The sequence below is a fragment of the Capsicum annuum genome, chromosome 6, assembly GCF_002878395.1.
Source record: "Capsicum annuum cultivar UCD-10X-F1 chromosome 6, UCD10Xv1.1, whole genome shotgun sequence".
Taxonomy (NCBI): domain Eukaryota; kingdom Viridiplantae; phylum Streptophyta; class Magnoliopsida; order Solanales; family Solanaceae; genus Capsicum; species Capsicum annuum.
The window spans coordinates 216,023,074-216,095,162 of record NC_061116.1 but is presented as its reverse complement, the minus strand read 5'-3'; the positions used below and the strand labels follow the sequence as shown (position 1 = coordinate 216,095,162).

Sequence of the window (72,089 nt, the reverse complement as noted above, 5' to 3'; positions counted from 1 at the left end):
GTAAATATTATAAAATGTTGGCCTGTAGAGAGGAGCATATACTATGCAAATTAATTGATTGCACAAGTTGTCAAACAAAAAATATTTGAACTTTGAAGGAGAGTGAAAATGAATATAAGGAACAGTAGACATACAGTGAAGAGAGGAATACGAAAAATCAGATAAGGTTTCCTGCAAAATATAGAAGAAAAAGGAATGTCAAAAAATTATAAAATTAGTACTAATGCAATCATTTGATTATGGACGTAAATGATTGATGATATCTAAGTATGATAATGTTATTGATACATGTGTTTTAACTATTTTTTTTCTGAACCTCGGGAATTCCACATGCAACCTCTGTCACAGACTCTGCCCTTTAGGTGAACACTTTGTGATAATTTGTTCATTATGCAATAATTCGCAAACTAAGTCTCATGCGACTAGCTCTTGACTGAGTGGTAGACGGAGGCTGGATTCATCCTTAAGTCATCTCCCACTTGGGAAAGAGAATAAATATAACGAGTGATATTTTTTGTGCATCAGATTAAAAGAGAATGTAAGACAAATACTTAATTTAAGAAATAAGAAAATAATTAATAAAATACAAAAAGTGAAAATTTACCAAGGACACCAAATGCAAAGGTCCAATGGTCAGAACAGCCAGCCATGATTTTTTTTTCTCTAATGAAAGAAATGTCTTGCTCTTTTACTGGCTAACAATCAAGAACTTGTTAGTTCTACTTGACAATGAATGAAGATTTCTCAGCTGACATGTTTATATAGTAAGTTTCATTTGTGCAGAACTTCTCTTTATTGTACTTACTATGTTTCTTTTTCATAAACCAAAAACAAACTAAAGCACCTTTTAATCCACTAATAACACTAATAAAAAACAAGGGGCCCCTTGCAACGCTTTTATTATGTCATCGACTCATCTTCTCCAATCTAGAGGTCACTAAGATAGTCAGTGTAATTATACTGTAGATTTTACCAACATGGGTTGTGGTGTAGTGATGGGACTGCTCCACCTTTAATGAGAGGTCTTGGGTTCAAGTCTTGGGTATGGAGAAAATCTTGTTGGGAGCTACCCCAGAATGGGCCTGCAACGCGCGATCCGAATTAGTCTGGGCTCCAATGTCGGCACCAGACACGGGTGGGAAACCAAAATAAAATATATATAGATTTTTTATTTATTTTCTGTGAACAAAATGTGTTCCTCCTCAGCAAAAAAAAAAAAAAGAAAAATCAATCCGAAATGATGGCTGGACGAACCAGGTTTTGCCATTTGGCATTAATTGTAAGTAGTCGGATTATATATAGTCCTGGCCTTGATATTGCTACGTAGATGAACAATTTACAAGAGTGTTGGTGATGAAAATCATCTAGGATATGATTTGCTTTGGGAGCTTTATTATTACTAGGATTATCTTGTCTACAAGGTGGGTTGTGTCATTTATCTGTATGGGTACGTAAATTAAGGACAGTACTATGCACTAGCTAAAGCTTCCGCTATATGTGGGGGTTTGGAGAAGGATCGAACCACAACATATCTGTACAGTGGTGATGAAATTAAATGAATCCAATTTCTTGTTTCAAATACATTTAATTATGATGTTCTAATGAGTCACTCCATCACATGTAGTCTGACAGCGGTTTGATACGACACATTTGTCCGATAATATCGACTGTTTTGGTGCTAATAAAGCAGGAAACCAAGGTGCTAGTGAGCACCTCATTTAGAATTTTGGCAATTCCAAATCATGTCTAAGGATGAAAGAAGAGATATTTCCTTGAGATAATTCAATAATTATTATATATGTAGAAACTAATTTTCTTTTAACAACTTTGCTACCTTTTATGGATATATTGATCAAATTCTTGAACTATATCTAATATCATGTGGGCTTCTCTTCATGTCTTCTTGGATAGGAATCATCTTGTATCCACCTTTACATTAGAAAAGGAAAAATAATGGGAGACAATAAGAGGAAGAAACTTTTAGGATTTTGTGGATGATGTTAGTCCACCCAATTTCAGCAGCCAGCCAGCCACTACATGCCTTTGAATTATGTACTACTTTTTTCGATCCGATTATCTTTGAAGCCATGCAGGACGTGGCTAATTTATCCTTTGTCCCAAATGAAATGAATAAAATTAAGTGTCTGGTCTGGTGCACTAAGCTTCTGTTATATAGGGATCTAAGAAAACATCGAATTACAAGAATCTATTTTATGCCACCTTACAAAAAAATATATGTGGACATATGTTTCAATCATCATCTCCTTTCCTTTGCTTTCTTAAATACCCTCTTTCTTTAACATGTTTGGGTAAAGAAAATGGTTATATATCCTATCTAACTAAGCTCGATTTCAAAAGTTAGACCACGAGATAAAAATTATCCAAAATTATATATAAGAAAAAAACATTACAATATTCACCGGACCAGCTAATGTGGAACAATCTAATACGTCACTGTATGCCCTGATGAGACTTTACATTGGAGCTATATGTTTGTCTATTAACAAATGTAAAGAAAATGGGCATGTTTATGTTTATCTATTATACAAATGTTAGGAAAATGGGCATGTACATGCTCTGACATAACCCCAAAAAAGTTACCTCATATCCAATTTCTTTGCAAAAGATCAAACTCAATCCATATATCACAGTACTTCATTTAGCTAATGTTGGATCTCAATATTGTTATATTGTTAATACTCTGGATGATCTGTTTTGAACATACAAGGGAAGGTGTCAGATTGCCCTAAATGTGTACATTTTTGAAAAATGTTTGTTATCTACTTATATAATTTCTGACAATCCTTATCTCATGAATTTTCTCTATCTGTTGGGATCGAAATGTCATGCGGTATTTAGTAAAGGAAACCTCAAAAGACGATAAATCAATTAACAAAACAAAACTATACTAAAAGAGATATAATAATTTAATATAGTTCGGTTAGTTGACGTACATACATGATAGGAGATGATTGTAAAAGGAGATGATATACAAGAGAAACTAAAGTGGCATTTCACAAAAATTCAAATTGTGACTTTCTTCCCAAATTGATATTTACCTAAGTTAGGAGAAAGTCAGCATATCTGGTTCTATGGTGTAGTGGTTAGCACTCTGGACTTTGAATCCAGCGACCTGGGTTCGACTCCCGGTAGGACCTCTTTTTTGGTTTTATCCCTTTTTTACGTCTTTTTGCCTCCTTTACAGACGAAATTTGACTCTCCTCTGTGGGTTTTCGCGGCTGACTTTCAACCCGTTCATTGCCTACGTGCCCAACCCCAGATAGCCCAGGCCCATGTTAATGGACTAAGACTGGAAATGGTATGTCAATGTTTCTTAAGAGTCCAGTGATTAATTGGGCCAAACTATGGCAATGTGGCATGGGCAGATGATGGGCTTATTCATCATTGAAGTCACAAGTCATTTGAAATAATTTCTTGGGGAAAGCTGTAAGAAAATTCTCTGATAAAAAGTTATAAAACGTTTCACATTAAAAATTTTCTGTAAAAGATACACTAGAAATCAGAAGAGAAAGAATATAAATTGAATTAGTGGAATTGAAAGAATGTTCTTTATTATACTTGAATTATTTTCTGATATTATATCTTATTAAAATGTTAGGGATCCACTTTATTTTTCAAAAAAAAAAAAAAAGAAAAGAAGGGACAGCGAATTAGTAAAAGAAAATTGTGTTGTTGGCATGGCACTTGACGTTGGTTGTTGGCAGTTGGCATCACACGTTAATATCTATTAAAATAATTCCAATTAATTAATACAAGTGTGTTATTGTTTAATACTAGTATTCTAAATTTTCTTGGAACACCTATGCTATTTTGGGTCAAATCAAATACCGAATTAGTTGGTAAACTACCCAAATGTTTAGGGTGTATGGATTGGATATATTGCTTTACTATTTTTTTTAATCTTAAGTTTGTGGTGAGGGAAAGGAAAATGGAGAAGCTGACTACATGGTGAAAAATCGAACCTTCGTCGATAAGGTAAAAATAGTTCATGTAGCCAATCATTCGTGTTACTAAGAATTTAAAGATCGACTATATTAGAAATTTTCAAACAAGGCTAAAATATATATATTTCTATGCAGAACACAAGTAAGAGATCGCATTATTGATGTTTGCATGGTTTTAGTTAGGCTTGAATCATAAAGTTTTGAACCTTAGATTCAATGCTGAATTATGAACCATTTATTTTGGTTTAATTCTTTTGAATTACACTTTTAATTTGTTAGGGCATAGTTGAGGTCATTTTGGAGCAGTCAACCTGTACAACTGACTTTTCAAAATATCCTTTTTTTTTTGTTTTGAGGCAAGATAAACGGTGGCTATTTTTTAAAAGCATTTTTGAATCACAAATGGCTTTAATGATTTTCGTTGAAAGTTTTTACCTACTGGTATTAAATATATGAGGTTTTCAGATCTTTTGATTTCGAAATGTACAATAAAATTCAAAATTTGAATTTTTGATTTTTTTTTTTCATTTTTATATTTTAATATGATGTATTCTGTTATTTATTTTATGTTTGAAGTCAGTGGATATACAACTTAATAAAGAGAACATTAGTTTATCGAAATGATTAGATATACAAATTTTATAACTTTGACTTACCTATTTAAAAATTTGATGGTCTCTAAGTTTAATCTTAGTTTTAGGACTTGGAAATTAGAATTGTGACAAAATAGTGTTATTTATAATATTACAATAATATATTTAGTGTATTTTTATAAAGTAGAGTTCGAAAAAGATAGAAAGTATACAGTTTGTATCACTACATAAAAAATAAGGCAGAGAAATTATTTTCGATCGATCCCAACTCAAAGCGTTAATTATCTATAATTTATGCCTAAGTTGGGATATGATCCATAAGACTGAAATTGGAGACTCCAATATCGAATGCTATTGTGATATTGGTTAAATTCATGATTCCAACTTTTAAAATATGTTCATGATGTAGTTTACAATTTTGACTTTGACACAAAGAATCATGGTTAATTGATCTAACTTTCACTAGTGCCACACCAAAGTAAACTATTGGTTGGTTGGAACTTTGGATAGAGAAAGGGTGGGCGATTCCATAATTTGTGGGCACTTGCACATTCCAAAATACTTGTCTTCAATCATTTCAATTGTCAGTTGTCACTCACTTTTCATGCTCCAATTTTGGCACGAATTAGGCAATATTTGAATAATTATGTTTTAAATTAAGTTAAAGAGGATATTTGAAAATTAATTGATTTAGTTATGTATTTTATTTGAAAAAATTCTAAAGTAAATTAGCATAGAGAAGCTAAAAGTATTTTAAGTACTGACAGAACATGAAAGTGTCTTTTACTACACTTTCTTTTTTTTTTTAATAAAAGAATCTTTTGACGTCCAGAAAACCTCAGCAACATTCTGATTTCTGACAAGTGGAGATATAGATTTCAAGTACTTTAGTTTTGAATTTAGGATCATTTGGCCATGTGACACCTCAAATTTTGTTTGGGCATTCAATTTGATTTTATTTTTTTATAAATATAAAAAATATATAAATTGTAAAGAGTTATCAAATTTTTTTCAAGCCTTTTATAATTTTATCAAATCTGTATCAAAATACTGTTTACTTCGAAATTGAGGAGGCGTTATGCAAAAGTTTAAAGTTTTGTAAATTATAAAGACGATAATTAAGATGATAAAAAAAAAAAAAGACATATTATTGATATGACTCGGCCAGTTGATCTACATATTAAAAAGCATAAAATTATTTGAGAGAAAATTTCCCTCTAATAAATAAGACTCTTAAAACAACTATCTTGTGGACACTATTGTGTTGTTGTGAGAAGGGATATTCTATTTATAAAGTTTTAAAACATTTTCTTTAAGAAAGAGGTTAGCTTAATATGAAAAAGACTTTGTAATAGACACAAGCGTCTTTTCAACTTTTTCCTTATTATTAATTAAATTTAAAATATTCAAAATTAAAGAGTTATATGATTTTCTATTATTAAATATTTTCCTTAATTAAACAAATAATAAAGTGCATCAATTGTTTGCTATAATAATAATTACACGTACACTACCATACTAGATTGGGATTTGGACCCTAAACCTTAAAAAATAATACTCCTATATATGTTCTATTTAACCTTTTGAGGAACAATTAATATTTTAGAGGAAGAATTCATCGAAACCTTACACGCAAGAAGAGAGATTTGTTCTACTTCATTGGCATTGCTACTGTCTCTATTTTCATGGTAAGAAATTTTATATGTATTTTAGTATTTAGTGTTATTTTAGAAAATTTGTTGCTCTAATATACAATATTTTAGTGATTGATATGATATATACACATGCGATTATCTAATAATGTTATAAATATAAATTGAAGACTATGTTTTAATTTTAAAGCATAATATTTAATTATAATATATAAGGTCTAACTCTTATATTAATTTGTAGGCGTTCATCAGCTATTGTCATAGGCATAAAGTATTAGCTTGACGTAATTTACATTTCTTAATTACATGATTTTTTTTGTATGTCATAGTTTAGAAAAATAACTATTATTATTATTACACACACACATATATATATATACTTGAAGGGTATATGCAGTGAGCTACACTTCTTTATTGAAACCTTGGTAAGTTTTTTTCTCTAGATGAAGATTGTTATTGATATCTTTTTAGTTTGTTACAAACTATATATGGTCCTTTTTTTTGTTATAGGTTGGATCGAGTCGAAATTCTACTTTCACCAACTTTGTATAGCTTTGGATGTCTCAAATTATAGCTAATGTATGAATTTGCTTGTTTTCTATACTCTTTTGGTCAAATATTTTCTTACAAATAATCAAAAACTCACGTGAAATGTTCGTCAGCTATATTTATATATAAAAATCCTTAGAATAAATATCGCGTGCAAAGCACGTACTTTAAACTAGTAATATATTAAAAGTGTGAAGGGCCTTAGAAATATTGTTTAAACTTTTTACCCTTCATTAAAAGTCTCCGCAATAGACAAAATTGTCTTTTCACATTTTTCTTCAATAATTATATCATTATTTTTATGATATTAAATATGTACAATAATAAACTTAAGGTTAAATTCTTAAGTTTATGGTAATCTAATGTTAATACTTTCTGTTCTCATAGCCATGACAAAATTTTGTTCATTAATTTAATTTTGTTTCTTAATTATTAGGATGATTCAATTTTGTTTCTCAATATTATTGTGTTGAATACTTCTTTCTTTTATATTGTACATGATTGATTTATATTTTGGTTGCATTGTCATGCCTTTCACAGTTTGCTTCTCCAAAGAGTCCTTTAAAGTTACTTAGCTTTTCCGAAGAAAATTATAAGTCTTTACTTTCTTGTTTTTTTTTTCATCTTTATCATGCTTAACACATTTAAAGTTTGTTGAATCTTATTGATGTTTTTGTGTTTGAAGGACAATTATTGTTTTCCAAAATTATAATGTATATTAGTTTTTTTTCACCAAAAAAATCTAAGTGGGAGTTTTCTCTACAACTGCTACTATGTCTCCAGAGGCTCTTGAGGTTACCAGATGGATTCTTTTGAAGTGTGCTGAGCTCAATCTTGATTTTAAGATATTGTCATTTCTCCAAGGTAAGTTCACCAATCATAGCTTTTGTTATTGAGTCTCCAAATAACCGTGTGATTTCATGCTTTTATATTTCGTTTCTATTAGGCTGGTTTTACTAATCATGATGACAATTCTAGGAGGAATCAAATAGAATTATAGGAATTAGAGAATGGGATAAACCAGATTCATCGACCAACAATAACTACGACGCCTCAATCTCAAACAAATAAGGTCATTTATACGAATTTTTTATTACTTTGTTTAAACTCAAAGCATATGATCATCGTATCAAATCACATAAATTCTTTATCTCCTTAATGTTTTCATTAGACATTATATGGCTAATTGGTTAAATTCATCACTATCTTTGATCAAAATAAGATTGGTAAGCATAATACTGTTAACCATAAGAGAGATTAGTGTTATGAGGTCAAATCTAAAGTAAGGTCTCTGAAATTATCCCTTAGTCTTCAAAATATGGTGCATAATTACTTTGTCCCGTTTACAATTTAAAATTTTGTTAAATAATATCACTGTGTTGTACATAATTTACAATTATGTTTTGAAAGTTGTCTCACTTGTTGAATTCAGAAAGATGATAAATAAGCTATTTATAGAAAAAATTATAGACAAACCTTTCTTTAGTATTAATTTGTAAGGGTAAAATTCAGAAATAGCATACTTATCTCCTTAATTATGAGTTTCATAGCAACAGATTCATAATTACATAATATAACAAGTTGTATTTTGTATTTTTGTAAACTGTTGCTACAAAAATACAAAATAAATATGATTTTTATTGCCCTTATGATCGATATGTATTTTGTATTTTTGCAAAATGTTGCTACAAAAATACAAATACATATGCTACAAAATGTAATTTGATAAAAGTGTTCTTATTTTTTGTAATTTAATACTTAAGTATGTTACTTTATGTATTTTTTCCAGTTTGTAAATCTACAAAGAAGCCTTTGTTCGCTATTACAAGAAAAATATATAACGAAAATTTACTTGAATATTATTTATACATGAAGATGCTATTGACCAAAAAATATGTAGAATAAGAATGATAGTGCATGAGTTAGTCAACTCAAAAATAGACACTAAGTATGAAGCATCAATTTAGGATGACATGACTTCATCTGTCTTTTTTACGACGTCACTATTGATTTAAATGAAAATAATTTGAATAGCAGATGTGATGGAATCTGTCAGTCGCAGAGACAAGAAAAGCCTTTAGTAGATGACTCCCAATGGTTAGTAGCCATCATGAAAAAATTGTGGTTGCATATCGCTTTTTCTAGGTTGAACACTGAAAACTTGTTCAAGTTGATAATAAACTCCAATATGGCATTAGTGTCTTCATTTATTTCTTCTGCATTCAAAAGTGTGAATCTATTGCATAGTCATCATAGAATAAGCGGATATTATAATGTGATTATGCAGAGACACAATGGAAAAAACTACAAACTTGATGCCAGATAATTACTCAAAAAATATTAATGTGCTACTAGCCAGTAGTATATTGTAATAAGCAACTCTTCGTCGTCTAAACCCTGTAACTCTTCATTTTTTAAACCCTACCCTTGTTGATTTGTCTTTCTTTCTACCATACATTTTCTTTTAGAATATAATAAAAGTAATCTGAACCGTCACACTCATGCTTACAATTTTTTTCTTTTATTAATGTGTAAGCATAAAATAATAATTTGCATCACGTACGTAGTTTGATATTGACATGCATATTTTGCATTTGATAATCTAAACTTATTTACCTAAAAATTATAAAAATAAATAAATAAATGTAGTATTGTTGTTTAAGTAGAAATGCAAATAGATGGTATCTGAGATACTAATTTAACCGCACGTGTCTAACATGTGTAACGTTTGATTATTTAAAATTAAATAATTTTATCTATTGCGGAGACCTTTAATGAAGTGTAAAAGTTTAAATCACTTTTTAAAGATTCTTCACACCGTAATAAAACAATGTAAGCATAAACATATATTTTTGTGTAAACATATATGTATATTACTGTCAGAAGCTTCAAACATGGTTGATGGATCATCATTTTGTATTTGTGATGCAGTACCTCTTTTCCTTGCTGACAGAGGCTAGGAGACACATCAATTCGAATCATTTCTGTGGAACGGTGATTTTTTTGTTACCAGAGGTTAAGAGACGCATCAATTCGAAACATACTTGTGGTACGATTATTTTTATTTTTTTTCATATTTCAAATCTTTCCTTATTTTTAAAGTCAAAGCTATACAAAATTATTGATTACGTCTTATTACATACTTAAAAATTTTAAAAATCTGATACTTCTTAAATTTTTCTTATTCTAACGCTTTATATTTTTTTAGATGTTTCGAATATTCTTAAAATCAAATTTAGTTGATTTAGAATTCTTAAACTAATTGAAAAATATATTAATTTTTATTAATTTTGATGACTTCGAATAAAGAGATATTTTATCATAAATATATTTAATTAATTTTCAACTCTTAAATATTAGAAAAAAATAGTGAAAAAGATGATTTTGTCTAAAGCAAAGATGTTTAATGAAGTACAAAAAGTTCAAACAACATTTGTAAGGCACTTCACACCAAAAAATTCAAGTGAGAGTTTTCTCTGCGACTGCCACTATGTCACCAGTCTCTTGAGGTTACCAGACGGATTCTTGTGAAGTGTGTTGAGCTCAATCTTGATTTTAAGATATTGTCATCTCTCCAAGGTAAGTTCACCAATCATAGATTTTGTTATTGAGTCTCCAAATAACCGTGTGATTTCATGCTTTTATATTTATTTTTCTATTAGGATGATTTTATTAATCATGATGACAATTCTAGTAGGAATCAAATAGAATTATAGGAATTAGAGAATGGGATAAACTAGATTCATCGACCAACAATAACTATGAAACCTCAATCTCAAACAAATAAGGTCATTTATACGAATTTTTTATTACTTTGTTTAAACTCAAATCATATGATCATCGTACCAAATCACGTAAATTCTTTATCTCCTTAATATTTTCATTAGACATTATATGGCTAATTTGTTAAATTCATCACTATCTTTGATCAAAATAAGATAGGTAAGCATAATATTGTTAACCATAAGGGAGATTAGTGTTATGAGGTCAAATCTAAAGTGAGGTCTCTGAAATTATCTAGTAGTCTTCAAAATATGGTGCATGATTGCTTTGTCCTGTTTACAATTTAAATTTTTGTTAAACAATTTCATTGTGTTGCACATAATTTACTATTATGTATTGAAAGTTATCTCATTTGTTGAATTCAGAAAGATGATAAATAAGCTATTTATAGAAAAAATATGGACAAATCTTTCTTTAGTATTAATTTGTAATTCTACAAAGAAACCTTTATTCGATATTACAAGAGAAATATATAACTAAAGTTTACTTGAATATTATTTATACAAGAAGAATGAAAGTGACCGAGAAAATATGTAGAATAGGAATGATTGTGCATGAGTTAGTCAACTCAAAATTAGAACACTAAATATGAAGCATCAATTTATGATGACTCGACTTCATCTGTCTTTTTTACGACGTCATTATTGATTTAAGTGAAAATAATTTGAATAGCAGAAGTGATGGAATCTGCCAGTCGCAGAGGACGAGAAAGCCTTCAGTAGATGGCTCTCAATTACTAGGAGCCATCATGAAAAAATTGTGGTTGCATACCGCTTTTTCTAGGTTGAACAGTGGAAACTTGTTCAAAATCATAATAAAACTTCAATATGGCATTAGTGTCTCCATTTATTTTTTCTACATTCAAAAGTGTGATTCTATTGAGCAGTCAACAAAGAATAAACGAATATTATAATGTGCGATTATGCAGAGACACAATGGAGAAAATCGCAAACTTGATGCCAGATAGTAACTCGAAAAATATAAATGTGCTACTAACCAGTAGTATATTGTAATAAGCAACTCTTCATCTTCTAAAACCTGCAACTCTTCGTTTTCTAAATCCTACCCTTGATGATTTGTCTTTCTTTCTACCATGCATTTTTCTTTTAAAACATAATAAAAGTAATCTGAACCGTCATACACATGCTTACAACTTTTTTTCTTTTATTAATGTGTAAGCATAAAAAATTAATTTGCATTACGTACGTAGTTTGATATTGACATGCATATTTTGCATTTGGTAATCTAAACTTATTTACTTAAAAGCTATAAATAAATAAATAAATAAATAAATAAATGTAGGTAGAAGAGAGTTGAGGAGACGTATTGTTGTTTAAGTAGAAATGCAAATAGATGGTATTTGAGATACTAATTTAACCGCACGTGTATCGTACGTGTAACGTTTGATTATTTAAAATTAAATGATTTTATCTATTGCGGAGACCTTTAATGAAGTGTAAAAGTTTAAATCACTTTTTAAAGATTCTTCACACCGTAATGTAATAATGTAAATATAAACACACACACACACACACACACACACACACACACACACACACACACATATATATATATATATATATTACAGCCAGAAGCTTCAAACATGGCTGATGGATCATCATTTTTGTATTTGTGATGCAGTACCTCTTTTCCTTGCTATCAGAGACTAAGAGACACATCAATTTGAATCATATCTGTGGTACGGCTATTTTCTTGCAGCCAGAGGCTAAGAGACACATCAATTCGAATCATATTTGTGGTACGATTACTTTTCTTTTTTTTCATATTTAAAATCTTTTATTGTTTTTAAAGTCAAATCTTTATAAAATCGTTGATTCATCTTATTACATACTTAAAACTTTTAAAATTTTGATACTTCTTAAATTTTTCTTATTCTAACGCTTTATATTTTTTTTAGATGTTAAAAATCTTCTTTAAATCAAATTTAGTCGATTTAGAATTCTTAAACTAATGAAAAAAATATTTATTGTCATTAATTCTGATTACTTCTAATAAATAAATATTTTACCATAAATATATTTAAACAATTTTCAATTCTTAAATATTAGAAAAAAATAGTGAAAAGGATGATTTTGTCTAAAGCAAAGACTTTTAATGAAGTGCAAAAAGTTCAAACAATATTTCTAAGGCACTTCACACCAAAAAATTCACGTGGGAGTTTTCTCTGCGACTGCCACTATGTCACCAGAAGCTCTTGAGGTTACCAGAAGTGTGTGGAACTCAATCTTGATTTTAAGATATTGTCATCTCTCCAAGGTAAGTTCACCAATCATAGATTTTTTTATTGAATCTCCAAATAACCGTGTGATTTCATGCTTTTATATTTCTTTTTTTATTAGGTTGATTTTTTTAATCATGATGACAATTCTAGAAGGAGTCGAATAGAATTAGAGGAATTAGAGAATGGATAAACTAGATCCATCGACCAACAATAATTATGACACCTCGACTCAAACAAATAAGGTCATTTATATGACTTTTTTATTACTTTGTTTAAACTCAAATCATATGATCATTGTACCAAATAACGTAAATTCTTTATTTTCTTAATGTTTTTATTATACATGATATGACTAATTTATTAAATTCATCACTATCTTTGATCAAAATAAGATTGGTAAGGATAATATTGTTAACCATAAGGGAGATTAGTGTTATGAGGTCAAATCTAGAGTGAGGTCTTTGAAATTATCCCTTAGTCTTCAAAATATGGTGCATGATTATTTTGTCCCGCTTACAATTTAAAATTTTGTTTAACAATATCATTGTATTGCACATAATTTACTATTATGTTTTGAAAGTTTGTCTCATTTGTTGAATTCAGAAAGATGATAAATATGCTATTTATAGAAAAAAATTATAGACAAACCTTTCTTTAGTATTAATTTGTAAATCTACAAAGAAACCTTTGTTCGATATTACAAGAAAAATATCTAACTAAAGTTTACTTGAATATTATTTATACATGAAGAATGATAGTGACCGAAAAATACGAAGAATAGAAATGATAGTGTATGAGTTAGTCAACTCAAAAGTAGAACACTAAGTATGAAGCATCAATTTATGATAACTTGACTTCATCTGTCTTTTTTACGACGTTACTATTGATTTAAATGAAAATAATTTGAATAGAAAAAGTGATGAAATCTGCCAGTCACAGAGTATGAGAAAAACCTTTAGTAGATGGCTCACAATGGCTAGGACCATCATGAAAAAACTGTGGTTGTATACCACTTTTTCTAGGTTGAACAATGGGAACTTGTTCAAGTTGATAATAAAACTCCAATATGGCATTAGTGTATCCATTTATTTTTTCTGCATTCAAGTGTGATTCTATTGAGCAGTAATCAAAGAATAAGCGGATATTATAATATATGATTATGCAGAGACACAATGAGAAAAACCACAAACTTGATGTCAGATAGTTACTCAAAAAATATTAATGTGCTACTAGACAGTAGTATATTGTAATAAGCAACTCTTCGTCTTCTAAACCCTGCAACTCTTCGTTTTTCAAACCCTACCCTTGATTTGTCTTTCTTTCTACCATACATTTTTCTTTTAAAATAGAGAAAATACATTAAATCCCCTTCAACTTGTCAGCAAACATACTTTAGACCCTAAACTAATCGAAAAATTATATACCCACTTAACAACTTTCAAGTGAATTAATTTCAATCCTTACAGCTAATGTGGCAAAAAAAACATGTGAATTTATTATTTTTTTTAATAAAGGGCCTACTTTATCCAGTGGGAGAATGATGAAGCTCCATCCATGGCGAGGTACAACCAGTGAAGCACATGATACTCTCTTCTCCAAAATTCTCACTATTCCACCATCCTTATTCTTAACAAACATGTCTCATTTTCTGTTCCATTATTAACAAATAAGATAGTATCTTCGACCCTCCACTTTCTCCCACTTCCAATTCATTAAAAACTCATAAACCCAAGAAAAATAAGCAAAAAGGAAAAAAATATGAAAATGAAAAAGACCAAGCTTTATTGTTAATTCCAAATTGTCCTATGATTTTGAGTATCAAAACGTCAATTGAATCGGTGTCTCTTCCATTCTCCACTTCTTTGACAAAAATGGTGTAGATGAAAAAAATGGTATGTGTTTAACGAAAACAAAATTGATGTAGAAGAAAGAAAATAGAGTGAAATCAGAAGTTTTTTTTTAATTGGGGGTGGGGGTGCATTTTTTTTTAATTGAGGGTGGGATGCGGTTGATGATGAGGGTAGGAAATCTTTTTTTGCGTATTTTAGATTTAAACGTTATGATACAAAACACGTTCTTGGGATTACTGTGTATTAAACGATCATTCCAGTATCGCATCCCTGGGTCACATTCACACACCGTCGCAAATATACCCCAGTTAAATTGGTGAACATGTAACTTGAGCTTTCCCTTGCTTTTGAACGCCCGGTTATATTTTTTTCCAGCATCATTGGTACCAATATTGCAAATGAACGTTTGCTCATTTTTGGATTCTTGTTCCTGCTGCTCCCTTTGGTTCTTCTATTTCTGTTTTTGTTTCGCTGACTTTCTTTTTGATTTCATGTGGCGGTCTGTTTAGGTCTGAGAATATTTTTGTGGTTGCATACCGCTTTTTTTAGGTTGAACGGTAGAAACTTGTTCAAGTTGATAATAAAACTCCAATATGGCATTATTGTCTCCATTCATTTTTCTGCATTCAAAAGTGTTATTCTATTGAGCAATCATCAAAGAATTAGCGGATATTATAACGTGTGATTATGCAGAGACACAATGAGGAAAACCGCAAATTTGATGTCAGATAGTTACTCAAAAAATAGTAATGTGCTACTAGCCAGTAGTATATTATAATAAGCAACTCTTCGTCTTCTAAACCCTGCCCTTGATGATTGTCTTTCTTTCTACCATACATTTTTCTTTTAAAATAGAGAAAATGCATCAAATTCCTCCTCAACTTGTCAGCAAATTTATTTTAGACCTAAACTAATCGGGCAATTATATACCTCCTTAACAACTTTCAAGTGAATTAATTTCAACCTTTACGGCTAACGTGGCAAAAAAAAGTGTGAATTTGTTTTTTCTTAAAAAAAAGGACCTACTTTATCCAGTGGAAGAATGATGAAGCTCCTTCCATGGCGAGGTACAACCAGTGAAGCACATGATACTCTCTTCTCAAAAATCCCCACTATTCCACCATCCTTATTCTTAACAAACATGTCCCATTTTCTGTTCCATTCTTAACAAAGAAGATGGTATCTTCGACCCTCCATTTTCTCCCACTTCCAATACCTTAAAAACCTAGAAACCCAAGAAAAATAAGCAAAAAGAAAAAAAAAACATGAAAATGAAAAGACCAAGCTTTACTGTTAATTCAAATTATCCTTTGATTTTGAGTATCAAAACGTCAATTGAATCGGTGTCTCTTTTATTCTCCACCTCTTTGAAGAAAATGGTGTAGATGAAAAAAATGATATGTGTTTAACAAAAATGAAATTGATGTAGAAGAAAGAAAATGGAGTAAAATCGAAAGTTTTTTTTTTAATTGAGGGTGGGTGTGAGTTTTTTTTTTAATTGAGGGTGGGAGTGTAGTTGATGATGAGGGTAGGAAATCTTTTTTTTGCATAGTTTAGATTTAAGAGTTATGATACAAAACGTGTTCTTGGGATTACTGTGTATTAAATGATCATTCCAGTATCGTATTCTTGGGCCACATTCACACACCATCACAAATTCACCCCGGTGAAATTCGTGAACATGTAACTTGAGCATTGGTACCATTGCAAATGAACTTTTACTCATTTTTGGATTTTTGTTCCGACTGCACCCTTTGGTTCTTCTATTTTTGTTTTTACTTTGAAGACTTTCTTTTCGATTTCACGTGGCGGGTCTGTTTAGGTTCGAGAATATTTTTGTGGTTGTATTATGAAAAAACTGTGGTTGCATACCACTTTTTCTAGGTTGAACAGTGAAAACTTGTTCAAGTTGATAATAAAACTCCAATATGACATTAATGTCTCCATTTATTTGTTTTGCATTCAAAAGTGTGATTCTATTGAGCAATCTTCAAAGAATAAACGGATATTATAATGTGTGATTATGGAGAGACACAATGAGGAAAACCACAAACTTGATGTCAGATAGTTATTCAAAAAATATTAATGTGCTACTAGCAGTAGTATATTGTAATAAGCAACTCTTCGTCTTCTAAACCCTGCAACTCTTCATTTTCTAAACCCTAATCTTGATGATTTGTCTTTCTTTCTACCATACATTTTTCTTTTAAAATATAGAAAATACATCAAATTTCCCTCAACTTGTCAACAAATTTACTTTAGACCCTAAACTAATCGGGCAATTATATACCTCCTTAACAACTTTCAAGTGAATTAATTTCAATCCTTACGGCTAACGTGGCAAAAAAAATGTGTGAATTTTTATTTTTTAAAAAAAAGGGCCTACTTTATCAAGTGGGAGAATGATAAAGCTCCTTCCATGGTGATGTACAACCAGTGAAGCACATGATACTCTCTTCTCCAAAATTCCCACTATTCCACCATCCTTATTCTTAACAAATATATCTCATTTTCTGTTTCATTCTTAACAAAGAAGATGTTATTTTCGACCCTTCATTTTCTCCCACTTCCAATACCTTAAAGACCCAGAAACACAAGAAAAATAAGCAAAAAGAAAAGAACATGTAAATGAAAAAGGCCAAGTTTTACTGTTAATTTCGAATTTTCCTTTGATTTTGAGTATCAAAACGTCAATTGAATCGGTGTCTTATCTATTCTTCATCTCTTTGACAAAATTGGTGTAGATGAAAAAAAAATGATATGTGTTTGACGAAAATGAAATTAATGTTGAAGAAAGAAAATGGAGTGAAATCGAAAGTTTTTTTTTTAATTGGGGGTGGGTGTGCATTTTTTTTAATTGAGGGTGGGGGGTGCGGTTGATGATCAGGGGAAAGGAGTGGAGAGGGGGGAGTTTGAAGAAGAAAATATGTTGGGAGTGGGGGGTTTGAAGAAGAAAACACCTTGAGGGGTGAGTGGATTGCAGATTGGGGGGGGGGGGAGTTTGAAGAATAAAACATTTTTTTTAAAAAAATTATATATAAATTATATATATGTATATTTGTATTAAATTATATATGAAATAATTAGTTTTTTAAAAAACTTTTCTTGCGTGGCACTGACGTGTGGGCATGTGTATTGCACTCTCCATGATGAGAGTGGTATTATGTGTTTAGGGTTGAAATTAATTTATTTGAAAGTTGTTAAGGGGTATATAATTTTTCAATTAGTTTAAGGTAGTAAGTTTTGCTGACAAGTTGAGGGGGAGATTTGATGTATTTTCTCTTTAAAATATAATAAAAGTAATCTGAATCGTCACACTCATGCTTACAACTTTTTCATTTTATTAATGTGTAAGCATAAAAAAATAATTTGCATCACGTACGTAGTTTGATATTGATATGCATATTTTGCATTAGGTAATCTAAACTTATTTACCTAAAAGTTATAAATAAATAAATAAATGTAGGTAGAAGAGAGTTGAGGAGACATATTGTTGTTTAAGTAGAGATGCAAATAGATGGTATTTGAGATACTAATTTAATCGTACGTGTCTCGCACCTGTAACGTCTGATTATTTAAAATTAAATAATTTTATCTATTGCGGAGACCTTTAATAAAGTATAAAAGTTTAAATCACCTTTTAAAGATTTTTCACACCGTAATATAATAATGTAAACATAAACATATATTTTTGTGTAAACATATATATATAACGTGGTTGATGGATCATCATTTTTGTATTTGTGATTTAGTACCTCTTTTCTTTGCTGCCAGAGGCTAAGAGACAAATCAATTCGAATCATATTTGTGGTACGGTGATTTCTTACTGCCAGGGGCTAAGAGACACATCAATTCGAATCATATTTGTGGTACGATTATTTTTCTTTTTTTTATTTTAATTTTTTTTTTGTTTTTAAAGTCAAATCTTTACAAAATCATTGATTACATCTTATACGTATTTAAAACTTTTTAAAATTTGATACTTCTTAAATTTTTCTTATTCTAACGCTTTATATTTTTTCCAAATGTTTCAAATGTTCTTAAAATCAAATTTAGTAGATTTAGAATTCTTAAACTAATGAAAAAAATTAATTGTCATTAATTCTGATGACTTTTAATAAAAAAATATTTTACCATAAATATATTTATTTGATTTTCAACTCTTAAATATTAGGAAAAAATAGTGATAAAGATGATTTTGTTTAAATCAAAGACTTTTAATAAAGTGTAAAATATTCAAATAACATTTTTAAGGTCCTTCACACTTTTAATATATTATAAATTATAGATATAGATTATAGATTATAGATTATAGATCATAGAAATAGATTATAGATTATAGATAATTTTATTTTTAAAATATTAAGTTAATCTGATTCAATTTATCTTTAAAATTATTTAAAATTGTTGCCTAGAGACTTAATTGAAAAGATGATTTTGTCTATTATATGGAGACTTTTAAAGAAGGACAAAAAGTTCAAATTACTTTTTCTAAGTTTTCACACTTTTAATATATTGTAGATGTAGATATGTACACACACTAATTTTTATTTTCGTATACATTTATTACTCATTGAAGTCCTCTTACAAATTATGTTATTATTCAATCAATAAGGAGTAACTTGAATATTTTATTAAATAATTTTAAAATTTTAAATAAATATAATCTTAACTAAGTATCGTAAATAATTTAAATGTAAATCATAAAGCATGTTATCATATTTAACATATACTTGCACAATATATGGATGATGATGAAAATTATAGAAAAGAAAGTTAAAGAAATTTGCAGAAACAAAAATTTTGACATGGTGGATTCTTTCGACATGGTCTTGAGTTGGGGATCTATCGAAAACAACCTCTCTACTGCAACAGAGGTAGTGTTATGGACTGCGTACACTTTACCCTTCTCAGACCCCATTTTGTGGGCATACACTGGGTATGTTGTTGTTGTTGGATTCTTTCGACATGATAATAGTAATCTTTTCTTCGTCTTTCTTTTTAAAAAAATAATTTTTTTTCTTCTGCCCGTAATTCATGGAGAAGTAAGTACTTTAGGTCCAAAGGAAACAAGAATATACATATCATCAATTGAGTGTCACATACAATTCCTACGAATTCTGAATTGAAAGAATTTTTTATTGAATGGAATAACTAAAAACATAATTTTTGATTTTTTTTGGCATATAACAATTGATTATCATCATTTGTTCCACTTCATTCCTTGACAGCATCACATGATTCTTCTTTTTTTTTTCGACCAAAATTTTCAATTGAAAGAAAAAAACACAAAAAATATGAGAATTAATTGTTAATTTTTAGCCTATGCAAATCACATAATTATAGCAATTGACATAAACAAATCATGCTAACATTATAACTAAAAGAAAGACAAAAATAGACCATGTTAAATGCAAATGGGAAGAAAAATAAGTTAGAATTGAAATCAAATAAAAAAGCAAACGAATAAAAAGAAACACCTATAATATTATTGAGAGCAAAACATTGATTCACAAAAAGTCTTTTAAATAGAATTATATAAAGTAATATTTTAATGAGAAAGTTTTAAAAATAGCAAAATTTGGCACAAAATTCATCTTTTATAGCTACACTTTACATATTACCGTTTATAATCGATGTCCTATATATTTAATTTACGTCCGTTGTATTTATTTTTACTCAGTAGTCTGTATTCATATAAAACATAAATACATTAATCACATTTTATGTTTTATATTTTTTTATTTTCAAAAAGATATGACTACATCAAATACAAGCCATGGATAATGACAGAAACATTATAATTGCGCATTGTATTTGTATTTACCATCATTTTTTAATTTATTCTTTTCTCTTTTTTGATTTTTTTAACTTTTCTTTTTCCTATTTTCGTTTTCTTTTTTCTTTTTCGATTCTTTTTTTCATTTTTTGTATTTTTTCGTGTTTTTTCTTTTTACTTGATGAAGGTCTTAGTGTTGATCATTCAAATTTTTAGTGTTGGTCATTCAAATTTGAATTATTATATTTGTTTATTTTTAGAATAGAGATTTTTTGGAGGAGAAAAAGGTTTTGTAGAGTTGAATCTTAAAGGTTAGCTTTAGAAATGAAAAAATTGGAAGGACGAATTTGAGTTAGCTTTATGACATTAATATTTAGGTAGACTGATGTTTTTTTCTTTCAATATTTAATTGTGACTTGATTTTAATTATATTCTTTTTCTAAGAGTTAGGACTTTTTACTAATTATCATATTTTTTTATTCACGTTAGAAAAGTGTATGATGATCATGAAGAATTTATTGGACGAGAAGAAAAAGACTTGAAGATTAAAATTGCAAAAAGGATAACAAGGAGTTGAAGAAGAGGTCCGTGGAGAAGTTATTCTAATGGATATCATGCCTAAATAGTAGTAAAAGTTATGACAATAGAGAGTTAATTTATTTAAATAATAGTGGTAAAACAAATTTAAATAAAATGATACAAATGTAGAATCATATAGTTGATCCAAATTTGCTTATAGTTGTAGTCTGATTATAGAATGCAAAAGCATGGTGGATGCAAAATTTTATACATAAAAAAAAAATTATTTATGGTGAGTTACCTAATTACACTTTTTATTAATCTAAATACCTACTTATTAAATTTTAAGAAAACTAACTCTACCTTATTAAATTTTAAGAAAACTAACTCTACCAAAAAAAGTGAAAATTAAACTCGACGTTTAGTTTTTTTTTTTTTTTTTTCTTTTTTTGAAGAATGGGGATGGTTGTCTTTGAGTCTCAAAAAAAAAAAGTATCATATACATTGAAGAACAAAAAGCAAAGTGATTCCAGCTTTTTCCTGGATTTATTTTAAAAAAAGAGCTACTATTTCAATTTAATGATTATTAATCTATATCTATAATCTATATCTATAATTTATAATTTATAATATATTAAAAGTATGAACGATATTAGAAATATTGTTTGAACTTTTTACCCTTTATCTTTACTTTAAACAAAATCATCTTTTCACTATTTTTTCCTAATATCTAAGAGTTGAAAATTAATTAAATATATTTATGATAAAACTTTTTCTTATTAGAAGTTATCAGAATTAATGACAACTAATATTTTTTCCATTAGTTTAGGAATTTTAAATCAACTAAATTTAATTTTAAGAAAAATTAAAAAATATAGAAATAAATATAAATGCGTGAGAATAAAAAAAAATTAAGAAGTACCAAATTTTCAAAGTTGTAAGTACTCAATAATAATGTAATCAATGATTTTGTAATGATTTGACTTTAAAAACAAGAAAAGATTTTAGATATAGAAAAAAAAAAGAAAAAAAATATAGAAAAATAATCATACCATAAATATAGTTTAAATTAATATGTCTTTCTTATATTTTGGCAGAAAGGGAAAGATGTATTGCATATCAAACACAAAAATGATGATCTATCAACTACTTGAAACTTCTGGTGATACTCCCTCCGTCTTAAATTATTCGTCCCAAATTTTCTAATTTGATTTCTCATTTTACTTGTCTCTTTTCATTAATCAAGAAGAGACAATTTTTTTTATGCTTTATCCTTTGCATTAATTACTTTTTCTTCAAATTAAAATGTAAAAATCATTTAATAGGGGTACTATGATAAACTACCCATATTATTAATTATTTTTCTTAATTAATATGTCATCTCAATTTAAGACAGATAATTTGGGACGAAGAAAGTAAAATACTATATACATATGATTATACTAAAATATATATTTATATTTATATTATTATATTAAAGTATGAAGTAATTTTGAAAAGTGATTTGAATTTTCTATACTTGATTAAAAATCTATATAATAGATAAAAAAATAATTTAATTTTAAATAATCAAACATTATAAGTGCGAGCACTTGCAATTACATTTGTAGTAATAAAAGTTATAGAAGAAAAAGAAAAATAAGTAAATAAAAAGCCGCCTTTTTCCCCTTTTCCTTTTGTGCTTTCTTTTCATTGACCTTTTGCCGATTTATTTTGTACTGCTTTCTTTCTTTCTTCACTTTCTTCCCATTTTTTTTTAGATTGTAACATAGAGAAGGAAAAAAAAGGAGACAATGAATGGAGTGGCTCCGCCGAGGATTTCCGGTTCCGACGGTGGCGCAGTCGATAATACGGCGCTTCTCCGGACCTATCAGACCTGGAAAGGCAGCAATGTCAGTATTTTATTTAATCATATTTTAGGTTTTATAATCACTAGCACTGTGATTTTCTATTTTTCTGCTTAATTTTTTTTTTCAATTTGTTGTTAGGAGTTTGGTGATTGAATAAATAGATTTATTATTTTGATCTCTATGTACTAGAGATAGTTGAAATCTACGATTCATTTGATTTCATTGTTTACTTTGTTTGCGGATAATTTGAACAAGCTGTTGAATTAGTATGTTCATAGTACAGATTTTGGAATGCACGTGGTAGATTTTAGCTTTCAACAGTAAAGCTTTTATTTTTTTTTTTTACAAGCCTGGTGTCTGTGCCAGCTTGCGTATATCTCAACTGATAGCTATCAGCTAAGGCCAAGCTTATTTTTTCCCCAAAAATGCTTATTTTTAAAAATTGAGGTGTTTGGCCAAGCTTTTGAAAGAAAATAAGCTCTTCTGGGGAGTAGCAAAAGCAGTTTTCCATAAGTTAAAAAAATAGCTTCTTCTCAAAAGCACTTCTAAAAAAGCATTTTTGAGAAAAATACACTTAAAAGCACTTTTAAAAGCTTGGCCAAACACTGATTGCTGCTCAAAACTGTTAAATTTATTGGCCAAACACAAACTGCGTACCAAAAGTTTTTTATTAAAAAGCACTTCTGAAAATAAGTTGATTTTATAAGCTTGGCCAAAAAGGTTATAAGTTTGTCCACCAATGCTAGGATAGATGGGAAGAAATCACTAGTGTTATTCCGCTGAGATTTGAACCTGAGACCTCATGGTTCTCATTCACTTCATTGATCACTAGGCTGCACCCTTGCGTGCTTCAAAAATAAGATCTTGATGGCAGTTTTGTGTTGTAATCTTTTGTTTCCTATCATTGCTGTGCCAACCACAAGCATTAAGCACTCGGTGTGTTGTGAAATTCTGTTTTGTTACTTAGGAGATCAAGTAAGGGGAAAGGGATAGTGAGAATTGAGCTTATACTTTTTCTGTGGATTACTCAAACTGATACCATTAGACTGTAAGTCCAGATGGTGCCACCTGATGGTTAATCCATCTCACTGAGTATCTATTATCTACCATTTCGAGTTTTGGTCTGTAAGAGTGCACAGGTGTCGAGAGATAGTATTTTGTTTCCTTGTTTCAATTTATTTTGAGGGTGGTCTGAGGTTAAGCTGAGGTGTGTGATGAGATGTTGTTTGGATTGGAGATAAGAGTTTGTTTGAGCTAATTAAGCTCATTGAGAAATGGAAATAAGAAACTTAAAAATGGTTTGGAATTATACTATGCTCTAAGAAACATTGTCAGATGGAGAAGTGTTTGCTAGGTTGTGATTAGTTGAGGAAGGATCCCCTGCAGCTCGGTTAGTGAATTATTGAGTGATAAGGTTTCAGCGTGGGTAAGAGTTAGTAGATGATTAATATTGCATCTGATGATGTGGTCTAGCCTCTAGCGGTTTAAAGACCATGGAAGTTTAGGGTGCAAATACGGGTAGACTGCAGAGGAAAAAATGCTTTGTGATTCTTTGCATTTGCGACTTGGTGGTCAGAGTTACTTCTTACCTTTGCTGGTAGGTAGCGAGTATCTGATGGAGTTATTGAGGTCTCCATAGGCCGAAAATCAAAAGTAAAAGGAAAAAAGGTGGTAAGAGTTGTTCCAGTAACCTTAGGAATCTCTATGGGGATCAGAAGTAAATACAAGAGTCCAAAAAACAGAATTGCTGCAACATTCTGTATTCTACCTACTCTCTAAAGAGAAGAAAAAAATAATTGAAGTAGTACTTGTAGACCCCAAAATCTTCTCCTCATCCAGAATAACTACCACTAAACAAAATGACCTGAAGACCAGAACCATAAGCCACCTCAAGTTTTTCTTTTTTTTAGACTAATCTATCCCAATTTATTGAAGAAGGAAGCAAAGGAAGAGAAACCATAAGCTACCCCAACTTATCAAAGTATAGGAAAAAACCATAAGCTACCCCAAAGAGGAAACTAGGAAAGCACTATACTATCTATTTCCAGAATTTTATGCAAAGCAAATTAGGTATATACGAAATGAAAACCATAAGCTACCCCAAAGAGGAAACTAGGAAAGTATTACACTATCTATTTCCAGAATTTTATGAAAAACAAATTAGGTACATACGAATTTCATGAAGTCAAAATTTTTACTGCTAGCGGAACCTCACTGACACTGCTTTTTGCCAAAAAGAGCAACATGTACAAGTTAGCATGTTATCCCAGTTAGCTATATTGTTCTATGTTGCTAAAATTTTGACATTCTTTTCTTTGCATTTCTGGGCATCTCATGATTTTGCTTACTGTTTCTCAATTTAAGTATTGCCTTTTGATGTGCAGAAATTTTTTCTTCAAGGAAGGTTCATATTTGGCCCTGATGTGAGGTCGCTCTTTATGACTATCTTACTTATAGTTGCCCCAGTTGTTGTATTCTGCATCTTTGTTGCGAGGAAACTTGTAGATGATTTTGCTGGTCACTGGGGGTGGTCTATCATGGTCATAGCTGTTGTTTTTACACTATATGTAAGTGCTTATATTCTGTAAGTATGATTTCAAAAATCTTTAAATACCTCTAATATTTATGGTTATGTTGGCTGTCTTAGCTGGTCGAATTAAAGTAAGTGTTATGCTTTTTGATTATTTTTGGATTATGGAATTCTACGAGTAGTTTCTCCTGATCACTTTACTATACAGTCTTTCTTATTATGCAAATATTGTGGTATTTACTTAGCTGTTCCTTTTCTTTGTTGCATTTGCATTCAAATTTGGCATGAAAGTAAGTTTTTGTGTTTCATGAACAAAAACAAGTTTCTTTGCAGAATAGTTGTTAATGTTGATAATGTGTCCGAAAAACTCGGTTGTTATGATTTATTAATTGTGACCTAACCACAAGAGATCTTCTGTCATTGCTTAACATTTTAGCTTTATTAATGTGATAAATCCACAGCTTCATCAGATGAGAAATTGCCAGGAACGTGGTTCTTTTGACTAGCATCTACTCTTTACATTCTAAAACATATGTGTCCTGGAGCATGCCTATTGGCTTAAGTTGAAATGCTAGTTCTAGGCTGTTTTGATGCCTCTGATAATCGGCTCAGTTTGGCAGTCCATTGCTCAACCAACCCTCCCTTTTCCTAGCTACTCCATATACATTAGTGCATGAGTTCTTTTTAACAAGAATTCTCCTTGTAAGACCACATGTTTTCTTTATCTTATTAAATCTGTTTAATCCAGGCGATATAGATTTTGGTACATACTTATAATAAGATTTGAATTGCATTAATAATTATGTCAAACATATAAAATGGTCAGAACATCCCGTACACCACTGTTATGGTGAGAAAAAAGTTCATAGCATGCTTAGTGGGTTAAGCAAGAGGTTAGGTATTCCTTTATGTACAATGCAGATTATATCTGTAAGATGCTATGGGTTCAAAGGACCAAGTCAATGTTCTGCCAATTTTTTCAAGTTGAACTAAATGAATTGTTGCGACTAAACAAAGATTAATATTGTTTTATAAACTGCTTAACCCGATGTAGTCTGGATCAACTTTTGAAAATCTACTGAACAAAGAAGAGGCACTAAGTAAGGTCAATAAGTAGAAAATGTGCTGCAGTCTACCATAAAAGCAAAAGTGGAAATCTTTGTACGGAGAGCAGGTTGGTTTTTCATCTATTCTCAAGAGGGTAATAAAATAAAGACATAAAATTGTTTGTGTATTCCTTTATATTTCGCTGCACTAGAGAATGTGTCTAGTTTCTTGCAGTTTTATTTTCATTTCCTGGATATCGCTCAAAAGTGGATGGCCTGTACTCTTGTTTTCCCTTAGTATCATGTTAATATAGATGACCTTCTGTTTTCGTATGAAAAATACTTCTTTGTGTGTAAAGGATTTCTGATGTTTCTTGCTAATTTCTGTAACATAAAGGAATTATTTGGGCTATTTCCTGAACTTCAATTTTATGGCCAAGAGGGAATATAGATTCTTGATTCAAAATAGAACGTAATAAATGTTATTTTCTTTAAAAGGTCTTAGTCCTGCTTCTATTGACATCTGGAAGAGATCCTGGTATTGTTCCTCGCAATCTTCATCCTCCAGAGCTAGAGAACTTTGAAGGAAGTATTCAAGCTGGACCTGGTCAAACTCCACAATTACGTCTGCCCCGCATCAAGGACGTGAATGTCAATGGAATAACTGTAAAAGTCAAATACTGTGATACCTGCATGTTGTATAGACCTCCACGCTGTTCTCACTGTTCAATTTGCAATAACTGTGTGGAACGGTTTGACCATCACTGTCCCTGGGTCGGGCAATGTATTGGATTGGTGAGCGCTTTATCCTAATCTCTGAAAATCTTTTCTGATTTGCTGTTGGACCCTACAATATGTTCATCTCTTTCCAGTTTTATTTTCCTCTGAAAAAGCATTTATTTGTATTGCATGGATGGTTTTTCCTTATTTTTTCTTAATTTGAATAAAAGCACTTCATTTTCCTATTTTCTTTATTAGTCCCGTAGCTTCTTTAACTTCTGAGCAGGCAGTATAGCAAAAAAATCTCTTACTCCAATTGTTAGCAGTTCTGTATATTTATCAATAATTTGTGGTGGTTGTTCATTATTTGATTTTTGATCAATTGGTTTTGTAATCTTCCTTTTGTGGATCATACTTTGATTGTTGCCCGTAGGATGCCTTGGATTCTGAGTTCGGAGTGATTTGATATCTGCATGTTAACTTACACAGTTCATCTTATGTTCATTAGTAATAATGTCCTGCATTGCTGGGTTTGCCTGTCGTCCCAAAAGAATTTCAGTCATCATTTCTCCTCTTTGTTCTGCCTGAATCCATAAAGCTTCCTCAAGAACATGGTTTGGCTCATTAAATTCTTCTCTTCAAAGGTTTTAAAGCTAGAATGCCACTTGACCGAGCTGTCAGTCTGTCATGAACTTTTCTCATCCATGCACTCTTTAAGTTAACAGTACCAGCCAGTTCATAGTCAAGTTAGTTCTAAAGTATAGGATCCTTTTTTTGGGTGTTGAAAACAAAGATACTTGATAGTTTTCTTGTCAAACAAGAACCTTGCAAATTGCAATTATCAAGTATATCAACTTAAAATTGTTTACTTGCTAAATATTTGAGATTAAAGATTTAAGTGATTTGAGGCCTTAGTGTCAAAGTTGTGGAAACATATCATTAGAACTTATTTTCTGTTTTTGCCAGGAAACTGTTTTCCTAGTCTGAACAAAGCTTCTACCTTTGTAAGCGCAAAATTTCTGACTGAAATGTTTTTATCCTTTAAATTGAACTATATTCTGTTTGGTGGTGCAGAGGAATTACCGATTCTTCTTCATGTTTGTATTCTCAACAACCCTTCTTTGCTTGTACGTCCATGGCTTCTGCTGGGTCTATATTTTAAGGATCAAGAATGGCGAGCAGACCACCATGTGGAAAGCAATGACCAAGACTCCTGCTTCTATTGTGTTAATCATTTTTACATTCATATCAGTCTGGTTTGTTGGCGGCCTGACTATCTTTCATCTTTATCTTATTGGCACAAACCAGGTAATTTATTTTTTTCGACAGCTGCAATGTTTCACATGTTTTCCCTTCTTTTGTTTATTCCGTTCTGTAAATTATTCAAACTCGTGAAGTCCTTCGATGTTCTAGGATTAGATTACTTGATGTTTTTGACACTTCGAGTCTTCTATCTGCTTGCAGTCGACGTATGAGAACTTTAGATATCGATATGATCGGCGGGTCAATCCATTTAACAGAGGTGTGATCCATAACTTCATGGAGATATTCTGTACCAGTATTCCTCCTTCAAAGAACAATTTCAGGGCCAGAGTGCAGAGAGAACCTGGGATACCAGCTCGTGAAGTGGCTGGTGGTTTTGTTAGTCCGAACTTGGAGAAAACAATGAGCGAATTAGAAATGGGAAGGAAGCCAGGTTGGCATGAGACTGCAGTAAGAACCGATGGTTTTGAAGGACAACCTAGAAATGATAATCAGTTAGATAAGGATGAAGAGCTCTTGGCTGCGTCCCCAGAACTAAGCAGCACCACCTTGGCTGAGGGGCGTAGTATCCTACATCCCAGGCGCTCTAGTTGGGGAAGAAGAAGTGGAACTTTGAATATACCGCCTGACGTAATTGCCATGGCATCTGAAATCGGAGAGTCTAATCGGACTACTGTCAGTGATAGTGCTTACCGGATTGACAATCAGCAATAGTAGTTGGCTTGTATGCTATTTAAATTATTGTAGAACTGACAAGTAGAGATCTTAGCCGAAAGGATGATCTGCCCTTCCCGTCAATGGACGGGATCAGGTTACCCTTGAGGAGGTGTGCTGTTGTGTGTGTATAATTCTATTTTTTTTTTTTCTACGTTTAGTTTTCTTTTGTTGAAAGTTCTTGAAATGTGCTCAATCTGCAAAGAGAAAAAAATATTACAGTTATCCCTTCCAACTGTTATATATTGTGAAGATACAAACTCTATTCTACTACATCCTTTCTCTTCTATTTTTGGGTAATTGTCTCAAGATGTCACATATGTGAATCTGTAGCCAGTCATGGTACCACCATTTTGCTCAAGCCGTGCACATTCCTAGACTTTGAGAAGTTTTCTAGAGAAACACATGGTTAGTTTTTGCAAGGTGAAAAGGGCTCACAAACGCTGAAAGAATGCTCAAGGCAATTTACGAACATTTTTTTTACATAAGGCAACATTAGGAAGGAAAAAAAGGTATCCTTAACTCCGTAAAAGAAGGGAGACTCTGATGGTTTATTAGATTATATCAAGACTTTCAGATGATAAAAAATCAAAGAGGTTATTAACTTTAAATAGACTCTTAATAAATTAGCCATCTGCTAACATCAATTGTCGCAACAAATGTATTGAGAATTGTAATTGCTACCACCTAAAACAAAAGTACATTTTAGTTTTCAATGGCAGAAAGCAATGAGAAAATTTGCATATTATGCAGCTAATCGTTTTCTTCACTGCATGTTCTGAAAACGTTTGACAATTATCATGCTCAATTCCATATAGCGTTGTGCACAGTTGGTTAAACAGCTAGCTTCGCTGGAGCTGAACTTGCTTCCAGGTGTTCCAGTGATACATTTATCCCAGCAAGCACTTGTGAGCTTTCCAACCATTTCATTGATCATGGCCCTTTCCTTCTCTTGCTACAGAAGATTAAGAATTGAGGAGCAAAAATTAGTGAGATGAAGACACAAACCATGTGCGTTTTATGAATTGCTCAACACCAGAAGGAGCAACTTAATCAAATCAATAAGTAATGCAAGATTCTGCAGTCACGTAGCTTAAGAGTCCAAAGCATCTGAATGTCTTAGCTTAATATGGCGAAAGAGGAAAAAGGCAATGAACAAGATCTGAATGATTCTCACAAATATGTATCGTTGTGAAAAGGCAGGGAATGGTTGACAGCAATGTGTGAATTTCGTTAAGCATATTTACTGAAGTTAAGAGGAAAAAAGTGTTTGGAAACATCCTTCGAACAAGAAACATAAATTCATGAGCTAAAGTATAACTAAGAATCCAATTTTACTAGTATGTTGTGTCCAACAGTCCCAAAATATTGCAACACGAGAAATAACTTCAGGTTATAGATTCTGGTGAAAAGAAAATTAAAGACTAGGTCATTAAGCACTCAAGAGTAAAATCCTAAAATAATGAGTTGAGATCAACTTCAACCGAATCATGGTTTTTCCAAGATAGTATCCAAGTTCCTTGTAGATAACCTTCACCGAGTGCCTTCCTGGTAGATTGATAGCACGAGACTTACACAAGTACAGAATCATCTTTCTATGTTCTTAAAATAGAGGCTTATTCTATAGTATCACCTCATGTTAGAGGTGTTATTCCAGGTGATTGCCTTATCTTCTCTCACAAAATGTCGGACTTGAGGAATCTAAGCCAAAGAGCAAAACAAAAGGTAGCAATTTCTCAACTGACCAAATTAATATTTACAGAAAGAAGTATTATTGTGCACTGCCAGTATAAAAATATTTCAGGATGAGATATCAAAGTGATTTAATAACAACACTACTCTAACCGAACCTATCAGAACATTTCCGCTTTTAGAGTAATCAAATTTAAAAGACAAACGAAACAGACAGCACTTCTGTAATCATTAAAATATTTGACTAAAGCAGCTCAAGTATCATCCATAACACAATGGAATGCCATTTAAACTCCAATCATCTCAAAGGGTGAGAAATAAAAGTGAAAAGAAAAGCCTAGTGGTCAATGAAATGGGCGCAAACCTTGGAGATGAGAGTTCAAATCCTAAAGGAGACAAAAACTAGGTTATCTATCCCCATCTGCCTATGTCTTATCGGATAGAGTTACCCGACACACGAGATATACTATTTAGCCACTTCCAGTTCTGAATGTGGCAGTTTATGAAGTGGCGCAATTAACTTCTGTTGAAAAATATGAAATACTTTTTACTATAAAAATCCATCTTTTAATCAAGATTGGTTCCCTTCTAGAAGTATCCTAGCTTACTCTACAACACTAATAACACTGGAAACAAATTCCTCCTAAAATCAAGTAGAATAAAGAAGCCAACACTAAATATCCCAAAGAAATAGAATATTTACTTCAATAACAACACCAACATACCCAACGTCGTCCCGCTTACGATATATTTGTCAGTGACAATTAGCTAAAACTTTATCACATCGAAAAAAATAATAATATACAAATCATTCATGAATTAAGTATAAAGCTGAATGGATTACTATAAATGTGCATACACACAGAAATACAATCTACCGAATTTGAAAAAAAAACAAAAAAGATAAAAGAACTTACATTGAGAAAATTCTGCAATTCTGGGGATTGAAGAGCTGAAGGATCCATCGAAATCTTCAGGGAGAAAGAAGTTCTGCTGACTTTGAACCTTAAGCAAAACCCTAGCCGATTGAACCGGAATATGAAATTGAATTATACAATTTGTGTTTATTTGTGTTGGATTGGCCCATAAGTTTTGGACTTCTAATTGGCCCATTGAGCGTCCTGATGGCTATTAAGGCAGGAGTCGATTGGTAGGAGGGATAAGCGTTAACGAATAATTTTAAATGAGCTTATCTCATATTTGGTTTGGATAAAATATATAAGATACTTATATTGAGATTAGTTATCTTGAAATTATAATGTTATTTTTATGAAAAAATACCTAATTTGTAGCTTCGTTGGATGCATCGGGAGCTATATGTATTTCAATAGACAAAAAATTGGAAAAAAAGTATCAGGAACAAATTATATATCTTTACAAAGAAAAAAATGCATATTTGTTAGATGTATTATTATGTATCTCGACAGACTCAAATCGAAAAAAAAGAAGAAGAATCGAGAGCTAATTATGTATATTTACAAAGGAAAAAAAATGTATCTTCGTTGAATGTATTGGGAGCTAGTTATGTACCTCGATTCTCAACAGATCAAAAATAGGGATTTTTTAGTAATTGCGCAAAATATCGGGATTTTCTATAATTAAGTTTCAAACTATCAAGATTTATGTTCTTTGTCCTTTTTCTATTCATTCTCGAGGGGTGGAACTAATTCTGAAATAGTTAATTCGCAGATAATTAGTTTTCCAACCAAACGCCCCTAAGAGTCGAAGAGGAATGTATGAGCAAAGGCAAATATGAGGTATATCTGTGTACCGGTTTCTATAGTATAAGAAATGGATTACCAAAGGCAAATATGAGGTATAAATGTAATTAATAAGTAATTATATTTGTGTATGATTTTCATAATATAGAGATGCAAGTGTTTGTGTAGAAATCTAAAATTTTTGGACTCTTCAATAAGAATTCAAATTCTGTTAGAGTTCTAAAATATTACTTTATCCTAAATCTCACTTATTTAAAGGTAATATGTTCCCGGAATCTTGAATATCCCATAAATTCATGGGTATTCGTAAAAAGACTGGATCTCAAGTATCCCACTAAGTTCATGGGATGGGATATTCACAAAGACACGGGAAAAACGATCTTCAAAGTCCCAATAAATTCATGGGATATTTATAAATCAAAACCCAAACCTCCCTCCCTGGAGGTCAAATCCAAATATTCCTACGTTCGAGAAATACGTCACTAACGGTCCTCGAATTATAGAGAAATAAATATACAAATCTTCATACATTCGAAAAATATACTACTAAAACTGTTGTTTTTTCATATTTTTATTTGTGATTGAAGTTTATTTTCCATAAATTAAATTATGTTGGAAACAGTTTGATTTTAAAAGTACATGAAGTGGATGGCATGAGTCATCAATATATCCAAATATATTTATCTGGGTTATTATTTTTCTGTACCGTAGGTTTCTAATTTTCTATAGGATAAGAGATATATAAATGCTTGAGAATTTTTAGTTTAACATGATTAATTTTACTATATACGTATATTCTTATTTAGTGATAAAAATATTTGTAAGAAATTGACACATGTTATGTAAATGTTGGTTGGTATATTCAATGGAGGGGGACAATTTAAATTTTGTTGTTACCTTTATTAGATTTCCTTTTTCATTTGTTTAGGCCTTGCCTTCCAATTCCTTTTTTGTTTTGGAAGGAATTGAAATGCCATTTCATAGAATTTTTAGAATGGGTTGTGGCGTTTCCAAGATAGATTCCAATGGTGCTGCCACACCTAATAGATCTATCCTCCCTAATTTCAATACTCGGAAAAAACAACCAAACAAATCTATCCCTTCTAAAAAAGAATCATTGTTGTTGATGCCTGAAAATAATGATGATAGACCTTCAATTTCTAAGACGAAATTTTATGATAATTCGAATGGTCTTACGTCCGAGGTGTCGAATAAAAAAGATGACGATGAAAAAAGAGTCGCGAGGATAAAGACAATGGTTGAGGAAGCGGAGAAAAATGATGAAGGAGAGGAGAAGGAGGAGGATAATAATGATGATGATGATCAGAGGGCGATTAAAAAGGTTCATGTTAATGAGCAAGATGATAATGCTTTCCCTAATTCCCCAAGTTTTAGGGTTTATTTTACGGATAAGGAGGTTGAAACAAAGAAGAAGAATGACTGTATGTGCAGAAATAGAAAGTATTTACAAAACAAAAATAATTTTTACAATTCATAAAAAAAAATCGATAATAATTCTTCGTAATAATTGCATAATGCAGGTTTTAACAAGGTTGACTTGAAGGATGATGTTACCCCAGTTGCAGCTAATACCATATTACCAACAAAGGTTTGCATGTGATTTTCACAATAATTAGTTCTATTTTTCTGCCTAATTTGTTAGCTTTAAAAAAAAAAAAGGAAATTCATAGCTAAAAAAGTGAACGTATGTAAAGTTTCGTTGTTCAATATGATTATCAATTATGAGTACTTTTAATTATGAATAATTTTTTTCTCCAATTCTTTTCATTTTCATACGATGTAAAACATTTTTACCATTCCATCATAGCATGGTTGGATGATAAAGATCAAAATGGAGAGAGTGTATAGCCAAAGTTCAATCAATGCTAATTGAAACTGTTAATTAATTACTTATTGCTCGTCTTGAATACGTTGACGTTAAAATTGTTAATTAATTAGAGGTGTTATAAAAACACTTAAATTTTGATGATTTGGACATGAAATTTTTATTTATTTATTTTTTTTAAATAAAATTTTCATACTTGAAAACTTTGTAAAAGCAGAGGCGAAGTTAGGTAAGGGCAAAGGGTTCATTCGAACCTCCCCTAGCGAAAACTTATATTATGAATATATAGCGTTGAATCCCCTTAAGCTTGCTTCTTCAGAATGACTCTATAAGTCACAATAATTGATGTTTCAAAAAGTATATAAAAACATCCGATCAAAGAAAAACGCATCTGACTCTCAAATGCGAATGATATTGGATTTGTTTGAACTTTGAACTTATTGAGATTATTATATTCACAATTTGGTACAGGATTTGGAGTCATCGATGGAGAAAGAGGAGAAGAAAGAAATAAGAAAAAGGAGTACTTTTAGAAATGTGTTACCAAAGAACTTGTTGAATGGCCGATCATCATCAACATCTCACTCTCCAACTCGATCCTCTTATCATCATAAAGTAGCTTCTTGATCATATGGCATGTTGAGGGGGAAATTATTTAAAACACCTCCACACATGCATTGCTTTGTTTTGTTTCTCTTTTTACTCTTTATCAAATGCTAATAATAGAAGGTTCTTCAGGCTTTTATGTATTACGAATTCGAGATATATTATAAGCTAAGTGTAACAAAATTGAATTCATTATTTGTAAATAAAATATTCTTTTATATGTGTTGTTTTAATTTTCTTTTACTACCGCATGTTCTTTACTCGGTCGAGAGTCTTCCAGAAATATTCTTTCTACTTTAATTAATTTCATGTCTGCGTGCACAGACACATCTTTGGAGACCATACTGACTGTTGTTACTGTTTGTTTGAAGATTTTATTTGTCCATCCAACACTTTTCCTTTTTGATATTTCAATATATAAAATCTATTCATTTGTTGGCAATTTTGCAAACTAGATCATTAATAAATATTGGAATGTAATTACGTCGCCTATGTGTACGTCTTGTTAAGGTGTTTGCAATGGTTTGCCCATTGCTCATGTTATCACCCAAAACACAAACATTTCACTTAATCATAGTTGATTAATATATATTTTTTGCTTTATCAAATTACTTAACTATATTAAATGACATTAAATTAGCATAAACTCTATATGCAAGTAAGTTTATACGCTAAAATTAATGGTACAAATAGAACATATTTGGATAAATCATACCAACTAGTATCCAGTAATATCTTGGTCACTCATCTAATTATTATTTTTTAAATGAATTTCAAAATAATGTTATACCAAAATAAGAAAAAGAGATTGAATTTATCCTAAGTCAATGCTTTATCTAATTGTCCAATAATAACCCTTCAGAAGTCCCAAGAGCCCAAGAACCAAAAGGAAAAGAGGAAAGAGGAATATGAAAAAGAACTTCAATAACAGTTTGTTCAGTTGTTTGGATGGTTGTTATCTATTATAAAGTTTTGTTTTGTTAGTTTAAATCTAATAATTAATTTAATTATTAATTTGAATTTTATTATATCATATTACTAAATTTATGATTAGATAATAATAAAAATTTTATTTATATAATAAGTAATTTAGTGTGATTGCGTCATTATTTTTTTCTCTTTTATCTTTATAAATGATTTTATCTTTTAATATCCCTGTTTATAATAGTTTATCCCATTTTTCTCTAATAAATTTATTCTTCAAATTATTGATATATGATATTATATATTAATAAAAAGATGATATAATTTCTTCAAATTATATTCACATAACGTAATACATGACAATGCAATATAATTGTAATACATAAACATATTTTTAACTTACCTCTCGACTGATATTTATATATTTCAATTTTGAATGTGCACAATACAAGAGTTTTATGTGAGATCTCACATGTATTATTATCCATCTAAACAGTGTAAGAGGAAAATGGTTAAATAAATATTGATTTTTGGAGCCATATTTGGTGGTACCCATTGAGAGCAAGTGACAATAATATCGGGCCGTGGTGTGTTGCAAAGGGAAAGAGCATTCAGAGGTGCATAGCTTTGTCTCTCGGGTCCCATTATTATACTCTTACCTCCGCCATTGACAAAGGTTTAAAAAAACAGATCGAGTTTCCCTGATCTATTGAAATTGTTGATATCTACTACATGTATATGCACCCTGTGTGTATGTGTATCCTTTTTGTTTGATCAATCCATGAGTTTATTTGGATTTGACTTATAAATGTATGATTTTCAGCTAACAAGGACCAGACATGGCTGGAATTATTGGCCGGACAATGGCCACTGCAAAGATATCTAATTTGGTGAGAATAAATTGCTGTTTTTTTTCTTTTTTAGTTTCTTTTTTTTGGAGGGGTCGAATTTCTAAAAAAAAAATGTGAATTTGGATTTATCATTTCAGAACAAGTTTTTGGTGGGAAGCAGGGTGTCTGCATCTAGAACTTACTCTTCCGCAGCTAAAGAGGTGATTCTTTTTTGTCTTTTTTACTGTCTAACTTTGTTATTCTGTGCATTTGATTGATTTATTAATGATGTTGATTGTGGAGTGATTTAATTTCTTTGCAGATGACAGTGCGTGACGCACTAAATTCAGCTCTAGATGAAGAAATGTCTGCGGATCCTAAGGTCTTTGTCATGGGGGAAGAGGTACACAATCCAAGTCTTTGCTCTAAAATTCTAAAAATGTAAATTATACCTGATAAAACGGGCCAAAATAGAGTTGAAATTGAAAAATGATTCATATTGTCAACCGAATAGTTTGTATCGAGGCATGGTTGTCCTGTTGTGCTGTGTTGTTGCTGCAAATATTAATCGACCGTAACTAGTTTGGGATTGAGGCATAACAATTGTTCTTGTCTGTGTTGCTCGAACTCTTCAAAGATGTCTGGGGGGTTGCGTGTTAGATGCTCCAAAAGTAGTGTATTTTGGATAATCCGACACAGGTGCGGTAACAATTTTGAAGAGTTCAAGCAACATAGGTTCTTGTTGCAAATATGTATGACTGAATACTTGTGTTTTTCATTTAAATCTTGATCTGTATTATTATACATTACGTATAAAGGACAAAAGTCTGAATCTTTGTTATATTTGCTCAGGTTGGTGAGTACCAGGGAGCTTATAAGGTTATAAGTGGTTCTTTTCACATATTTTTTGAGTCTTGCATTATTATCCACACTCTTTGCAATGGTAATCATTTTCTCAAGTGCGTGAGCTTCTTCTGATTTTCAGATTACAAAGGGGCTTCTGGATAAATATGGTCCAGAAAGGGTTCTAGATACACCAATTACTGAGGTTGCTCCTTGTGCCTCAATTATGAAACTGCTGCTCCTCCTCCTTTCTTTCTTGAACATACATAATAAAGCGCTCGAACCATTTTTTGTTCTTTCCTAGGCTGGATTTACTGGAATTGGAGTTGGTGCAGCTTACTATGGTCTAAAACCCATAATCGAATTCATGACATTCAACTTTTCTATGCAGGTTGAACTTCTGATCTCACAAAACCTTCTTGTTTAACTTTTTAAATATTATTGATCTATTTGTTCTTACATTGAACATAAGTATGGGAATATCATTGTCCATTGTCATTGAACCATTCCCATATGTATTGTATGTTATTATGTATGAATGAGTTCACAGTACCCATTAATAAGGTCGTGCTAAGAATGATGACTTAAGCAAAGCTTGCAAACAATTTTGATCGTGTATGATCATTTTGGAATCTAGTTAATAATTATAACATGGTGTACCTTGTTTTCCTTGTCTTCTGGAAATGAGCTGATTGAATTAAATGCAAACACATTACTAGGAGGTGTTGGGGGGGGGGGGGGGGGATGCGGCTACTACTTCAGTCACTAGAGACCAAATAACAACGTAGATTAGACGACTTCCATGCTTAAATTTGTGTTATGCTCATAAAAATCATGACCTAAAACTAATAAGACTAGGAGAAGTGCTTTCTAAAGTAGTGTCCTCCCCCCATGTAAACTAGGAAACAGATGGGAACTGTAAATGGCTATTGATCAACTATGCTGTGACCAACTGTGTGCGGAACTTGTTTCCCTTCCAGAAAATTCCTTCCTCCAACTGTTATCTCGCCAACCATATTCGCATGTGCATCCGATTCTCCCTCCTTCTATGAATTTGTGTCTATAGGGGCTGTGGAATAAGATCATGACATCTATCAGCAAAATGTGACAAGCACCTAGGTGGTGGGTTCTCACGAAGTCACTACAGCATTTTTAATGTAAACCATGTTATGTTGACAAGATTTCTTGAGGCTAAGGTTTATAATTTTTACCCTGTGCACATGCATAATATATTATCCCTAACTTTTTTGCAGGCAATTGACCATATTATCAATTCTGCTGCAAAGTCAAACTACATGTCTGCTGGTCAGATATCTGTGCCCATTGTTTTCAGGGGTCCTAATGGTGCTGCAGCTGGCGTTGGTGCGCAACACTCTCAGGTATGTTTATGAACTGAAAATGTAGTGTGCTGCGGTTTGTTGGTGCTGCTGTTGGGTTTCCATCAAGTGTAGTGGAATTAAGCTACAATTCTTTTATTATGTGATAGTTCTACATTTTCTTTCATGTTTCGCAAAAGTTGGTAGTACTGATGTGCTAGCCACACTCACTAATGGAGCTGATTCTTAACTGGAGCGAAATGGCAAAATTACACAGAACTGTTACTCTAGATTTTCTTGATATTCTGTTTTACTGGTTTTGAATGGATTTTTTAGAAGTTGTTGGCTTTAGTTAATGATCTTATTTAGATTTTTTTCTCAATTGGTATGGATACATTACTAGACAGGGAGATGGTTTTTAACTACCACCTGGTGCACTGCAAGCTAACTTGGTTAAGGACTGGTGAGACAATACATATGAATAAGTTGTTTTGTGTACCAATCAGACCACTTTCTTACTATTGGAGCTGGTCCAACTGTCCAAGTACAACTTCAGGTCCCTGTTCGAGTATTATACAGTCACTCAACACGAGTGTGACAAACCTGACTCGAGGAAGATTCACTTTGACACCATGGGAACGTGAGAAAAATCTGAAATTGCCGTGAGAGAGAAGATAGTGAACAAAGAAACAAAACCAAGGTTTTGTATTGAGATATCCCAAAAGTCGGCATGGAAACTCCCTCCATGCCTATTTATGTATTCATGGAAAAAGAAATAAAAGAGAAATTCTAATGGAAACTTATAAGCCTATGAGATCTATGTACAGCATGAAACATAAAATAAAATGATAATGGGTTGTGCGTCAAGTGACTGAATCAGAACTCTAACTTGCCTGCTCCAATGCCTACTTCAACTTAAATTTATTGGTTCTTCAGTCAATTATTAGTTGGGGCGTTGTTATCTTCAAGCTTCAGATCTCAATTTGTGTGTGTGCATGTGCAGTGTTGCAAGCATTTTTGTTTTGGATAAAGTTCTATGGTCCTTTATTTTGATATTTTTGCAGTGCTATGCGGCATGGTATGGTGCTTGTCCAGGATTAAAGGTACTAGCACCATACTCTTCTGAAGATGCTCGTGGCTTGCTCAAAGCTGCTATCAGGGATCCTGATCCTGTTGTGTTTCTGGAAAATGAATTGCTGTGAGTTGCTTTACGGGTGTACTTATCCAAAATGGTGTTTTCTTCATTCCTTCTCAAAATGTATCCTTGACACTTGATTTTCCTGATGCAGATATGGTGAATCTTTCCCTGTTTCAGCTGAAGCTCTTGATTCTAGTTTCTCTCTTCCCATCGGAAAAGCCAAGGCAAGTTCATACATCTATGTTACATTACTTTTCTGTATATCTTATGGACTATTGGTCCTTACGATACAAACTTTGGCAGATAGAACGCGAAGGGAAGGACGTGACAATCACTGCCTTCTCAAAGATGGTTGGCTATGCTCTCAAGGTTTGTCATTGTTTTCCTTAGCAGTATTTGGACCATTTCTGTATGATTTCCAGCATCATCCTCCGTGACAAAATTTTGATGGCTTCACTGCTTGTGGAATGACAGTTATTGAATCCAGATGATTTATATAAAAGGGGTGATTAGTGTTTATTGGATCTGAATATATATCAATTAACAGAACAACGAAGCACATGACAGTAGAAGGATCTCTACACCTGATGGCAATTCTATTTGAATTTAAGATTTTTTTGCTTGATGAATTTGAGGACTATTATCACAAGTCATGGATCATGTGACAACGTTCAGATTTGAAGTGCGATTCATCTATCACCTTTTAATTTAGACAGAATTACTTCTGATCTGAGGAGTCTTAGATGGCTCAAATTTGACTTGTTTTAAGCATCTAACTTTTATTTTGTGTCAAACTATTTTTGGATGAGTAAAATAACACGTTGAGCCTTGGGTTGTGTTAAATTAGCAAGTGTTCATTCTCCTTGTTCAAAGCCAATTAAGTGTTGATTCGTAATTGCTGAAGTTTTAGATCCTCGTACAAAAGCCCTTAATATATGAAAAATAGTCTCATACAACTTGTGATCCGCTAGTCTGCTAGAGGGGGAATTTACAACAACAACAACAAACCCAGTGTATTCCCACTTAGTGGGGTCTGGGGGGGTAAGATGTACGCAGTCCATACCTCTACCTCTGATGAAGTAGAAAGGCTGTTTCCGAAAGACCCCCGGCTCAAGGCACAAGATATCACACAAACACATAGTAAAGCACAGAAGCAGATGACATAACATAAATACGGCACCCATAAGGAATATAAAACAGAGGAAAGCAGAGGAAAGCACACAGATTCGTAATAAGCATGGAACACTGTTTTCATGGCCAATTATGAAACTGAAAATTGGACTAGTTCAATAGATGATATGTTGCATTGACCCTATAGGAGCACTAACTGTTACATTGCCACCAAAGTGTATCTTCACCAGTTTGTAGTCCTGTTAACTGATTGAGAGCACTAAAGAAATCAGCCACTCTTTGGACTTCCCAATCATTTAACTTCCTTCTGAATCTGATATTCCAACATTGAATTGACCACATCTCTGCAACTGAATTGGAACTAGGAAAAGTTAAGTTAAAAATATCTGGGAATGCCACTTTCAAAACACCAACCTCGTGCCAATTATCATTCCAAAAGTTGGTCTTGTTCCCGTCTACAACTCTGATCTTGGAATTACCTTGCAATTCATTCCATAAGAATCTGATAGACTTCCAGAGACTTATGCCATAAGATGTGATAACCTCCTTGGTCATCCAACTATCCTCCTACTCATATTTGGCTTTGAAAACTATTCCCCATAGATGATGTTGTGCCGAGGTATACTTCCACAACCACTTCATTCTAAGGGCTTCGCTGTGAGCTTTCAGGTTCTGGATTCCCAACCCACTAAACTTCTTGCCACATATAACTGCTCTCCATTTTACCAAATGATACTTTTTCCTTTTTAAGTTTCCATTCCATAAGAAATCCCTTCGAATGTTATCCAACCTATTGATGACCCCTGTAGGAATGGGGAACAAGGAGAGTGGAGTTAATGAGTGTCAATCTCCCCCTGCCAATGACAAATATGTGACGTCCACCTAGCCAATTTATCACACCTTTCAATGACATTGTTCCATATTTCAGTCGACTTTGATTTGGCTCCTAGAGGCATACCCAAATACAAAGGTTGGGAGTTTCCCAACCTCTCCACCCAGAATAGTAGCAAGGAGCTCCATATTAGCCACTTTATTTATAGGATATAGTGCACACTTCCTCCAGTTGATGTGTAGTCCTTAAATACATTAAAAAGGGACAAGAATAATCCTGAGATATCTTAATTGATCCTTATCAGTGCCACAAAAAATAAGTGTATCCACATATTGCAACTGAGACACCTCATGACTCTCTGACGTATTTCTAGCTACTTCAGATCCCCCTATCCATCCATTCACCTTGGTTTTATTAAACATGTTATTAAGTCCTTCCATGGCAATCAAAAAGAGGAAGAGAGACAAAGGATCCCCTTGCCTAAGACTTGTCTAAATCTTACAGAATCCAATTGGATTACCATTTAGAAGAATGGAAAAGCTGACAGTTGAAATACAGAATTTGATCTACTGAAGCCATTTGTGTCCAAATCCCATCTTCTCCATCAAGTGAGTAAGAAGTTCTAGTTCACATGATCATAGGCTTTTTCTATATCTAGTTTAAACAGGATCCCTCACTTCTTATCTTTCATCCTGGAATCCACAACCTCATTGGAGACTAGCACAGCATCCATGATCTGTCTACCTTTGATGAATGTCATCTGTTGATCATCTACCAATTTAGAAATAACCATCTTCAATCTTTCAGTAAGTACTTTAGAGAACAGTTTGTAGACACTACCAATTAGATGATAGGTCTAAAATCTCTAAGCTCTTTGGCACCTTTCTTCTTTGGGATGAGAGCAATAAAAGTAGCATTGAAGCTTTTTCCAAAGAAACCAAGCTCATGGAAATTGTGAAAAGCCTCCATGATGTCGTGCTTTACAACTTCCCAACAACTGACAAAAAATCCCATAGTATATCCATCTAGCCCTAGCGCCTTGTCGGTAGTTATGTTGCTTGGACTTTTCAAAAATTTCATTGGGCGCCTATCGAATCCTTCAAAATTAGTGTATTTTTGGAGGATACGACACGGGTGTGACAATATTTTTGGAGAGTCCGAGCAACTTAGGTCGGTAGCACATCATTTCAAACATCTGAGCACTTTCTCTTCTTTAAATCTTCCTTGTAGTGTCGAATTTAACAAGAGATAATATCGCTTGGATTGTAGATGCATACATATAATATATATATATATATATATATATAGACACATAGTATGCCGCTCTCTTTAGTTATACTTGTGCAATCCTATGCATAATGACATCCAAAATTTTATAGGCTGCTGAAATTCTTGATAAGGAAGGAATTAGTGCTGAGGTATGACTCCTGTGTTCATATCTAGTTTTGCTTTTATACCGGTAAGCACAAAAAAGTCCTGTTTTTCACTTCTCATTTCTCCTGTTATCAGGTTATAAATCTGCGCTCGATCCGACCACTTGATAGACCTGCCATTAATGCATCCGTGAGGAAAACCAACAGACTTGTAACTGTTGAAGAAGGATTTCCACAACATGGTGTTGGCGCTGAGATCTGGTTACTATCTTGTAACAGTCTTAAAGCATAAAGCATTCACCCAAACCCAATGTCCTCCCCTTCCCCCAGCTCAGCAAAAAAACTTGAGCTCCTTTTTTTTTAACAAGGTAAAGTTCCTTTGTTGTCAACGAAACTTACCGGATTGCATTTTTCTAATCTTACTAGTGCATCTGTGGTTGAGGAGAGCTTCGAGTATCTTGATGCACCAGTTGAGAGGATAACAGGTGCTGATGTCCCTATGCCATATGCAGCAAATCTTGAAAGACTGGCTGTTCCACAGGTCTGTTGTCAAAGATTTTCTTTGGTTCTCTGCTATTCGGCTTTGATTTAATGATAAATAGTTCTTTAATAGTTCAGAAAATTTTAGTTTGATTCTAGTTATGGCCTTGTAATGCGTAGATCCTTCATCTTCCCTGCCTTGATGTATTTGTCAAAACTCGTATGCATGTGTTGCATGGTATTTCAAGAATATGTAAATTCTTGAAATACGCTAAAATTAGAAGGAAAAAAAGGATATCAGCACCAGATAAATATACACATGTGTCAGAGACCCACCACTTTACAACAACATACTCGGTGTATTCCCACAAAGTGGGGTCTGGGGAGGGTAAAGTGTATGTAGTCCATACCACTACCTCAGAATGAAGTAGAGAGGTGGTTTCGCATAGACCCCTGGATCAGGACAAACAGTATAAGAAGTCATAATAAAAACAAAAAACAAGATGGAATAACACTACTTTATCAAAAAAGAAAAAAGTATTGGACACCTACCATAAACTAGTCCATATAACATTGGTTATGGTTATTGTGATGAAATGATACATATTGAAATCAACTGGATGAATAAAATTAATGATCCGCACGTGGTTGAGCTTGTAACTCTCTGGCGTCTGTAGATGATTATATAGTGTTGAATTAGGGTCTGATGCACTCAGGAAAGAAAACCTTATTAGGATTGATTGGCCAATAGACCATCCAAGAATGACATCTCTTGCATGTCACAGAAGACCATTGATAGGCAGATATTCAGTGGTCCAAGCTCAGGATAGATAATTCCGACTATTTGCCGAATAATGAATGTGCAAGTTCTACAAAAGGGTTGTCCAACAATGTTATGTGAGAGTACCGTATAGGTATAGCATATCCATGAGATAGTGTTCTAGAAATGCAGAGGATAAGATGAATAGGTGGTTATACAAGATTGGACATGATAAATGATGATCACATCCTACATTGGGTGCAAGTATCACATACAGGATAAAATGAGGGAGTGCTCAAGCATAGATGTTTAATGGCCTTTTCTGTTGGTGTAAACTCAGAAAGGTACATACTCTTAATTCATTTATTTTGTTAGCAGATTATATTTAGAGATCAAACGAACCATGTCAAGAGCTAATATTTTTGCTCAGCTGCTGTAATTATCATCATCCCTGGATGCAGATTAGTGAAGCACATCTATCTTTACTTGATTAAAAGAAAAACCTGAGTTTCTTGTCCTACTTGGACCCCTAATATGCACCGGTCTGTATGTGAGGTACTTCAACAATTGATGATTATAGAAAGAAGACAAGGTAAACCTGATATCATATGGAGGACATTACGCTAAAAGACATACAATTTCTTAGAATCGATGTTGATTTGGTTAAGAATATAATGCAATCAAAAGATCCATATAGGCAGATCACTGAAAATAAAAATTTGCTTGTTTTTACTATGCTTCAACCGGGTCTCGGTTTGCCAGGGATTTTCTTAGTTTGGGTACAGACTTGTGTGTTGGTGTAGGAAGAATGGTTAGATTTAAAGAACCTCTTACTTGCTTTAGAAGACATTGTTTAGTACTGGTATGAAATTGGTCGGGATAGAGCTGAATGAAAACATTGTTTTGCATACTTGATCTAAACCAGAGTTCAGTATGAGAATCTGAAAGTCCATATATCGTGTCCATACAAATACAAATAATATGCATGAAACTTGAATGTATAAAGAGGTATTACCTGAATAAAACAATGGATAACCGAGTAGCTCATGGAGAATATTTCTTCCCATATTTTATTGGTGAATTGCGTTTGAATGTTTTTTGTTCATATAAACACATTCATAACGTGTTTGAATTTTCTGTTGCAGATAGAAGACATCGTGCGTGCAGCCAAGAGGGCTTGTTACCGATCAAAGTAACTAATCAGTTGCAGCTGCTTAGGCTGGTCCAACAAGGTCTTGCTTGTTCCAAAGCATTTAACTTCTTTTTTGTGGATATTGATTCTTTATCCACCTGTGTGTGGATGCTTCTTTGCCATCTTCCGGAAAAGTTTACTCAACTGTAAAACCAGCTAAACTAGTTAAACTAAATTACCTAATGAAATCTGCTGCCAGAATTTTCAGCACACGAGGAAACAGTTTTTATAGAGAATAAAATTTACACCTTCTATGCTTTCTGGTAATACATTCCGGAAAACGTTTTTGTAAGAGAACACATGCGTTTGAGAAATGTCAAATTTCAGTGCCTCTGCTTGTTTCTTTGTCCAGATGTTTCTCAACTACTGCTGCCACTATAAACTGTTGAAGGAAACACCAACTTATGTGGGTGTATGTAAAACACTCTCTAGTTTGGTAATATCCAAAAATGTTCGACAATATTTTGTACTAATAACATCAATATTGGTACTACTTTTTACAATAGTTACAGTTTCAAGAATCAAATATATTAGTATTAAATTGTTGAATTTTAAGATCTGCTGTGTGAAGTCTACCAACTTTTAGTTATGTAACTTTAGTATTTTCTTCCACTACTGCTAATTCAATCTAATTAAAAGCTCTCAACAATTTACCAAACAAAGGTTAGTTCTTGCAGAGTCGAAATGAAATAGCGTAATTGCAAATTTTCACATATTTTAGGCTTTTAAGTAGTGTCAGCAAGCCAGTCCATGGTGGAAAAGTAGCTTAGGGTGCATTCATAAAGTTCATAACTTGATTTCTTCCCCTTGAGAAGGAGCCTTCCTAAAATACGACCACCCAAAGATAATACAAAGAGATGCATGAGATCAGACAGGCAAATTAGAAACCTTAATCACAACTCACACATATCCATCATGTCAATAAACAAGCAAAAGATGTACAATCCAGTGCGCACTAAATTCCTTTTAGGTACTTCCCATGCTTTTTTTTTTTAAAAGAAAAGAGTCCATTTGTACTAAGCTCTCGCTATGCATGGGACTCGGAGAAGGCCGGACCACCACGGCCAATTGACATAGACAAATTAAAGTAAACGTAATCTGTAGTGACCACCAAGCTACGTCATGAAACAGGAGAACTATGCAGAAACATACCTTAGAACAAAGCGAAAGAAAAATATTCATAGATACCAAAGAGGCAAACAGTTGTTCATAAAGAGTTCAACCAGATTATGCTTGAAATTGGCGTTACGTAATAAACTAGACTAGTACATTTTATAATACTAGTTTTTTGTAACAACTAACATATATGATACAGCACCATCTTGCTTAACAAAGTGAGAACATCACCTGTCTCAAAAAAAAGCAAGGATCAGCTATATAAACCCCCACTGTATTAAGACCATCCCAATCCAATATTAGGAATAATTTTTGAGTTAAAAAGATCATACATAACTTGTGTATAATTGTATTAAAATTTTCTGTCACTTGATGAAAAAGATGAACTGTAAGAAAGGGCATAATGCAGTACTCAGTTTTAGAGAATAACAGGTGCGATCAACAATGCAATACATTAATTTATCAGAATAAATGTACAAAAGGAGGCAGCAACAAGCAAGCTTAGGCTGAACATTTTTAATAACATTTCACAAGGAAAATCCACTTCCTCCCCAAGATTCATATGCAATTTGCTTGATATTGTAAAAATGACATTAGAATCTTCACAGGATGTGAAGAAATGTCAACAGCAAACCATAAAGGAGACAGAAACAAGATTCCCAAGCAACAGAAGAGCGACTGTTTTCTGGTCAACTGCTTCTGATGGAGGGATATAATCGTTTGTATCAAAATATGAGTTGCGGTAAAAGGGTTCTAGCTGGACAACAGCTTTTCAAGAGCCATGTTTTCATCCCAACCAGTTGCAGCCAAAGTACTCCTCACCTGAGCTTCAGGAAAGCCCATTTCCACAAGCTTGTGTACCTGTGGCATTCGTTGTAATAGTTCAGTAGCATATTTGGACGCTGTAGGTATCTATAAAGGACCGCCGAAATTCCAAGATCTATCCATGATTTAATAAAAAATTTCCTGTCTATAGTAAGTAACCAAAAAAAAAAAAAAAGCGAAAAGAGGAAACAAAAACATGTAAGAATTGCGCACCTTCTCGTCTGCGGCAAGTGTGGATGTTTTTGCAAAAGTTTCAGTCCAGTAACGAGCTGTGCCGACAAAGGTCTGATGGTCTCTAAGATACTGCAACAGCAAGAAGGATGCAGGACACAAAATAAGGTCAAGCAACATGGAAAGTAAGCAAATACAAGATTCGGGGTGGGGGGAATATTACTGAATGTATGAAGCACCTGTTGTGCAACAACTGCATCTTGTGGATCATCAGGCTCAGGAGCAGAAAGTAATGCTTGTATAGAAAGGAGAGCTGTCTTGAGAGTTAGTGCTGGGCTCCACTGGTCCTTCAGGATGTCTAGGCATATTGCTCCACTTTGACTACTTATGTTGGGATGCCTTCAAAGGGAATTCAATACGTAAAAGCACTTGAATCATAATTTCACTAGAAGGGGACAGGAAAAAAGACCTTTATCATACATTAAAGGGGCTAATTTAACACTTCAACTGGATAAAGCTTGGGGCCTATGTAAGAGACAGTTGTTTGGTAGTGAATATCCTACTATAAAAATATCACTCTTAAGGAAGCCCGGAAGCTTCATTGCATGCTTTCTTTTGTTGTGATAACCTGGTGTCCTGGCTAGCTTGCGTGCACCTCGATTAATTCCACATGATACCTGCTAGCTCCCATCAGCACAGGTACCGAATAACTCTGTACATCAAGGCTTGGACAGATCTGGAGAAATCACCCAGTGTTTTGCCTCCATTGGGATTTGAACTTGAGACATCATGGTTCTCAAGCCACTTCATTGACCACTAGGCCACACCCTTGGGTAAAACATAAGTGTCTGTTGATGGTTGGTGAGCAGAGATTGTGTGCAGTGATGGGGTATCTGTGGCTATCAATTCTATGGTGATAATACAGGTTGAATGATAGATGTGAAAAGTTTTATGTTTAAGCTCTAGTGAAATGACCACGATAATCTCAGTGCTCTCCTAGTGTCTTTAATATAGGAAGAAAAATAGAGTAATTCTAAATTCCTATGATACATTAAGGTGGATATTTGAAATTAGCTATTAATTGCATTTCATGGAGAAAGTGTAGCACTTAGGAAAAACAGAGATGGCGTATGGTCATGCTTCTGGTTTCTTGAGAAACTATTTTAGGACAAAACACTCCAAGGAAATGTCAAAAATATGTGCAAATGACTTCTCAGCTCTGGTGACGCTAAAGAGTGACTTAAGTGATTAAATTCTAGTTCAACAGTGAAAAGATCACCTATTTGATGAAATTGAAAACTTCGTTAAGTGGTGCACACTAAGCTTGGTATTTAAGTGGAGAAGGATAGAAGGGCCAGCTATTGTCACCGACTTCTGAAGGGGACAGTTATACTTTGCGGACAGACTATAGAACTCCAAAAAAGTAACTTCCATGAAATAACTATTGAGTATTTAAAAAATGATTATATACTTCGGTTTTACTAGAAGGAATATTTTGGTTCTAGAATCTTTTCATCACCTCCCGCTCACCAACCACCCAAACCTTAAATTTATACTGGACGACTCTAAAGTATCAAGTAATTTAAATGCTCTTATGTACGAGTACATCATATAAGCCCATAATAGAAAGTCTGAAGGAAGGAAATTATGAGTTGTCAATATTCTATACAAGAGACGGTCCATAGTTGCAATCATTAACAATTCAGTAGGTAATCTGCAATTTGTTTATTCCTTCCTAATTCCTATTACAACCTAATCAGCAGTTCAATGTATGAAGTGTTGTACAGGTATAATTTCAGTTACCACAAAGATGAAGAAACAAACAAACAATGATAGATCAAGTATGTTTTCTCATACCAAACTTTTGTGGCGAACTTCATTTTTGGAGGCTCAAACGGGTAGCCATCTGCAAAGACAAAGCTTCTTGATTCAGGAGTTATCCATAAAAACTAAGTTACTGCTAACAAACTGTAATCTATGCCAATGATATCTTTGGCGTTTAAAGGTCAAATACATAGATCTTTTTTTATCGAATAAAAGAGGCAGAATACCTAGATAGCCCCTTACACTTGTCATGAGTTTTCAATTAGACACCACGATTATTTAAAGGTGTGACCTATTAGACACCTAATGTGGATTTAAATTGTGTCTATTGAACACTTCCTGACATTGTATAAACAAACCCAAGTGTGTGGCAATTGTTGCTGCCATGGCAATCCAAACCAATAAGATGAAAACATGTGACCAATGAAAAACTAAAAGGATATATTAACTTAAAAATAAACCCTGCGCCTTTCTATTTTTCATTCCTAATCCTCTGAATATCCCGTCCAGAGTTCCGACCATTTCCCTCTTCAAAAACTTCTGTCGGCTGTCACTACTTCTGATGCAGCATCTTCTCTGGCGGTGATGTCACCTCCTTACTCTTTCTAACCATTTGTAACTTTACATCAAATGAAATTATTCCTTAGGCTCTTGCATAGGTCTGATTCCCTTCAGAATCAGTTCTTTATTTATATTTTTTATTCCTTAGGCTCTTGTATAGGTCTGGAAATGCTCTAAGTGTCCCCTCCCCCCAATCATCCTTATACAGATCTTGGCTCCATGGTACATGTCCTTAATCGCTCTAGTGTACGTTTAGGCACCTCCATATAACCTCCCTTCAAACCAAAAGTGATATTCATAAACAACATAAAAGTAGTGCTGGAAGTTTTTGTACAAGTGAGCAAAAAACAATGATATCTACATCCTAGACTAATTCCTTATAAAAATAAGCTTGAGCTCCTCCAGAAGTTTTCTTTTCTTCAGACATGTCACATGAGGAAGCCTAAACCTTTTTACCTTGGCAGGTCTTTTACCTACTACCACTCATTCAAGATGAATTTCAGATGTCACCGACAATGTGAGTAAATGAAATTTTACCTAGTACTCAGTACCCATACAAGTTTGTTTTCAACATGATTCATGCAAGGAAGCCAGTCCTAGGAGGTAAATATTTCAGTACCAGCAGTAGGAAGACCCTAAAGATTATGCATATTTCGATAACTAAGGACAGCTTTGAAATATGATCAACCCTTGACATTATCACCACACTATGAAGATTTGGGAGAGGGTAGTCGAGCAGAGGTTGAGGAGGATTGTGTCTATTTCTGGAAACCAGTTTGGATTTAAGCTGGGTCGCTCGACGATCGAGGCAATTCACCTTGTGCGGACACTAGTGGAGCAGTAAAGGGAGAGGAAGAGGGACTTACACATGGTCTTCATCAACCTGGAAAAGGCGTACGACAAAGTCCCTAGGGAGGTTCTTTGGAGATGCTTCGAGGCTAGAGGACATGTATGATGAAGCAAAGACTCAGGTGAGGACGGTGGAAGGAGATTCCGAGCATTTTCCTGACTTGACAGGGTTGCTCCAGGGATCAACTCTTAGCCCGTTTTTATTCGCATTGGTAATGGATGTTTTGACTCGGTGTATTCAAGGAGAGGTGCCTTGGTGTATGCTATTTGCGGATGATGTAGTTTTGATTGATGAGACTCGGGGGGTGTTAATGATAAATTGGTGGTTTGGAGACAAACCCTGGAGTCTAAATGGTTCAGGTTGAGTAGGACCAAGACGGAGTACTTGGAATGCCATTTCAATGACGTGAAGCATGAGGATGAGGTGGTAGTGAAGTTGGATCCCCCGGCTGTTTGTAAGAGGGATAGTTTTAAGTATCTTGGGTCAATGATTCAAGGGAATGGAGAGATTGACAGAGATGTCACTCACCGTATTGAGGCAGGATGAATGAAATGGAGGCTCGCCTCGGGACTTTTGTGTGATAAGAAGGTGCCCCTCCAAGCTAAAAGGAAAATTCTATAGAGTAGCAGTCCATCCGACCATGTTGTATGGAGCGGAGTGTTGGTCAGTCAAGAACTCGCACATCCAAAAGTTGAAAGTGGCGGAAATGAGGATATTGCCTTGGATGTGTGGACTTACTAAGGGAGATAGGGTTCGGAATGAGACTATTCGGGAGAAGGTGGGAGTGGTTTAGGTGGAGGACAAGATGCGGGAAGTAAGGTTGTGATGGTTTGGGCATGTTATGCGGATGGGCACTGAGGCCCTAGTTCGTAGGTGTGAGAGATTGACTTTGGATGGTGTCAGGCGAGGTAGAGGTAGGCCGAAGAAATATTGGAGGGAGGTGATTAGACGTGACATGGAACAGTTACAGCTTACTGAGGACATGAGCCTAGATAAGAAGGTATGGAGGATGCGACTTGGGTTAGAGGGCTAGTGCATGTGGGTGTAGCCTGGCTAGTAGTTGTAGCGTTGTGTGCATAGGTTAGAGTTTCTAGCTAGGAGGGTTTGGGCTAGGTGCGTGTATAATAATACTTTGTGGATGTTTTAATTCGGTTATTTCATCTTGTTTCATGTTTTATTACACCTTTGTTTACCGTCTTTTTGTCCTGAGCCAGGGTCTATCGGGAACAGTCTATCTACCTCTTCGGAGGTAGTGGTATGGACTGCGTACACTTTACCCTCCCCAGACCCCACTATGTGGGAATACATTGGGATGTTGTTGTTGTTGAACCCTTGACATTATCAAGACAGCAGAAATAATCCATACAAAAATTGCTGGAAGTTAAGAAACACCAGAAGTATACAATCAATATGTCAAAATAGCAACAATAACTAATGGTCCAACTCATCTTCATTCAAGTCGATATACTCGTTTTATCTTTTTTCATGCCCATTAAGTAAAACAATAAATACAAGGTATGGTTTTAAACTGAAGTGGATTGACTTCTTCTTAAATAATGTGCCATTATGGGTATAGTTGAAATCAATTGCTAACTTCAATCTTGATTTCGTTTTTGAGCTACAATGGATGTGAGTATAAACTATCACATTGAAACCCTTTCAACACTGCCCCCTAACATAAGGGCCTGACAACAAATTAAACAAAGAAACAAATCTATCCCTTAAATTCCTTAATGTACCATATTAGCTGAAAAAGATTCACCTTTTGCCTAAGAAAGCCTCAATAACACACCCTTTCGTTGATACATTATTCATGTGACACATTAGCCGAAAAAGATTCAATTTTTACCCAAGAGAACCTCAATAACACACCCCCATTTGTTGATAGACTCCAAATTAGCTAAAAAGAGATTCAATTTTCAGATAAGAAAGCCTCAATAACACACCCCCATCTATTGATACACTATTTATGCGCCACATTAGCTAACAAAGGTTCAACTTTTACTAAAGAAAGCCTCAAAAACACAACCTGTTTTGTTGATGCACAAGTCATGTGCCGAATTAGCTGAAAAAGATTCAAATTTTAGCTAAGAAAGCCTCAACAACAACCCCACCCCCACCCCCACACACAAACAGCCCAAACACACACACATTTTTTTATAAACTATTCTATTCCAAATTCAAAACCCTAGAACACCCAAAAATCAAGAAACACAACGCCCACCTTCAAAACTCTTCATGTGCCACATTAGCTGAAAAAGATTCAATTTTTACCCAAGAAAGCCTCAACAACACACCCCATTAATCGATTCACTATTCTATATCACTTTTCTCAATCCAAATTCAAAACCCTAGAACCCCCCAAAAATCAAGAAACACAAAAACCCACCTTCAAAACTCAAACAAGAACAAAAAACCCAATTTTTTTTTCCTATATTCCATTAGAGCAAAAAGCAATTGATAGGGGCTACCACTTACCAGTAAGAGTGATATCAATGTTGAAAGTACCACCTTCATAAGGAGTACCAGTAGGACCAGGGATTGTACCAATCAAGTGAGTCAGACTGTCACCTTTAAGGCTTACATTAATACCAGATACCTGAAAATCTCTGTTGCATTCATGCAGCTCCTTTTGAACCCTAGCCAAGTCCACCATTTTTCTTTTTTGGTGATTTCAATTCGAAGGCAGAAGAAGAAGAAAGGTACTTACATAAATTGGTTGCAAAAGTGAGTCTCCTTGTTTTTTCCACTACTTTTTATTGGAAGAAGTGACAAGGGTAATGGTGTAAAGTGAATAATGATGATTAAATAAAAGAAGAGAGGGCAAAAGGGTAAAAAGAAGGCATAACAAATAATGGTGATCTTTTAACTTTGGCTTCAAATTTACTTACGACCTACTTTCCTTTTTTACTCTGATTAACACCGCAAGATTAAATGATATTTTGATATATTTGATATAACTTTAATTTAAGGTCATAAAATTTAAAAAAAAAAAAATACTTTATATTAAATCAAAGTAGGTCATTCCTTTTTAAACGGACAAAATAATATAATGCACAAATATCTATTTAATTTTATATAAAATTAACAAGTAGATAAATATGTGAGATTTGATATTTTATGTGGCTAATTTATATTCCATGCAATAAGTAGATACGTGTTAATTTATGTCCTACATGGTGTCCTAACTCCTACATGTATTAGGTCACATAGAATGCATGTGTCTATTTGTTCAACTTTATACATGTTGGAGGATATAAATATCGGATGAGGTCAAATTAAAAGACATGCTTATATATTATGCATCACTTAATTGCGAACAGAATTGAAAAAAAAAAGTCGTAACCAAAGGTGTCGAGTTCGAGTCCCTCTAAATATGTGCTTGCCTTTGTTAAGGAACGGTTAACCCCAATATGGGATTTCCGTCTTTGTTAGGAAGCACTTTATTCCTAATGTGAGATTTTTCGACGTAAATTTGAATTTAATTGGATTTCATTGCAAATATCGAAAACTAGATCGGAGGGAAAAAAAAAGGCCCTCCGTGTAGTTTTTTAGTCAGTAGTCTGCTAGTTATGACTGCCTCTGTTTCACAATTATCTAATAGTGTTTTAGGGCTCATTTGTTTGCACTTAATGGAGGTATGAATCTGAATGGTTCACACCATTAAGTGCATTTATTTTTTATTAAGATTTTAACTCTTAATAGGTCTGAATATGTCTTAATCATTCAGATTTAGAATCAGGTCTTAATGGGTCTGAAGAGGTATTATGACCGGTGTTGAATAACATTCACCGTCACTCTATTCATAATCATCAGTCACCACCTCTGTCACTGCCATCATTATCAACCACCACCCAGTACCACCAACCACCTCCACTATCACAACCACCATCGACAGCAAAATATCGCTACCAACCACTATTGTCAACCACTATCACACCTACTACCTCTATTATTCTAATTATATTTAACGCCATCACTGCCGTCAAAATCACCACCATCATCAATCACTACCTGTCAATCCCTACTATCGACCAACTCATCTATCACAACTAGTACCACCGCTAACTACCACTAATACATCACAACCTCCACACATTCTTCGGCGACCACCACCATTGTCACTAGTAACGCTACCTCTATCATCACTTCAATCACTATCGTTGCTACAATTTATCTCTACTAACAATCATCTCCACCATCACAACTAATAATATCTCCAACTAGCACCAACACATCGTCAACCATCAATCATTCATTTTTCAGCCATCACAATCAACACCCCAACTACTAACATCAAGCAATGTCACATCGCAACCACCGCCATTACTATCAACCGCCACCATCATAACAGTGACTACAATACCAACCATCACAACTATCACCACTAACATTACAAATCACTAATATCAATTATTATCACCGTAGCCACCATTATAAACATCTCCACTATCACTAACAAAGATAAATATTTTTTTCAATCAAATAGTAATTTTGTTGTATTAAATTACATACTTTTCTGATATATAATTACCTTTTTATTTAAATTGTATTTTTTAGTTTATTATATATATAATTTTTTTAATATATTCAGATGTTGAAAAACAAACAATCTTATCATTCAGTTTTCAAATCTAGAGATAACATCTTAACCATTCAAACGTGCATTCAGATTCAGACGTCTGAATGTTAAAAAGAACAAATGCAACCTTAATCATATAAAACTCTTTTTATTTAATTAAGGATAAAATTTGAATAATATTATTAATTTCTTCTTGATAAATATAACATGTTTTGAAATAAAATAGAAAAGATAAAAACACACATATTTTGAAAATACAACATATTTTGAAGTAAAATAAAAAGATAAAAACACATGGGGTTTACAAATTAAATACAAATGTTTTCTTTATTTAATAAGGGGACTCAATTATACCTGTACTCCTTTACGGACTTCCAAGTTTGAGAAAAAGAATATTCCACTTATTTTCTATGTACTATATTTTCTCCTTTTATTAAGAAAAAAAGTACCTTTTGTTCTTTAACTTTTTCGACGTAGAAGATAAGTATATGTGTGGCCTAAGGATTACTCCTAATGAAGTGAATCCAATTTAGGTGAAGTGGTCAAATGGACTCTTGTACTTGTTTGAATTTATAATATAGATATTTTTATTTTTTTTTTGTTATTTGAACCCTTTAACTCATTAAAATACAATATTTTAAACTCTTTTGATCACCATTAAATTATTGAGCTGAAAAAATGCGTACAAACACACATTTTTAAGTGAGTGGAATCAATATTTTTCATTTAACAACATTTCTTTTTTAAAAAAGTAAATTTTTTATAAAAGGACAAAAAATAATTTTAAAAAATCCTAAAATCCTTTATCCTTTTCTTCATCGCCCCCTCCCCCCTCCCCCGTCCCCCATCCCCCACTCAACACCACCACCACACATCTAACCCATCATTCCCTCCCCTCTTCCGCATCCCCCCCCCCTCGCCCGCACATACATCCAACCATTCCCCCGTCTCCCGACCTTCTTCGACAACTAATTTTTCCAGCAAAAATCTTGTCGGAAAATACCATCTTCATAAATCAAAAACTAAACGATCCAAAATCACCTATCCCTTCGCATTAATAGAATGACGCGTGTACAAAGCAGCTTCATTCAAATCATTCTCACGATTCAATTTCAAAATTCGATGGCTTTCGTAGGTGTGATGAGGAGGGGCACGGATGCCCTAATTCGTAGGTGTGAGAGGCTAGCATTGGATGGATTTCGAAGGAGGAGAGGTAGGCCAAAGAAGTACTGGAGGGAAGTGATTAGACATGATATGGAGCAGCTACAGCTTACTGAGGACATGACCCTAGATAGGAAGGTGTGGAAGCCACGGATAAGGGTAAAAGGCTAGGTCGCGTGCGTGGGTTGTAGCTAGTAGTAGAAGAGCTCATGTATAGCTGGGTTAGTAATCCCATGACTGTGTCCATAGGTGGGGGTCGTACATTCCGGATGCCATATTTCTTATCTCTTATTTCATATTGCGTTTATTTATCTTATTTCGTATTACTCTGATTTCTATTTTATTTTTAGTATGTCTCATTCCTTTTATGTTATGCCACCCACCATACTTAATGGTGCATTACGGTTTTGCTTACTATTCTCTATCTTGAGCCGAGAGTCTATCGAAAACAGCCTCTCTACTTCTTTGGAGGTAGCGGTATGGACTACTAACATTCTACCCTCCCCAGAACCCACTTTGTGGGAATACACTGGGTTTGTTGTTATTGTTGCTTATTCAAATTTAGTCGATTATCGAAAAGTCCAGAAACAGTTTAAATTTTTTTGAGGCGTTAGGGTTATTAACGGAGCTAGGGTTTTGAGGTGTAGTAGGATGGGGTTGTTGATTTTGTTGATGGAAGAAGGATAAAGGGGATTAAATACAGAGGCAGCGTTTGTATTCACAACGTTCGACAGTGGCTTCTTCAGGGGTGGCGAATGAGAGGAGACGGAGGAAGATAATGTAATGCTCCGAGTTTATACCCCGGACGCTACACGGTGCTCATAATCCCGAAGGACCATAAGCTAACCCATGGTTGGTACCTACTGTAACAATTGAATAATAATACTGTAAAAATAAGGAAATAGACAAAAACTTGCCATAAGGTTCAATACTGTAAAATACTGAAAAATGCTGAATGAGGTATCATAATACCCAAGCTGAAAATCAATATCGAAAAACTGAACAACTGTTTGAAAATACTCTAGTCTGAGAAGTCTCTAAACTGTCTGAACTGTGGAGTTAATGGGACAAGCCCCCAACTAACTCCAACTACTGAAAAAAATCAAAATACTGTAAATAATAAGCATGTCCTCGAACTATGAGGACTCACCACTACTCTGAATGCTAAGAATCTGAACTGTTAAGGGTGCTCTGGAGCCCGTGCGTTTGAACCTATGATATAAGACATCATAGCGTAAAAGGAAAGCATGCGTTAGTATTTTGAATATACTGGTATGCTCAGTGAGGTAGGCTAAAATGCATGGGTTCATATGCATGAACAATAATGATTATATAACATGAGTATGATTGAATAGGAGTACATGCATGAATACGTATATAGTAACTGAGATCGTGATAATACTGAATACTGAATATGGATACTGATTTACTAATGTATGAGTTTACTGATGCTGTATTTTTGAAAATTGAATAACTGTAGCTGATAGTCCTGATTTTGTGGAACTATACTGAGTTTCGTACTGAGCTGAACGACTATATCTGATAGTCTTGAATCTGTAGAACTGAACTAATTTCTATCCTAGGATCGAGACTGAAACTGAGACTATAAGAGGTAATTATATAACAAACATGCCCCTCTCTGAACTGATTGGGGTCCAACCTGTAACCCCAGTTGGAAGGGTGTTAAAATTGTGCCACGTGTAGAGACAATCTGTAAGTTAACCCTCTTTGATAAGAAGCTCTTTCGTCAACCCTCCCTGGCAGGAAAACTCGAATGAGATGTATCAACCCTCATAATGTCTGGCAGGAAGATATCTAAACCTACGCTAGCTACGTAGTTCTGTAACACAGGGATTGCTACTAACACAGGGATTGCTACTAAGGGTCAAACCCACTGCTGGCAGGAATGCCCCCATCCTTGGGTTCGCTCGGTGCTGAATCCTACTCCAACTTAATAGACACTGAACTGATTTCTAGTCTGTACTAGATTGGACTGAATTGTTATTGATATTACTATTGAATTCTATTAACTGACTGAATACAAAATGCGACTGAGGTCTGAACTGAGTACTGTGACTGAATTACGAACACTAATGCATTTTCTGAGTTTCTGTAACTGACTGAAGGTACTATTGATCGTGACGTGACTGATACTGTTCTATAACTGACCATGGCTCTAAGTAAACAACTAAATTATCGGGTATAAATACCCCAGGTCAATAGCATCAATTAAGAGACATGGCAAAAATTTGAAACATGTAAGCTAAGTACTTGATCATCATTCATTCATTGGGGCTTTTTAACAAACACTTGCATGGCATGAACTTAAATATATGCTAACAGGATATAATTTCACCAATCAATGCACATGCTTAATTCATCAATCACTTGAAAGGCATAAAATATGCACATAATACTAATCAACATGTGAGCACATAATTTCAATTACTAAAATCACAATTTGAAGGCTTTAACATGATTTCACATGGTAGCACACATAGATCATTTAACCCCACATGAAATATATTATAAAACATGGATTTGAAACCCAATTCATCATTATAAACATGAATATAATCAAACCCAACATGAAATTCATATACTTGAAGTTTTGAAAATAGTTTCTTAGACTCCAAGGGTGGAAGAGACCCTTGAATGAACACTTCACATATCTTAGTGCCTGAATTCTGAGAGATTGATGGTGAGTTATTGAGTTCTTGATTTGAAATTTGAACACCTAGGGTTTTTGTTCTTGAGCAATTGGTGAAAGAATGAATATAATTGCTCTCAAAAGGATTTAATTTCGTGTTTTTGGGGCTGAAGGGCGTGGGAAAAAAACTAATTAACCCTGAGGATGCGGCCTTTTAATACCGATAAACTGTGTTACCGATGCGCAGGCCGATGAGCCGCATCATTGGCATCGACGCGATAGCCAACGCGCCGCGTCGAGTTTGCATCGGTTCGCTGGAATTTGCACTGAAACTGGGGAAAAACTATCTTATCGACGCAATGGTCGACGCAATGCGTCGAGATCGCGTCGACCCACTATTTTGGGCACTCAAACATGGTCTAAACGAGGTCCAAAAAATTCAAAACTTGTCCGGAAACCTCTACTGACATTCCTGATCATGAATTAACTTAAATATCGATATTTAAAGGACGTAAAGGTCATGAAATAAGATTGTCAACTTTCGAAGTCTAAAATGACGCTAAGTCTGAATACTTAGCTAATATATTATAAGTATGAGACCCCTTAATAAGCTTAAATGACTGAATTAAGCTAAGAATTTTGTGGGGTCTTACATTATATCCCCCTTGGAAACATTCTTCTCGAATGAGACTGGCTAAGCTGAGAATACTAGTAGATTGAATTTACTTACAGGACATGAACCTGTGAAACATGACCACATAACTGAGATTTTTGATATACTGGATTATCATACTGAACATGCATATCTAATGTATGAGTACATAGCTGAACATAATTCATGAATGCATGACTGGGATTACTGATTAGCCGAGTTTCTCATACTAAACATACATATCAGATGCATGAATTCATGACTGAACTGACTCATGGACATATGACTGAACATGCAATGGTAACTGATACCAAGTTTGTAACTAAAATTTGAACATGTAACTGAATAAGCTTAAGGAAAGATATTAACTTGAGCTGAGTCTGGATTAGCGAAGAAGAAATGATGATACTTGGTCCACATGTCTGCTTCTGCTTCCCAAGTAGCTCCCCTCAACAGACTGATTTCGCCAAAAAAACTTTGACTAGGGGGACTTCTTTGTTCCTCAGTCTGTGAATATAATAGTCAAGGATTTTGAATAGAATCTTTTTTGTAAGAGAGGCTATTCTGAATGTCTATGCCCTCTACAGGTACTACGACTGCTGGGTCATCTATGCATTTCTTTAGCTAGGAGACGTGAAACACTGGATGAACTGAAGAAAGGTCTAAAGGCAACTCAAGCTCGTAAGCTACCTTTCCAAAACGGCTGAGAATTTGGTAAGGACCGAAATATCAGGGATTGAGCTTTCCCCTTCTTGCCAAACCTTTTCACTCCCTTTATAGGAGAGATTTTCAGGAATACAAAATCATTGCCCTCTAACTCGAGATCATTTACTGAACACGCATGAATGGGAATATGAGAACATTACTGAGCCTGAAATGTGATACATGGACTGAATATCTTGAGTTGAACTAAGCCTCTAAATACATGGCTTACGGTTGAGATTGGAACTTGAGGGTCAACCTATGAGTACCCACTATTCCAACTGGATTCATTACGTGAGGAGAAGCTGGGAGTTTTAGGACACGAAAGCTCAGGGGTTATAGTGTATCTCCCTCTTGGGACATTATGTCCCTCGAAGAATACTGACTTGGCTGAGATACTGAGGAAAAACTGAGATGATGCACAGGGAACCTACTAACTAAATCATGATTGTATATCGAGGATCTGAAACTGAGGCATGAAAGCTGAACTGAGTTGAGCTCGCAACTACCAGGTTGGGCCATCGTAGAATGGTTACATTCATGAGACTTCAGATAGTGCGACTAGATGGAAAAGTGGAAAACTACACCACGTGAACTTTTCCGTCTGACTGCTAAACTGAATTACTGGCTTAACGGACTAACTCATACTGGAAACTTATTTTCAACTATACTCCCCATCTTAGTACGACACTTCACGTAAAATTACTGAAAAATATTCACATGGGCGCTGCGCATAAATGCATAAGCATACTAACTTATCTGATTAACTAAATGACTGATAGCTGAATACTAGGCATGTAAGACTGAACTGTACTTAGTTTGAATGACAGGACTAAAACTGTAGAGTATCATGAACACGAGGTAAGAACTGACTGGGTAACATGAGATAACTGAGCATGAATTCGTGAAAAATAAAAACTGTATCATTTGAGAATGCAAGACCAAGCGTATAACATGATTCTGAAATAGTCTGTAAACTGAGGTACTGAAATACTGATAATTGAATAACTGATAGCTGCATACTATGGTCAAGCAAACCTGAAACTGGACTGAGTTACTGATTTGATTGCTGAACTGGGACGGGGACTGTAACTAAAATAGTAACTGAGACTGTAATTGAGATTGTAACTGGACTATAACTGACACTCATATGGGAATTGAATACTAGGTTCTGATAATTGAGTAACTTATATCTAATATTGTAACTGAAGTACTAAATTTTGATGGCTAAGTAATTGATAACTGATAGCCATAGTTCTGTAGAACTATTTGAGTTCTTTACTGAATTATGAGACTAAATACTGGTTACTGAGTATTGAGTGCTAAACCTAAACTGTAACTGAGGCCTGAGGGATTGAATATCAACACCATGGGTTCACCAGCAGATCTAAACTGAAAATATACGTGAAATAATCTGAGCTTAGCTGATCATTATGCGTGGAGCATAGGTTATATGAACTGAACATACTGTAAAGCATGACATGGGCGCATGAGTCATGAGTTGCATGACCTGAGTCTGGAGTTTCGGTATTCGTGGAAAATGATTCGTGACACTGAGTAAATTAGAACCCTTTATACTAGAAACTGTAAGCGTGCATGATTTTAGCTGACGTGTACAAATATGGGCTATGATCATAGCGTCGACATGTAAGACATGAATAGATATCAGGATAACTAATGGGTTTGCTATAAACAAGAATGTCATTGATGAAGACTATAACGAACATGTCTGAGTACTGCTTGAACACATGGTTCATCAAGTCCATAAAAGCTGCTGGGGCATTGGTAAGACCAAAGGACAAGACTAAGAATTTGAAGTAACCATACCGAAGGCTGTTTGTGTATGTCACATTCTCTGACTCTGAGCTGATGATAGCTTGATCTGAGGTCTATCTTAGAGAAATAGCTAACACCTTGAAGTTGGTCAAACAAGTCATCGATTCTGGGAAGTGGATACTTGTTCTTGATTGTGACTTTATTTAACTAATGGTAGTTAATACACATTCTGAGAGAATCATTTTTCTTACGCACGAATAACACTGGCGCGCTCCACGGGGGCATACTGGATCTGATGAATCCCTTATTTGGGAGATCCTTTAACTGTTCTTTCAATTCTCTAAGTTCTTCTGGAGCCATTTTGTATGGCGGAATAGATATAGAATGAGTATCTGGAAGAAGATCAATTCCAAAATTAATTTCCCTTTTGGGAGGAACTCCGGGAAGATTCTTGAGAAATACATCTGGGAACTCATATGCTAATGATACTGATTTAAGAGTAGGGGTTTCTGAACTAGAGTCCTGGACTCTAACGAGATGGTAGACATATCCCTTAGCTATTATTTTTTAGCTCGAAGGTAAGAAACAAGCTGACCCCTAAGTGTTGAAGTATTACCTCTTCACTCTAGGATGGGCTTATTCGAAAACTAAAATTGGACAATTCTGTTTCTATAGTCGATTGAGGCATAACAGGAATGAAGTCAATCCATGCCGAGAATGACATCAAAATTAGTCATATCTAATTCGACTAAATCTGCTGAAGTGATTTTCTGAGATATCATAACTGGATAGTTCTTGTATAACCGTCGGGCAATGATAGATTTACCCTCTGGGGTAGAGACTGAGAAGGGCTCTGCTAGAATTTTGGGACTGACTCCGAAATCAAATGCTATATATGGAGTAACAAAGGACAAGGAAGCTCCTGGATCTAGTAAAGCGTAAATATGCAAATGGAAAACTTGTAACGTACCAGTGACCACATCAGGAGAACTTTCCTAATCCTGCCAGGACTGAAGAGCATAGAGTTTGTTTGGGCATTGCCCACTAGTGGCACTAGAAGAGGCACCTTGCTGGTTCGAGCGACCGGACTGAGCTGGGGGACGATTATGCTGACTCTGCAAACCCACCTGAGGACACTGTCTAACTTTGTGGCTTGGCTTGCCATATTAGAAACACACATCACTGCCATCCCTGCAGATACCCTGATGGTTTCTGCCACATTTCTGGCAAAAAAGATTTGTTTGGGCACTCTTCGGCCTTAACATTCAGGCCCTCTTATTCCTTTTCCCCTTCCTCTTATGCCTCTCCTCCCCACCCTGTAGAGCATGAGCCATAAGCCTATATAGGATAACAGCCAGCTGATTATTCTGAGCAATTACTGAATAAGCTAAGGCGGTAAAAACAGCTCTAAGTTTAGTGTGAGAAATATGCTCATTCAGGGGATTTGTCTGAACGGGCAGAGGGGCTGACTGGTTTTCGTTACTTCTTTTGTTAGCTTCTCTGGAAGACATGTTGTGGAAGCATAAGGAAAAGATGAATTAGACTAAGAGTTTAACTTGAGCCCACGCTCATTCGCACGACACGAATACTGAAAGAAGAGAAACTTTTCCTAAAATATCTCGTAGCCTCCTATCCATAAGTGTGGTGTGCAACACACCCATGCACAAGACTCTACTAAATACGGCCTTCAAACTTCCTAGGACACTATTGGACCTTAGGCTCTGATACCAAATTTGTAACGCCCCGAGTCTGTACCCCAGATGCCACACGGTGCTTATAATCTCGAAGGACCACAAGCTAATCCATGACTGGTACCTGCTGTAACAACTGAATAATAATTTTGTAAAAATGCAAAAATAGGTAGAAACTTGCCATAAGGTTCAATATTTTATAACACGGAAAAAAGCTAAATAAGGTATCATAATACCGAAAACTGAAAATCAATATAAAAAAACTGAACAACTGTCTGAAAATACCCTAGTCTGAGAAGCCTCTAAATTGTCTGAATCGTGGTGTTGATGGGACAAGCCCCCAACTAACTCTAACTACTAAAATAAACTGAAATACTGTGAATAATAAGCATGTCTTTGAACTATGAGGACTCACCACTACTCTGAATGCTGAGAATCTGAACTGCTAAGGGTGCTCTGAAGCCCGTGCATCTGAACCTATGATATAAGACATCATAGCGCAAAAGAAAAGCATGCGTCAGTACTTTGAATGTACCGGTATGCTCAGTGAGGTAGGCTAAAATGCATGGGTTCATATGCATGAATAATAATGACTGTATAACATGAGTATGACTGAATATGAGTACATGCATGAATACGTATATAGTAACTAAGATTGTGATAATATTGAATACTGAATATAAATACTGATTTACTAATGTATGAGTTTATTGATGCTGTATTTCTGATAACTGAATGACTGTAGCTGACAATCTAATTCTGTGGAACTATACTGAGTTCCGTACTGAGCTAAATGACTATATCTGATAGTCCTGAATCTGTAGAACTAAACTGAGTTCTATCCTAGGACCGAGACTGAAACTGAGACTGTGGAAGGTAATCATCTAACCGACATGCCCCTCTCTAAACTGATTGGGGTCCAACCTGTAACTCCAGTTGGAAGGGTGTCAATATCGTGCCACGGGTAGGTACAAGCTGTGAGTTAACTCTCTCTAACAGGAAGCTCTTCCATCAACCCTCGTTGGCAGGAAAACTCAAATAAGATGTATCAACCTTTATAATGTCTGGCAGGAAAATATCTCAACCTACGCTGGCTACGTAGTTCTGTAATACAGGGATTACTACTAAGGGTCAAACCCACTTCTGGCAGGAATGCCCCTATCCCTGGGTTCGTTGGTGCTGAATCGTACTCCCAACTGAATAGACACTGAATTGATTTCTAGTCTGTACTAGGCTAGACTGAACTGTTACTGATATCACTGTTTGACTGAACTGAACTGAGTTTACTGAGCTCCGTGGACTGACGGAATATTATTGAATTCTTTTAACTGACTAAGCACATAATGTGACTGAGGTCTGAACTGAGTACTATGATTGAATTACGAACACTACTGAGATTTCCTGAGTTTCTGTAACTGACTGAAGGTACTCCTGATCATGACGTGACTGATACTGTTCTATAACTGACCATGGCTCTAAGTAAACAACTAAATTATCGGGTATAAATACCCCAGGACTCGATAACATAAATTAAGAGACATGGCACAAGTTTGAAACATGTAAGCTAAGTACTTGATCATCATTCATTCATTAGGGCTTTTTAACAAACACTTGCATGGCATGAATTTGAATATATGCTAACATGATATAATTTCACCAATCAATTCACATGCTTAATTCATCAATCACTTAAAAGGCATAAAATATGCACATAATACTAATCAACATGTGTAGACACGTGATTTTTGATCCTCCCTCAATTTTAAATATTTAATCATATATTATTTTTTGATTATTATTTTTATTTTTAATAAATTTTTAGTTAAAAATTAAAATTAAGTAAAGTTAATTTTGAGATATTAAAACTAATAATAAAATAAAATATATGATTTTATTTTCTAAATTTTAATAAATTAATAATTTTGGTATTATTTTAACTAATTGTAAATTTTATTATATTTTTCTTAAACATAAAATTAAATAAATGTTACTATTATAATTATTATTATTTTTATTATTGTCTTCTATTTTAAATAATAATAATAATAATAATAATAATTTATTTCAAAATTTAAAAACACATTCCTATCCTAAGTAATTGTTCCCTCCCCTACCCCCCCCCCCCCCCCAATAATTTCTTATTTATAGGACTCTCACCCCCTTCTTAGGATGCTACATATTTTTTATCAGAAAAATCAGAAGAGACATCAGACATTTTAACAGAGTGAAAAACAAAGAAACAAAGAAAAATTAACAGTTTAACAGAGGGAAAAACAAAGAAACAAAGAAAAATTAACAGAGAGAAAACACAGTAAAAAAAAACTTTGAAGAAGATCAGACAAAAGAGAGAAAAGAGGAAAGTTGAGTTTGGGTTTCCGTTCGAGTTATCGATGATAATGTTCTTGCTTCTATATTTAGTCTAGTTCATCAAACAGGTTCTTATTGAAACCCTGTTTATTTATTTTGTTATAATTATGTCACTGAAATATGAACGAAGTTATTTTGATGATTTCATGTGCCATTTGGTGTGTAAAGATTGATCGTCTGTCAAAAGTTCAATTTTGCCTCTACTTTAATCTATTTAATGTTCTTTAGTAGTTGTTGAGTTTGTAGTTGATTCATTTTGCGCTACAACGAATACATATAAGTTGGGAAAGTGATAATTGTTTCATATCATTTAGAAACAAGGATCCTGATCATCTATTAACTGTCTATTAATTTTAGAGTAATGAATTTACGTGAAGTTGAACATGCTAAATTTACTTATAGGATTGTAAGTATGACTGTATTTTTATATTTTTTTTTTCTTGGTCGCATGCAGTTTGTTTGTTTTAATATTTGTAATGTGTTTTAGTTTGTTTTATTATTCCTAAATTTTAAGCATTTCAAAGTCATGAAAATCAGTAGCTTAAATGTAGTTTCCATGTATATATATTGAATTGATAGAAATTAAAAATTTAGTGGTTAAAGAAATATTTCAACGTGAATCATTCTTAATTTAGTCATTAATATGTTAATTAATATGATAACTACTGCATTAGGTATTTTCTTAGATTATTACTAGACTTCTTATTTTATTCCATATCTCTTTAATGATTTATCCACTCAATTATATGGATTTTCTTGCGTATTATTATCCGTAATTATCATTTAGTCATGCGAGAAGGATGAAAACAAGTTTTTATTTTTAAAAATAAATTAAGTTTCAACATAGAAATAAAATTGTTTAGCGAAATATCTTTTGGACAATTTTTGAAAAATGAATGAGATAGATTATAAATTTTTTCAGACTTATCACAAATAACAAAAGAAGAGGGAGTGAAAAATATTGTGAGGGAGCAAACAAGTTGCGGATTAGTCCAAGGTTTGAAAGAAAAGAATAAAAAATGATTAAGTTTAGCTACTCGAATTTATGAGAGACAAACCAACGCCTTTAACGCTAGGAAATTTTTAAAGTATTTTTAAATATTTGTCTTAATAAAGAATGCGGCGTACGCATCTTTTCGAGATTTTAAAATTCAAAGATGCAAAAATGCACTTTGGTAAATATTTTTCTAAAATTAATTTTCACACGATTTATTTAATATAAGATAATAGACAAGTTTTAGTATAATTAAAAATGAGTGAACTAAGGCCTACTAACATAATATGTCAAAATAGTTTAAGTTAAGATAAGTCAATAAAAGCGACCGTGCTAGAACCACGGGACTCGAGGAGTGCCTTACACCTTTCCCTCAGTCAACAGAATTCCTTACCCGGTCTTCTATTTTCGCAGACCAATAAAGAGTCATTTTCTTTTGATTAGGGATTCAAAAAAGGTGACTCAGAACACCATAACTCAATTTCAAGTGGCGACTCTGTAATAAATTAATCTTTATTCAATACCATCACTTTAATTGGAAAAACCCTTCGAACTCGATCCCCTCGGACGAAAAAGGGGTGTGACATCTCTGGCAACTCTGCTGGGGATTAACTAGAATTCGAGCTTTTGGTATTGACTTATAATTGTTTTAATTATTATTGATATTGTGTTTGTTGGCCTTATGTGCTATTTGTCGCTTATTTACATCTTTGATATTATTTGAACTGTATTATATATTGTCTTCTCTCGTGTACCCCCTCTGAGTCTTTAAAATAGGATAGAGGAAATGTAGCATATGCATCCCACTTTCTTTTTGAGATAGCCGGAGTGTCAAGGCATCTGGTGAAGGATATAGTAACACATGTTAGGCGGGGTTCGGATTGACAACGAAGGCGGTGTTGCCCTGCTACCAACCAAGTTGTCCCTCCCCAGCTCGAGTGTCCGCTCGGGAAAATTAGTCTAGACACCTATCCTTATTAGATTTTAACTTAGAAGAACTGAAAACTCAGAATCTGATTATCCCTATTAAGTGCCGCTTTATTTGCATCATATGCATTTGACTTAGCGGGACTCAACACAGGGGCCGGGTCTGTCTAGGACAGGTGACCTAATTTATAAAGACCAACATGTGCATCCTACATGCTCTTTGACATTTTCTTGGAAGGCTATTTATTTGTTGACCGGCTTTAGGCAATTTTAAAATGCGAGAGATTGATTTATCCTCAAATTTAGTTAAATCATTTTTGAAAGAAAAAATTTATTTTTAAATAAGGAAAATTTTTAAATATACAGAAACATAGTTTTTACAATCTTCATGAACTACGAGGATTTGATTCTCACTTTTTAGTGAGATGCGTAGGAAGTCCTACCCAGGATACGACCGTTTATTTGAAAAATAATAATAATACATTTATTCACAAATTTATTGAAGGATATTTTTGAAAAATAATAATAAGAAGAAAAATGATTATTTTCATAAATATTATTATCTTTATTTTACTTTCCTTTTTATTTTTCAAAATTAATCTTAACATAAAAATCATAATACCCTGAACCTTTAGGAGTCGCGAGCTGAATTTTTGTAAAGTAATAAAATATGTAAACATATGTTTTAACGGTCTTGAACTTTTGGGGGTCGTGAGACTAAAAATTTTATACAACTTCATACATAAAATGATCATTCTATTTCTGAGTCATTTTTCGTTCTCTTAATGATATTTAGGGGGTGTTGTCTCCAAATATATAGTTAAAATTGTCTAGAGGTCTGTTATTGCAAAAAATTTTATAAGAGTCAACTTAAATAAATATTTTTTCTAAATATATTATCAGTCATAGTTCTCAAGTCAAGTTAAAAAATTAATGAATTAATTTCAGCCTAAATCTAGACATTTATTAATTTCATGTCCTTATCAATAGGTATAAAATGTTTCCCCCTGTTCGTGGAAAGCGTCCAAAGGAAAAGAGAGATGGGAGTGTACCGCTTCAGATTATGGATTGTACCCCTTTGCAACTTTGGTTGTGGTGAAACGAAATGGATACATTCGATTATGATGAGATACATAAGTATTTGGATTTTTTGACGAGTATTATGACAATAAAACCTAATAAGGAGGTGATTGATGCGTTACTAACCTTCTGGGACCTGAAGAACAATGTGTTTCATTTTTTAGATTTTGAGTTGACTCCTACTGTATAGGAGATAGCGGCCTATGTTGGATATGGGGATAAACATCGGAAGAAACTTATAGCCCCGAGTAGGGGTGGGCATATTTTGGTTTAAACCAAAAAAATCGAAAAACCAAAACCAAAATTTAATTTTGGTTTCGATTTTTTAGTTTTTTGGATCGAATTCGGTTTGTAATTTTAGAATTTTGATTTTTCGGTTCGATTTTTGGTTTAAAAAAAAATTGATTTAAACCGAAAAATCAAAATTTTATAAATAAATAAATAAATAATATATATATTTGATTATATATAATATATATATATATATAATATAATATAATATTATATTATATATATATATATATAACATAATATTATGTTATATATATAATATAATATTATGTTATATATATATATAATATTTAGTAATTCACATTCACAATTAACATTTAACAGCAAATTCGCATACGCCGCAGACTGTTTATGGATTGTTTTAGTGACTCATATATTTTATGGACTATTTTGGTGACTTTGGACTGTTTTATGGACTATTTATGCAGAAAGTATGTTGTTTCATGGACTATTTTTAAGAGTTTTGTGTTGTTTTATAGACTATTTATGCAAGGTTATATTATATGTAATGATTAATGACGTTATGTATTATGTTAAGCTTATGATTATTTCATTTCGTTTCTTTCATGTTGAGTTATTTATAATTATTTATATTTGGGAATAAAAAACAAGTTTGAAAAAAATAATTTTTTTAAAAAATTCATCAATTTTAAATGGTCAGTTATGAAAAAAAGAGGCTAATTACTTTAATATTTCAAACAGAAATAAAATCTGAAATAACCAAACCGAATTTGTAAAAACCGAACCAAACCGAATTTATTTCGGTTTGGTTATGGATGTCATTTTTGTCAATCCAAAAACTGATAAATCGAACCGATATTAAACAATCAGACCGAACCGACCGAACACCCACCCCTAGCCCCGAGACTCATTTCGATAAATAAATTCTGTAAACTCATGAACATAAGGAATTCAAAAGAAAAATCGATGAAAAAAGGTGGGTTTCCTTGCAGTTTTTGTACAATAGATACGGAAGGCAAGAAGGTTTCAAAAAGTATGGTAAGCAGCTCTGTAATAAGGGGAATTTTGAGGCCCGGAAGGTTCACAGATGATTTGCATTCATGGAAGCCTTTTTAGGCACTAAGATCTTCCCAAGGAGAGAACAAAAAATTAACATTCGTTTAACAGGAGTGGTAAAGATAATGATTAAGAAATATTACCCTATGGTGCCAATGATCTTGGAAGATATCTACCGTGCTTTGACTGTTTGTCAGAAAGGAAAGAGTTTTTTCGAGGGATGTAATATCTTGTTATAGATGTGGATTGTGGAGCATCTCTACCGACGTCCTACATTGGTAAGATTTAATCCGAAAAGATTCAATAGCATCAAAGATTACGAAGAGAGGTTAGAGAAATATAAATGCCCAGAAGGAGTTAGAGATTGGGATAAGCTTTTTCGTTCTCTGGCAACAGATAAAATCACTTGGAATCTCCTTTGGTTCCCTTGGAGGCAAGTCATACATAGTTCTGTCATTCGTCCGTTCTTATTATTAATGGGTATTAGGGGTGTTCAACCGCATGTTCCATTGAGAGTTTTACGTCAGCTTGAAAGACATCAAATAATTTTCATTGCGGAAAATATGATCGAGTTTGTATTTGAGGTCAAACCAGAGATCCCACTTTCGGAGGAATTGGCGCAACAGATTTGGAAAGGTTTCCGTATCATGGGGATTGAAATGATGGTCATAGAGCGTAAGAAAGGACAAGTACACCCAGATTATTGTGAATGGTTTGAAGAACAGTCGAGAAGAACAGTCGAGTCCGCCAGTCAGACCAGAAAGATCGGTTAGGGGACCTATAGATTAAGAAGCTGCAATCAGGATAGGAATTGAGAGATCCATGCGAGAACATCATGAGGCAAACCAAGCTTTGAGAGCAGAATTAGAGCATGCCACGGCAAAAATAGATGAACAACAAAGGGAATTTGCTGAAGAGAAAGCTAAATCGGCAGATATTGAGGTTACACTTCGAGGACAAATCAAATTGGCTACCACTAGAGGGTCACACGTTGCATAACTCGCCGCATATCGCCGATAACAACAGCAAGAAGTTGAAAAGAACATGCAAGAAATATTTGATCGAGAGAGATCTCAGTGGATCCGTGAAAGAGGAATATTGCCAGAACAGTTG

At 33.6% G+C, this 72,089-nt stretch overlaps 6 protein-coding genes and 1 non-coding gene across 10 annotated transcripts in view; 4 read left to right on the top strand and 3 right to left on the bottom strand.

Moving 5' to 3' along the window:
* Positions 1 to 154, bottom strand: part of LOC107873879 (bidirectional sugar transporter SWEET12) — a gene marked incomplete at its 5' end in the record, with an annotated part of 2,401 nt that extends 2,247 nt beyond the window's left edge. The window contains 2 exons of the mRNA XM_016720813.2: positions 1 to 43; positions 135 to 154. The exon at positions 1 to 43 is cut by the window's left edge and continues 189 nt beyond it. Of these exons, the coding sequence (XP_016576299.2) occupies positions 1 to 43; positions 135 to 154 (63 nt within the window). The remainder of the gene's footprint in view (positions 44 to 134) is intronic.
* A 2,932-nt stretch (positions 155 to 3,086) lies between these two features.
* TRNAQ-UUG lies at positions 3,087 to 3,158 on the top strand. Its single transcript has one exon. It is a non-coding gene; the product is annotated as a tRNA-Gln (tRNA).
* Positions 3,159 to 22,612: 19,454 nt separating this feature from the next.
* On the top strand, positions 22,613 to 29,328 carry LOC107875815 (probable protein S-acyltransferase 7). The gene is made up of 5 exons (XM_047413979.1): positions 22,613 to 22,824; positions 25,167 to 25,349; positions 26,857 to 27,153; positions 28,153 to 28,386; positions 28,543 to 29,328. The coding sequence occupies exons 1-5, from the start codon at positions 22,726 to 22,728 to the stop codon at positions 29,053 to 29,055; spliced, it is 1,326 nt and encodes a 441-aa protein (XP_047269935.1). The 5' UTR covers positions 22,613 to 22,725; the 3' UTR covers positions 29,056 to 29,328.
* Positions 29,329 to 29,633: 305 nt separating this feature from the next.
* Positions 29,634 to 31,823, bottom strand: LOC107875816 (mitochondrial import inner membrane translocase subunit TIM8). Its single transcript, XM_016722661.2, has 2 exons — positions 31,665 to 31,823; positions 29,634 to 30,010 (listed from the first exon to the last, which is right to left on the bottom strand). The coding sequence occupies exons 1-2, from the start codon at positions 31,710 to 31,712 to the stop codon at positions 29,822 to 29,824; spliced, it is 237 nt and encodes a 78-aa protein (XP_016578147.1). The 5' UTR covers positions 31,713 to 31,823; the 3' UTR covers positions 29,634 to 29,821.
* Positions 31,824 to 33,389: 1,566 nt separating this feature from the next.
* Positions 33,390 to 35,140, top strand: LOC107874688 (flap endonuclease 1-like). Its single transcript, XM_016721445.2, has 3 exons — positions 33,390 to 33,910; positions 34,010 to 34,077; positions 34,786 to 35,140. The coding sequence occupies exons 1-3, from the start codon at positions 33,439 to 33,441 to the stop codon at positions 34,939 to 34,941; spliced, it is 696 nt and encodes a 231-aa protein (XP_016576931.1). The 5' UTR covers positions 33,390 to 33,438; the 3' UTR covers positions 34,942 to 35,140.
* A 1,105-nt stretch (positions 35,141 to 36,245) lies between these two features.
* On the top strand, positions 36,246 to 46,070 carry LOC107875817 (pyruvate dehydrogenase E1 component subunit beta-1, mitochondrial). Of its 4 annotated transcripts, none has more exons than XM_016722662.2 (15): positions 36,246 to 36,520; positions 36,668 to 36,734; positions 36,833 to 36,895; positions 36,997 to 37,077; positions 37,527 to 37,553; positions 37,660 to 37,722; positions 37,822 to 37,908; positions 38,771 to 38,896; positions 39,898 to 40,031; positions 40,123 to 40,195; positions 40,275 to 40,340; positions 43,314 to 43,352; positions 43,444 to 43,568; positions 43,734 to 43,848; positions 45,693 to 46,070. In XM_016722662.2, exons 2-15 carry the CDS (start codon positions 36,684 to 36,686, stop codon positions 45,741 to 45,743), a joined length of 1,101 nt encoding a protein of 366 aa, XP_016578148.1. In that variant the 5' UTR covers positions 36,246 to 36,520; positions 36,668 to 36,683; the 3' UTR covers positions 45,744 to 46,070. The 4 variants fall into 4 exon arrangements, with proteins under 4 accessions (XP_016578148.1, XP_047269933.1, XP_047269931.1 ...); XM_047413975.1 differs by having other exon boundaries at positions 36,319 to 36,461; XM_047413976.1 differs by having other exon boundaries at positions 36,322 to 36,591.
* Positions 46,071 to 47,288: 1,218 nt separating this feature from the next.
* Positions 47,289 to 53,897, bottom strand: LOC107875818 (ubiquitin-conjugating enzyme E2 27). The gene is made up of 5 exons (XM_016722664.2): positions 53,565 to 53,897; positions 49,709 to 49,757; positions 48,091 to 48,250; positions 47,894 to 47,983; positions 47,289 to 47,716 (listed from the first exon to the last, which is right to left on the bottom strand). The coding sequence occupies exons 1-5, from the start codon at positions 53,740 to 53,742 to the stop codon at positions 47,609 to 47,611; spliced, it is 585 nt and encodes a 194-aa protein (XP_016578150.1). The 5' UTR covers positions 53,743 to 53,897; the 3' UTR covers positions 47,289 to 47,608.
* Positions 53,898 to 72,089: the final 18,192 nt, after the last annotated feature.

Bases quoted from the DNA above. Each gene is read 5' to 3' on its own strand.
- LOC107875815 (XM_047413979.1), top strand. From the start codon at position 22,726: ATGAATGGAGTGGCTCCGCCGAGGATTTCCGGTTCCGACGGTGGCGCA. The intron at 25,350-26,856 runs GTAAGTGCTTAT...TTTCTTTAAAAG, and splicing joins CTGTTGTTTTTACACTATAT to GTCTTAGTCCTGCTTCTATT. The intron at 28,387-28,542 runs GTAATTTATTTT...ATCTGCTTGCAG, and splicing joins ATCTTATTGGCACAAACCAG to TCGACGTATGAGAACTTTAG.
- LOC107875818 (XM_016722664.2), bottom strand. From the start codon at position 53,742: ATGGTGGACTTGGCTAGGGTTCAAAAGGAGCTGCATGAATGCAACAGA. The intron at 48,251-49,708 runs GTATGAGAAAAC...TTCCCTTTGAAG, and splicing joins AAGTTCGCCACAAAAGTTTG to GCATCCCAACATAAGTAGTC. The intron at 47,717-47,893 runs GTGCGCAATTCT...CGAATGCCACAG, and splicing joins CACTTGCCGCAGACGAGAAG to GTACACAAGCTTGTGGAAAT.
- LOC107874688 (XM_016721445.2), top strand. From the start codon at position 33,439: ATGCCATTTCATAGAATTTTTAGAATGGGTTGTGGCGTTTCCAAGATA. The intron at 33,911-34,009 runs GTATGTGCAGAA...TGCATAATGCAG, and splicing joins AACAAAGAAGAAGAATGACT to GTTTTAACAAGGTTGACTTG. The intron at 34,078-34,785 runs GTTTGCATGTGA...AATTTGGTACAG, and splicing joins ATACCATATTACCAACAAAG to GATTTGGAGTCATCGATGGA.
- LOC107875816 (XM_016722661.2), bottom strand. From the start codon at position 31,712: ATGGATCCTTCAGCTCTTCAATCCCCAGAATTGCAGAATTTTCTCAAT. The intron at 30,011-31,664 runs GTAAGTTCTTTT...AATCTTCTGTAG, and splicing joins AATTGCAGAATTTTCTCAAT to CAAGAGAAGGAAAGGGCCAT.
- LOC107875817 (XM_016722662.2), top strand. From the start codon at position 36,684: ATGGCTGGAATTATTGGCCGGACAATGGCCACTGCAAAGATATCTAAT. The intron at 40,032-40,122 runs GTGAGTTGCTTT...TTCCTGATGCAG, and splicing joins TTTCTGGAAAATGAATTGCT to ATATGGTGAATCTTTCCCTG. The intron at 43,849-45,692 runs GTCTGTTGTCAA...TTTCTGTTGCAG, and splicing joins AAAGACTGGCTGTTCCACAG to ATAGAAGACATCGTGCGTGC.